The 72,089-nt window shown below is 41.8% G+C and overlaps 1 protein-coding gene across 1 annotated transcript; it reads right to left on the reverse strand.

Moving 5' to 3' along the window:
* Positions 1-10,351: 10,351 nt before the first annotated feature.
* LOC148020007 (uncharacterized) lies at positions 10,352-41,977 on the reverse strand. The gene is made up of 5 exons (XM_087700261.1): positions 41,397-41,977; positions 16,927-16,997; positions 11,499-11,604; positions 11,290-11,422; positions 10,352-11,153 (listed from the first exon to the last, which is right to left on the reverse strand). The coding sequence occupies exons 1-5, from the start codon at positions 41,693-41,695 to the stop codon at positions 10,971-10,973; spliced, it is 792 nt and encodes a 263-aa protein (XP_087556387.1). The 5' UTR covers positions 41,696-41,977; the 3' UTR covers positions 10,352-10,970.
* Positions 41,978-72,089: the final 30,112 nt, after the last annotated feature.

The following is a 72,089-nucleotide window of genomic DNA, read 5'->3' on the forward strand; positions in this document are numbered from 1 at the left end:
ATATTGGTCACAAAAGGGTTGTGTAACATTGTGTAGGGAATCAATGTATGTCTTGTTGAGGATGTGGAAGCTACAAGTACAATAGAAATGGGTGCTGTTGAGGATGTTGTAGGCTCTAGTTTCATTGCAATTAGTGTTAGAGCACCACAATCTACAATTGATGAGCGGATTTGTTGGGATGCCAAAGATGCAAATGCTTATGCCTTGATCACATTTTTTATTTAACATATCATAATCCCACACACTCTCTCATGAAAGATAGTTAAAGATGCTTGGGATACATTTGGACATCTTTATCACCCTCGACACAAAGATCTTAAGAAGCACTTCATTGCTATAGATAACATTTTGTAAAATGTTATGCATGATACGAAATTGGTATTTAATGCACAAATCAGTAATGACCCTTTGCTACATGATTCTTACATGTCTATCATTGATTTAGATATGTGTTACTTTGACAATGGTTCCACCAAGCATATTGCAATTCAATTTGTTCACTTCTTACTTTTTTGCTTTGCATGTAGAAAGTTGACATTGTGTTGTGATTTGCCAACTCTCCTAAGGCATCTATAAAGCATATTTTGTGAGGATTGTATATTGGAAAAAATGTAGCATGCTTCATTTCCAAAAAATTATTTGAGTAAGAGATTTTGCAAACTCCAACTTGTATATAGTCATGTTTGTGGTTTGGTACAAATACAGTCTTTTGCCAATTGCCTATACTTCATGACATTTATTGACAAACTAATCCAGGTGTTAGATCTCTCATGGAGATGACAAGATGTACGGTGAAACTCAAACTTTGCCACATAGATTCTAACTTGAGGTTGTTATGTGTGCATCTTGTGTACTAAATAGGTATCTCACTAAAGCATTGGTGAGACATATACAACTTGGCATTAAAAAAGTGATACATTGATCACTTGCATGTTTTTGGTTAATTTGCTTATGTATTAGTACTTGTATAACTTTGCAAAAAATTGAAAGACAAGGCTATGAAATGCATATTTGTTGGATAGTTTTGAAAGCAAAGGTTATAGGCCATATTATTTGCGAACTAAATATATTTTGGTCGATCATGATGTCATGTTTATGAAAGATATTATGCAGCCTATACTTTCATATAGCAAGGAGATAGATACATGGTCATAGGATATACATGACACTTTGTTGCCTCTTTCCAATGGTGGGCAATCAAAAGTAGCAATAACTGGGACAATTTCTTAGCCTATGCAAGTTTATAATGAGTCTAGATATTATCCTATTTCCGTTATCGATGTGAATGATGTGCTTATTGATGAGAAAACATATAATGATGATGTTTTAGTTGAAGAGGCACAAAATTAAAAAACTTCAATGGTTACTATCAAACGTAAGCATGATGTAATTGTCAAGAATGGAACTTGCTTCTTGTGTGACCCTACCTCTTGGCAAAAAATCCATTAGCACTAAGTACAAGTTGAAATATAGGCCAAGTTGTACTATTCATTGCAATAGATCTAGACCTATGGAAAAGGTCTATGCTCAATAAAAGGGCATTGAATTGGATATGAGATTTTCTCCCTCTGGCCATATGGTGATATTCATAGCATTTGTGCATAGTGGCTCATAATGGTTGGAGCATATATCAATTGAATATTAAACTGCATTTTTGGTTGGTGATATCTATGAGGAAGTATATGTACTAGCATCGTGATTTTGTTAAAAAAAGGGCAAGAATGCAAAGTGTGCATATGCATTATGTAGTCTAAAGCAAGCACCTTGGACTTGACATAAGAAACTACATGCATACTTGATTGCATATGGTTTTTAGATGTCCAATTGAAGGCACCTTATGCGTGTTAAGACATGAGGGTGATTTACCTCTAATCATTATGGTTTATTCAATGACATGCTACTCAATGTTCCTAATGAGATATATAATGTCGATTTTAGGGCCAATTTAAATTTACCTTTTAACAATGTCAAATTTGGGCTTATTGCATCATAGTTGAGGCATTCAATTTAAATAGTGTAATAATGGAGGCATTGCTTTGTGTCAAAAAAGTGTGTTAGAATATGGTTGTGAAGATTTGGCCTTGAGGACTCCAAGCCTGTTGCTACTCCTATGGAGATGAGTTTGAAGTGGATCCTTCATGATATCAGAGATTGATTTGATGTCTTTTTCTATTAGTAGGTTGTTGGATGCTTGACTTATATATGCATTACGAGGCCTAACATTCAGTTTGTAGTCTCATAGATAAGAAATTTTGTGCATAGCCCAAGCATCATGCATTATATGGTCTAAAGCAACTACCTTAGAGTTGATCCAAGAAACTACGTGCATACTTAACTACAATGGATTTTAGAATAGTCCAACCAAAAGTAGCTTATATGTCAAATATGAGAATGATGAAACTTTGATATAACACTCCACCTTAGACTTAGACACACATAAAAGCATGGATGTAAGGATGGCTATTGTGCATGAATGTGTGATGCCCCCTCCTCCTTTCTCTCTTGTAAAATAGTTCACACGATCTCTCTTTATATCTTCATTCTCCCTCATTGCGTGTTTCATTGTCTTTCTCATTATTACTCATTACTTGTAGCTTTTTGTTTGCAAATCTTATTAGTATTTGTCTAAAAGGGTTGGAATGTATATAGATTAATATGAATAGAACTTAATAAATTGATCCAAGATCTTCTTTTCTTCCATTTGTGAGGCCTTTTTTCTTACAATACTCTCAGTTTGTCAAACTCAAACACTGACACATACATACATGCACACGTAATCTATCAATGAGAGCATTGGCCATGTACTGTAGGCCATGCTTCATACCTATTATGGTTTATATCAATGTAACATATTGAGATATACATGACTGATTTTACGATTGATTCAAATTTAGCTTTTGATATGTCTAATTTGGGCTTATTGTTGTGGATATTTGGAATTGAGGATTCCAAGCATATTGCTACTCTTAGTGAAGCCTTCATGATACTAGATGTTGCTTTAATATATTTGTCTATCAACAAGTTGTTGGATGCATAACTTATACATATATTTTGAGCCTTAACTTTTAGTTTTTTATCTCATAGATGAGCAATTTAATGCATTGCCCAAGCATCGAGCATTAGTATATAGTGAAGCATATCTTTCACTATTTCAACGGTACTTAGCACTTTGGGTTGTCTTATCTCAAGGGAAGATTACTCCCACAATATTAGTATATGTTTTTAAATATTTTTATTGGTCTATTTATTACAAATCTCACATATCTATACATGTTTTTTCTTTATGCTTGGAAAAGAGCAAAAAGCATCCCATTGTGGCAACTTCTAGTTGTGAAGCTGAGTACAAGGTAGCTTTCACAATTGTGAATGCTTATATTTGACTTAAGTTGGTTGATTTGTGTGTTGGATAGCCATCCACTACCACCATTTTCACTAAGAGTAGAGCATATTTGGAGTTAAAGGAAACCCAATCTTCCATGTTCATATTGAGCATATTGAAGTACATTATCATGATATTGACTCCACAAAGAGATCAAGTTGGCCTATGTACCAACAAAAACACAACCTTGGAAGTCTTTTTACAAATCCTTTGCCTCGTGAGAAGTTTGGAGCTCTTTGTAAAGATTTGAGCTTAATCTCCTTTTTAAGTTAATTATAGTCCACCATGCTTAAGACTTGTCTATACATGATTGCTAATTGTTTTCACCACACCACTCCCAAAAATGATTTGTTATTACATTTTGCTAGTGATGTGTGTGAAAACACTTAGGACTACTACGACACCTTTTTCCCTCACTAAGAAGTTTGTTTTCCCTGAATTTGTATATATGTCCATTCTCTAGGGCGACCTTAGTCTTGTAGATTTTCTACATTGATACTTCTCAACATTGATTATTTTTTCAACCTGCCATGCCCTTGCAATGGTAATTTTCCTTGCTAGAGAAATAGGAAAATTTTAGAAGACTATTTGTCAAAGGTGAAATTAAAAATTTTCCTTTCTCAAAGAAAGGTAAAATAATAGTAGCATTTCTTATCAAATGCATAAAAATTTAATAAAATTAATAAAAATAAAATCATAATATATAAAATATTTTAAAAACTTTTATTATAAGTAAGTTATAACTTAAATCTTTGTAACTGGCTCTTATTAGTTAATAATAGATTAGTGATTCGTGAACTGTAATCGAGATTGACTAAAGAGAGGAAAATAGAGAAAATGAAAGGTCTTGGAAAGTCGACTTTTAGGGATTTGTGTTTGTTCGGCAATACTATTACCTGTAACCTCAACCTATACTTGCTTCCAACTTCCAAGTTCCCAATATACAATGCAGGCATCATGATGCAACTATGTCCATACTCCACAGTCCGACTTCCAACTTCAGATCTTTAACTTGGACATGCTAGTTGTTATCTAGGTTCTACACAATCGAAACTTCGATGTTATGCACTGTGACTCCAATCTCAAGTAAGCTTATAAGTTAACAGCCATGGCCCGTTATGCATTTGTGAATTGTCAATGGAAAGAAAATGCATTCCTGGGAGTTGGGATCCGAATCCTCATATCATAGTAGAATCCAAGTATGTGTAACATCATGGATCATTTTCCTTTCTCAAAGAAAGGTCAAATAATAATAGCCTTGCTTTAAGCTTATCAGGTGCACCATGCTGCTCGCGAGTGTTCCATTGAGTTGCGACAATTCGCGAGAGTAGCTGGAGGCCCAAAGATCACAGTGTGCACTATGCAGTTCTACGATAAGTTTTCAACTTCACACTGTGCAGCTTGCTGCAAGTTTCAAGACGTGACAATGGCCATTGGCGGCTCAGCCAATGCACCATTGTAGTAGCAACAGCACGTGTGAGCCTTGAGGTGCAATATAGCTTGGCGAGCATGGGTGAGTCAGGAGCTGCTTGTGCACTAGATATGTGTTGAATGTTGGCACCACCACAATGCTACATCAACACAGTCAGCGACTCAGCGAGTCAGCTGCATACGGACAATGAGCATTGAGCCAATAATAACGCACAACAGCTGTATCCAAGCCATGTTCTGAGTTCATCGTACATGAATTTACAGAGTGCTTAATCATCTCTTAGCTCTATTGATTGTTTAAAGGTTTTATTTAATAAGTTATAGCCATCAAAAGTATTACTTTTGATGTTGTAATCATCAATGATATCTTTGCAATGGCTGACAATGTGTTTTTGAATTGCAGTTGAGCAATAATTATACACAACATGAGATTTCCATATCAAGCTTCGAGTTTTAGATTGATTGGGGCACTCTCATTTGGTATGCCTTGTTCTATTTTTTAATGCAACAAGACTCTAAAGTCGTGGGTTTATGATTATTAAATTCATAATACTACATGCATTCTCAATCAAAGATTGAGAGGAAACTTGATTACCATTATAAGGATTTTTCTTTGTATGCATAGATCTCTTAAGCTCAAGAAAGGAAAAGATTCAAGAGTCAAGATTGAAGAAGAAGATCTACAAACTTGCTAAGTGTCAAACATCTTTTGCAAGCTTTAGCAACCACACTTCAAGTTGCAACTCCATTGATTGAGGTAGGTACATATACGTCATCTCTCTTTGAGCTATTTTTCTGTGTTTATGCATTTTATTTTTTATATTTTGTGTGAGAGAGAGATAGAGATAGAGAGAGTGTGTGTGTTTTGTAAGCCTTATACCATTATGTATTTTTATATATCGATTAACAATAGTATACAAGTTGTATGTCTTTCTACAGATCATGGGTCCCCATCACCCAAAAAGAGATACTTTGCAATTGAGTATTTCTAGTGCATTCTCTCGAAAGAGAAATGCGCAAAGGGACATGGTGGGATCATCAACGGCAATTACTTCTCATGCTAGTCAAAATGATGTGATAGAATAATCATCAAGTCGTATGGCTCGTCATGCTTCTCATGCTTTAGGTATACATGGTGAAGCTTGCAACATTGATGCATATACTTCATTAGCGGTAATGCATACTGAAATATACAATACAAATGCTAATAGTTCAATGGATGCTATGCATGGTGAATGGGACTACACTATAGATGCAGACGTGCACTTGGAAATGTTGCACAATGCTATGTGCGAGGTTTTTCTAAATGCTACATGAAGTAGTGATGTATGGAATGAAGAATCTTTACAAAATACTTGCAATGATGATATGATATGCACTGACGCATCTAATGCTAATATGTCAGAAAGCCTAGATCTAAATATGCCATTGCAAAGTGTGACTGATGATAGAGGTAATGGATTTCCTCTAAGTCATAAGACACTAGCTTCTCCCCCTCTTGAGGATGCATTAAAAAATCTTCATGAGATCCAAGCCCAATATGTTACCCATGGGCAAAGAACTAATGAGAAACCCCCCAAAAAGCCAAAGGGTATTCGGACATATAAGGAGCATTGGAAGGTCTACTATGAATGGAGTTATTCATCTTATGATAGTGAAGGTCAACGGAGGGTACACTATCTTTGGTGTACACACTTCAAAATGCAAAATCCTTTTGGCACAATTGGTAGCAAGAATGTACAAAGACCTGGTCTAGAGGGTCATCAACAATCCAAAGAGCATAAAAAGGCAAAGCAAATGTGGTTTGAAAAGCCAAAAAAGGACCACATTGCCCCTGGAAAAGTATGTGCAAGTTTGGCATGATAGCGAAGAGGAAAAAAAGGTGGGTCGTATCAAATTACTTCTTCAAAAGATGCATGCGATTGCATTAAGAGAAAAGCCTATTTGTGACTTTGAGGCAGACATTGAGGAATTGGTTTTTTATAATGTGCCAAATGCACCTACAGTGAATTCTTATGGTGCATACACATCTTCATATGCTATAAGGCTTTTTCTCACAGCTTGTCATAATGTGTATTGTAATAAGATCAATGTGGAAATAAAGGAAAGTCCATACTTTTCAATAATGGTTGATGAAATCATAGCTATATCATGTGATCATAGGATGATTGTATGCATTACATATCTTACAAAAAAGGGAAATGGGTCCATTTGGAGTTGAATTATGAGACTACTAGAGACACTAGATGGTTCTTCAAATGCATTGTATGCAAGTCTTACAATATATCTCATGGAGCTTGAGTTGCCTAAGGTGAAATTGGTTGGATTTTCAAGTGATGGATGTACTGTAATGATTGGTTCTCAAAATGGCCTTGTGACTCAGTTTGCAAGGGAAGCCCCACATTTGGTGGGTGTGCATTGCATTGCACATAGAGAGGCACTAGCTACCAAGGATGCATTGGAGCCATTTCTTGTTTTTAAACTTTTGAAAAAGATGATTAAAAAAGCATACAAGTGGGTTAGAAGCTCTTATAAACACCATAAGGAGCTGAAAGAGCTTGCCAATGCCTTTGAGTTGCCTGTGCAAGAGGTCTTGAGAATGCATGATATTTGTTGGCTTTCATGAGGTGAATTTGCACTAAGGTTTGTAAAACTTATGCTTGCCTTATTGCATCTTTTGAAGTTAGAAAGTCATGAGTTGTATGAATTTCTTACATCTTTTAAGATACAATTCTTTCTACACATTGCTGCAAATGTATTTCATTATTTAAACATGCTTAATCTAAAATTCCAAAGCAAGAATGTTGATGTGGCTTTCATTGGCATTGAGCTTGTAGTGACAATGGAGACAAGGTTTCTTGGAGATATATTTGGCATTGGAGCACAACAATTCACATCCTTTGTTGAAAAAGCCAATGATGGATATCTCCGCTATACATGTGATGCATATGGACAAGAAGTGCATGCTCTTCACACTCGTTCATTGGGAGATAAGGATGCAAGTGGCAATCTAAACTCTTGGGAGAGTTGCGTATCTATGGGTAGACAATTTGTTGGAAAAATTATATCACCCTTGTGTCTACGATTCAAAGACAAAACTCTTTGAAGAAGCAAAATTATTTAGTCCAAAAGACTATCCTATTGAGCACAAGGCAATGTTTGCAATGGGAAGGATTTGGATGCATATTTTGTTAGAAAGTTTCAGGGACTTAGTTGATGTGAATGCATGTAACTTGCAATATGAGGATTTTTTGATCCGATTGAAAATGATTTGTCCAGGCATGAGTATGCATGAGGCATGGGCAATATGTGGAGCTGATGAGCATTGGGAGCAATTGTATAGAGAAATGAAGAAACTTTGGCGAGCTTGTCTAGTGATTGTTGCAAGTACAGTGGATTGTGAGAGAGGGTTTTCTCAAATGAATAAAATTAAGTCTCTTGAGAGAAACTGCTTAACTTTGGAGACATTAAATATGTTGATGTTTTTATCCTGGTGAGAAAAATCCTCGTGCTATGGATTGAGATGCCATGTGCATTGCTTGGGATGGCTTGAAAGAGCATCGAAATCCCAATGTGATGACAATATAATAAAGAATGTCTAAGCTTACATTTATGATAATTTTTGAAGCCTTGCAATGTGGATTGTGCTTTTAGTTTAGTGGAGACTTGTAACTTTTAAGTTTACATAATAGATTTTTAAAATTTATATATTTAAAAACATATTTTAAGAAATGCATTTTTGCTATGCTCTCAAAAGGCACTAGAAAAAATTTGCCTTTCCTAAAGAAAGGTAACCTTGAAGAATGCCCTTCTTGTGATAATAGGGTCCTCACTTGCAAAAATAAAGGTTGCTTCTCAATACACTTTGTATGGTGCTCTCAAGTTTCTTCCTCTCCAAGGTGCGTGCATTCCTATAACCTTGTATACAACATCTTTGCTTGCTCATGCTCAACTTCTAATGTCACACTTTGAGCACGAATGAGACACTATATTTTTCTAAGAGGTCAAATAATAATGCAAGATGGATTAAAAGATATGGAGAAAGCTTTTAAAAATGTGTGGAAGGAGGTATCTCCAATTTCGAAGTTACACAAAAATACAAAGGGATCCTTTTAAAAGCTTTATAGCTTGTAGATAACCAAACTTTGCTCTTACTTACCAAATCTTCAAAAATTTCTTTTTCCCATCATCCCTAATGTGTATTGTGTATCATTAAAGTAGTCTACTCTTTTGCCAAGCACAAAATTGTACTCTTAAACTTGCAACATATACTTGCAATAATTTTGGGTATGAAACATTAGTTATGCATTTGGAACACTTGAGAATAACACATAAGAAGTCTATGTTGTGCAAAATATAAATGAATACATAGATTATATGCTATACTTATATCCCTATTTAAACTAATGAGTGTAACCCTATCCAAACTCACATTGTACTCACTTCAAGGTTGTCTAGCCCTTCTTAAATAAAAATGATTTCTATAACAACATTGAAACACATTTGGATATAAGCAATTCAACAAAATGGAGTGATTAGACATGATCTTGAATGAGACTAATTATCAATAAAAGATGATACAACTTCAAAAACTAAAAGAAAACTATCATTGTAGCTTTCATATTCAAAGGTTCGTATGACTATGAATATCAATATAAGAGACCTCTAAACAACATAACTGAAAATTGGTAAAAGGGTTTATGCAATACTACATATGCTACAAATATAGACAAATTTTAATGTTTACTCCTTAGATCGTGGTTGGTTCAAGTCATTTTTTAGGATTAAATTGGACTTTACTTTATCAATGCTACAACAATAAAATTTAATTGAAGTTTGTGAGTGAGCCCCTAAAACATCATATAAAATGCGCATTTGTGAAGACATTAATACAACTAGTGTACAACTACAAATGGATCCCATGATTCTAAGTACGGATTGAGATGCAAATCTCACTAATCTCACAATAATACTATGATTGTCATTAAGTTTCATAATTCCAACTCAATTATATTGGATTAATGACTACTTCCTTTGCATTAAGGCTTGCTTATTGCAATCCCCATGGCTCTGCTACTTTATTGCAAGGCCCTATCACAACTTTTGATCTATTGGCATGCCCTGATGATATTTTATCACTCCACCCCCCTCACAATCATGGCCCACTATAAAGTAGTGATTGAACAAATATGGTGAATAATGGAATGAAAGGGACTAGTTGCTTCTAATTTGCATTTAAGTGGCAATTTAATTTTCTTAACCTTGATGGTGTTTACTTACATAGTTTACTCATAAAACTAATGATCTTGCTTTGCTTACTTATTGTATTTATTTATAGCTAATCGATTTAGTGTTGCAATGTTGGTAAATATTCATGATAGTTTTCCAAGCAATAAACTTTACATGCTTAAACAATGTAGTACTTGTCACTCTGTCATGACACTACCTTGAGTTATCAATGAAAATGTTGTTTTAAAGCAAGTATGGTGGTGCAGAGTAAATGGAGTAGAATCACCTGCATCTTCAGATATACTTTGAAGCATATATTTAAACAATGCAATAGCTCACTTTGTAGTGCGTCATCAATGAAAATGCTGTTTTGCAGCAGTATTTTCCCTAGTTCTACCTCACTAAACATTTGTTGAAGACACGACAGGGCACAGTAAATTCAGGAGAATCACTTTTACACTAATCTTTTGATTGGAAGGTTAGCTTCTTGACTTCAGATTGAAAACTTTGATATTGTTGAGAAGCAAATTACACATATTCTACATAGATCTTGCCATCCATCTTCAAAAGCTCTAGAAGCTTAATTTTACTGAGTGCAGTGGAGAGCTTTTATCTTTACTGTGCTCCAGTGCTCAAAGATTTTTGGAAAACAACCATCAGACACCATGCCTGAAAATCATAATTTCAATCTAAGACTTTCTTTCCACCTCTGCTTTACCTGCTCAATTAAGATTCTTGGCATCTGAGAGCATATCGATGAGTGAATGTGAATGCAAAGGACGGCAACAGGGAGAACCTGTGACTCTACAACCTCCTTATCATGTGTCACATCCTCCAAAAACATAAGCAGATGAAGTAGAAAGACACTGCATTCTTTTGCAGTGCCTACAAGTAAAAAGGCTGCCTCGACTCTCGAGCAGTTAGGTTCAATTTAAGTGGCAATGGACATATCAGCATGCTTGGAAAGAAGTGCATTCTCCTCTTTGACATACACATCGTCGCTTTGCAGCATAGTGCTCCTTCCAAACCTTGCAATTAGATAATGGCATGCTGGTAAAAAGATGGCATAACCCAAGGCAAGACAAGCAGGAGCAAAAATAGACCACCCTATAACCTGCAGCAATCCACAAGAAAATATACAACTTTAAGAAAATATTTCCTGCAAAATTAAGTGGTAGTTTAAGTCCCTGCAAATCAAAACATAAGTTGTATCCATGTGTCAGTTAAAGTCCAAGGGTCCACAAGATTACCGCATGCATTATGCCAAACAGCACAGTATGAGATGCACGGCCCCTTACAACATCCCATAGTGCACCTGGAGACACTGGAAAATGTCGCCCCCCAGTGACCACTTCCCCAATGCGCATAAAGGGCACGACTAGCCTGCAAGACCTAATGTGTTTGAGGCTTTAACCAACACGGATTAGAAAGCCCACGCACACTAGAGGTTAACACATACCCCAACTCAAGTGGTGTTACCACAAAGTTTGCCAACATGAGAGTAGGCACATGGCATCTTGACTGCAACAACACTGCAGCTATTGCACACAGCCCTATAGTGACTCCTGTTGAAAAGAAGGCTTCAATGTCAACATCATAATTACATCAACTATATTCTTCAAGTTCACAACTTCAGGAAAATAAAGCCAACTGCATAAAACTTCAACAGGTCATATTTCAATGCTTTTGATGTAACAGTCAAATTGAGTCACTCAAATACAGCTAGGATCTAACAGCTGCAACACAGTCCAAGTACTGTTGATATTCCTACTGCGAAGGACCAAAAAGTTGTGTCATAATGCAGCTCAGGGTTGACTCAACGTTCCCGAATGAAGCACAAAAGTCTGTGTTGTGGATTACATCTGGGTGGACCCTGATGTGTTCCAGACTTCAAGCATATCTTGCTGAACACAATTGCTCTAGCTACTGATGCCACATGGAGTGAATTGTTGATGCAAGAAAGTGGGTGTTTGTCCTCAACGATCATCTAGTTTGAGGCTTGGTAATTTGTTTGTATTCTTATTGACCAACAGGACTACAGCATCAAAGAAGTTGATCCATATACTTTGTTTCCTTTATCAGTTCTTCTATCTGCCTTTTGATTCGTCTTGAGACCTTGGAAGGCATATGATGAGGAATTCTATGAGAGGGCTTAAGCTGAAGATGAGCTAAACCATGTTATCCTTCAGGGAATTCATTAGTAAACAAGTGTGAATTCTCTCCTAATAGCTGCAACATTCTGGAGACTGAATGCAAGAATGATTCTAGTTTTGGATCAAATTCAATCACCAGCTGCTTCACATGCACAACAGAACAAAGATCTGGGTGCCTATTACCTCATAATCTACTGAGGGCCTTTGCAACGGTAGCCATGTCCATCTCTGAAAGTCATATTGGCATGATAACCAGTAACAATAAAATGTTCATGGTGCAGTGGACTGTTCCAAAGTGGCTATCTGCAAAGCACAATTGTGCTCGTATTCACTGACAGACAAGTATGCCTGTGCCCTCTCTCACCCTCAAAGCCTTTCCTCCTTGGAAAGGTCTGCTTACTTTTTTTATTTTGTGCAAAAAAAGGTGTGGCCAGTTAGATTACGCAAAAGAAAATACAACGAAGTACAAATTTTCAATGGTTTGTCTGGGGCTGTCTGCAAGTCAAAACAATCATATAATGAAGCCTCTGAGGGTGGTGTGGGGGGATGGGGATAGAATCCATGGTGGAACATAACACCATCAAGCGTGGATATCCTGCCAAGTGAAGAATAGGCCATGCCCCCAAGTGTGAACTGCTGCTAAAGCTCCCATCGTTGTCAAGTGTTTCCTTGTAGCTACTCCTAGTGAGCACAAAGGAAGCATATAATGCATGACTAGAGCTCTGCTAAGGTGGCATACACCAAGAGGCTCTCACTGCTGAAAATCAACTGGCAGCGTGCTTTCCAGATGTGCCACCTTGAGAGGCTCTCAATGATCTCTCATACCTCCAACTGCAATGCAATAGGCTCCATAACTTGGCGGCTGAGCAAAGCCTCCAGGCCCACTACTTCACATCTGTCATGGACCAGCCCTGATGATGAAGCTCATATCCTACATCTCTGCCTCGTACAGTAGGTGGTGGCCCTGAATGCCTGCATGGCAACAAAAGGCCCCCCCATGAGATAGGCTATGCTCTACTCAATGAACTACTCAACAAGCACCTCTCCACACCAACTGCACCAACTCACATGACCATAGGCAATGCTTCGGAGTCTCCATGTGCTACAGTGGGCTGCGCTGGCAGTCTCCATCCTACTGCATTTAGGCCAATCAATTGCCAATTGCTAGACCCTTGTGTGCCACAAGCCATAAGAAGTAGAGTAGGATACTCTCCTTGGCTTTGTGGGTATGCTTGACAGAATGGACAGAAACACCTACCTCCATTGGGCTTCGAACTCCTCAACAGAAAGTCAATGGCTTCCCCAAAAGCAGAGTTGGAGATGGTCCTTTTTCTCATCCCTCGACTTTGACTTTCTTGTCCACCTCCTCGAACTTGGATTTTGACCATGATTGATGTGTAGAGCAACAAAAACAACAGAAGAGAGGCACAAGACAGCACAAAGTCCAGTGTTAACAATGCAGGACAGCCTGCCATGTGGCAGGCAGTTAGACCCCATTAAATGCAGAAAAGAGAAAAACTCTATCCATAATAAAAGAAGAGGTTTGCACAAGGAGCTCTCAAACTTTTAAAATTCAAGAACTTGTCTCCTGGTATACAGCTTGCATATCTAACTGGCTTAATTGGTTTTCCATTGAATTGTAAAATTATCTGAAACACTACATTAGAGTTAACCATTAACAAGAGGTCACAAGTTATGGTGGGCCCACACAATGGGTAAAGAACAAAGACAGTTCACACTTGCATCTATATGATTTGACTAGCTGCTTGTAACTGAAACTCAAGGATATTAGGCCCAAAGTTGCACACTGAATGGAGTAACAACTTGGATTGTAGCATGATCATGGAAAGGTCATGCAATGTTGATGTATAGACTGAAAACTTAGAATCCATATATATTTGCACAGAATTCTCAGATTGGATCCTCATACTATTTCTATATTGTGCTCCAAAAGAGCTTGTATAAGACATCCATATTGAGACCCCATATTTCAAAAGGTCCCTAAATTTCAGGAGCCTCAAATTAGCCTAGAAATGCTAACCTAAAAATAGGGATGATGTCCTAGAAATGGTAAGTTTTTATCTCAATCATTTTTCTAAATCTGGTTGTTTCCATTATTGACATTTTTCAGCCAAAGAAGGAAAGCCTTAAGAATGAGACAAGTGGCACGACATTTCTTACTCAAGCTTCCAATGCTCCTCCATTATCCAATTTCATGATCTATGGTTGGACACATGCCTTGTGCTACTCTTCATCTCTTTACACTTAAATCTACTTTTCTCTATAAAAAGAGCTCCAATCTCCCTCTTTTCTCAATCCTGTTTTTTCAGAACATCAAATAAACTCTGTATCTTTTTTAAAAGAATTTCTACTTCTCTATTCCACTTTGGGTCCCTCTTTTCTCACTCCCATTTTTTAACACAGCAGATCTGTAAATACACTTTCAACACCTTTTTTGTGTATTTCAACACCTTTTTTGAAGTATTTCTACTTGTCTTCTTCCACTTAAGAATCATGAAGAATGCAATGGCAACGTGCTGCTTGACAACCATGAACAAAGGCTGATTTTCCTCGTCTCCTATTCTCCGATTTGTAATGAACTTGTAGGTTTGTTGCATATAAAACATACCAATGTGAGTATGTGAGCAAGCATGCATTTGTATATCTTTTCCGTGATATATAACAATGATACTTCTCACTCTCAAGTTGATTGTAACTGAGCTCAAGTGAAGTTTACTCGAAATATTTTCCCATTTTTTTTGTTGGTGGTGGAAGTAATAGTACCCATGAGAGGTGACAGAAGTTACAAAGAAGGGTTGTGAGGAAAAAAGGGTATCTAATAGTGGTCTTTCACAGCCACCACCTATCATTATAAGCTGCAGTACTCCATTATTTTTCAAAGCATGGATTGGGCATACAGAGCCTTTTAGTACGATGAGAACTCCCCATACTTGAGCCTCTCCTGAGAGGAGAGAAACAGAGTTTTTAGACAAGATTTGATACGTATGTATAATCAAGACACTTGGTCAAGCCCCCCACCCACCAAGATGCAACACTGTAGAGAGCATTTTCTTAGACTCACAAGTGATAGATATATCAATGGCATGGGTGGCCAAGGATGACAAGATATGTAACAGTCTGTGTCGTGGGTGATGAGAGTAAGAGGGACACTACATTTGTAGATGCTTGGTATACTATGAAATTAGAGTAAGAGGGACACTACATTTAGATGCTTGGAAGTTGGTATACTAATGAACTTCAGTCTTCCCCTCATAGGTCACCCCAGCATGTACTCAACCTCCTTCAAAGTGAAATATCTAGAACTCTGCTGATGTCTGGCAATGAGCTCTCGGATGCTCCTATGCAGCTTGGATCACTGTATGAAGTCCTTAAGCCTTGGTTTTCTAGCCTGTTCAAGCAACCATGATTCCTCTCGTAGCCATTGTTGACTTGATTAGAAACACCCCAAGTGTGGTCCAATGTTGACCTATCAGCCAACCAGTAAACTATGCATAGCTATGCAGCCCACGTACTACCCATGACATTCTTCTCGCGTGTCTTGTAGCAGGCCTGCCACACGACACATCCTGTTATCAGTTAACTAGCAGTAAGAATGCTATGAACTACAAACACTTCTAGGTAAATATGGCATGGTTCATACACTTTTCATGTGGCCTATAGGGCATTGACTTTGTTGCATGTTGTCTCATTCAGTGCATCAAATGTTCTACTGTTACACCTTGACCCGTACGTCACCTATGCTTTGGCCCTTGTTCACAATACACTGCATCAAATGTTCTACTGTTACACCTTGACCCTTAAGTCACCCATGCTTTAGCCCTTGTTCACACTACATGTTGCACCCAAACCTAATTTGCATAGGCTGTCATCACATGTTATGGCCCTGCTCCTTTACTCAAGGCGCTCTTCAAACCAATCGTATATTTTATTGAGATAGATAGATGATTTTTTTTATAAAAAAAATGACTCCCCCTCTAAAAACTGTACATGAGGGTCTACAAGCAATCTTATAGGGTTGTGCTTTTGCATCTTTCTAAAGTTGCAGTCATGGTAATTTTTGGTTTTCAAGACAATGAGTGGAGAAAAAGCAGAAAGGTTAAGAGAAAAAATAACCCACTATATTCTTCATCGATGTAAGATTCATCGATTGATAATGGGTTCTGTCCATCAGGATGCCTGTCCCATGTCCGGAGATCTCTTGATCCACACTTCACCACACCATCATGTGCTTGCATCTATGCATGTATCAGCTGTGTGTGTACCCACTACCACATGTCCAGGCCGTTGGCTTAAATTAACATTTCACCCAATGTTAAAAATTTCTCAGAAGTTTTTCAAACCTCATGTTGCAGGTACAAAATGAGTTTCATTTTGTACATGTCAAATTGAAACTGCAAACTTTGCAGCTGGGGCCAACTCCATGTATTATTTACACCTCTCTTCCACTTACCTATGGATTAACGAATTTTATTTTGCACAATTCAAATGGACTTTGCACATTTTGCAGCTAGAGCTAACTCCACATATTATTTGTACCTCTCTCCCACTTCCTTAGAGATGTTCAATCCATGGTCAATAGGCATACTCAAAGACAGATTTAAATCCATTCTCTCTGCTGCATGCACAAATAATCATTGCAGTGCAGGTAGCAAGGTTGTATATAACCAACATTCTGGCATTTTGATAACTAACAAAAGCAACACGGATTCTTACCACCAATGGGAAACACTCCTAAAGTGAGTCCAAGTGCTGCTGATGAAGCCAAAAGCCTTGGTTTGAGACCCCTACAAGAACAAGGGACAAGTTGTTAAGGGTTTGCATGCTGAAAGTAAGAACAGCTCAGACTTAGGGACGGGTGACATTGTTGTAAAAGGTTTTTTTAAGTGCAGACCTTGGATTAAAGAATATATGCTAGGTAACACAAAATGCAGTACCCCAAAATACACATAAATGCAGCTAGCTTGAAAATTTGAGACAACATGTATTGTGAAATAAAACTACAGCACATCAAAGACTCTTAAGAGCATAACATGAAGCAATGGGTGGATGAACATGTAAAACAACAAAAGAAAAAAAGTGAATCTCCTACAAGCCAACAACTCAATCTTGATCTCTCATGTATTTTGGCCCTCATGCAAAGAAGAAGAGAAGAGACGGTGTCATGAGGATGTGAAATTTTATTGCTTTGCTTAGCATTTGATTAAAAGTTAATCAAATGTGCTAATGTGACTTGCACATGTGAGGTGTAAATCAATTATTTCAAAGTGTGGGATCTAGGACCCCGAGATATTAGTTGGTGCCAAAAGCAAAAGTTGCAGTAAGCTACGTCTGACAGGTACTGGGTGGTACTGGTGTCAAATTTTGGCCTAGACCAATTTATTGGCCACTTCTAGTGTAGATGACAGCATGCAGGAGGCTGTAGTACTCTTTCTGGTGGTCCTAAGCTGTAGGTGATAGCTTCCATGGCTATTTGAGCAAGGCAAGAATAGCGTTTCAACGTTCCTCGTCGGGATGAAACTCTAAAATTTCTCTCTCTATAGCATTTCAAAAGTAATATTTTGAAAAATAATTTAAGAAGCTGAATAATGCTGAATAATGAAAAATGGGAGTAAAACTTGCCCATGCAAGTGGAAAAAACGTTTTTAAGGATTTGTGGAAGTCTATTCCAAACATTGTGAGAAAAGAGAAGACTGTTAGAGAGCAAAGAGAGACTGTTGATGTAATTAGTGCTTAATCAATTATTTAACACTCTATCCGAGGAGAAAGATTGGTTTCAAAAGGAGTAGCTCTTTTACATGGTAGGAACAATCCCAAGATGCCATAAGGCATAAAACACATTAGAAGGTTGGGAACCATGGTGGATTTCAACAATACTTGCAGTAACCATTCTGCCACCATGAAGGCAATAAAACAGTTCACGAAAGGTATCCTTTTTAACCACTTGCCTTTTTTGTTTGTAGATGTAAGGTGGTCACACACACCACCACTCGCCCCCTCCCTCGCCCCCAAAAAAAAAAAGTATGAGAGAGAATTTTAGGTGATACAATTAATCACAAGATGCCTTAAGGTATAACCCACATTATGAGAATATAAGGTAGACCCTATTTTCGTACTAGGAAAAACCAACAAAATACAAATCATAAAGATTTTGTCAATAGGTGGCCAAGAGGCAAAACAAGTCAATCCATCTATACATTGTTTGGGCCACTTAAGTAAGCAACACCTCATCTTGAATAAATCACAAGGGTAGCAGGTCAATAGTTGTAGAATATGTATTGCAAACCATTTTGCATTTTGCTAGAGGATAGTCAAAAGGCAAATATGGTAGCCACAGCAAGTAGTCTGGATGCATGTGCACTTCTCATGGGTTCACAAGCCCCATGCTGTTGAATGCATCTATGTAAAGTCATTTTTGTTCCTCATGTAGAATGATCTATTTCTCGTATGTGCTCTTGCATATGTCCCTCTCCTCCCTTTTTTGTTGAGTTAGCTCATACTTCACTAGAATCCTAAAAGACACTTCACTCTAATAGACACTCTCAGGAAATTAAATACAGCAAGGGGTGTTTGGGGCACCTGTGTGCGTGTGCGCGCGCACGTGCGCTGCAGTAATACACCCAGCAAAAAGGCAGGAATTATACAATAACAACATAGGGGCTGTTAATTCAGATTTTTCAGCAACAACAGCAGGTGGTTTGCCAATTAGAATGGCAGGTTCATCTCCCCAAATAGCTCGCACATTTGTTTTTTTTTTTTTGTTGGGGGGGGGGGGGGGGGGGGGGCGAAAAGAGAAATATAATGGGTGTGGAGCCATTCTAAACATGTAATTGACTCAAATGCACAGAGTATCAAAAATGCACTGCATGAGAGCTGCAAAATGCAGGACAATGAGTAGGAAATCATTCAGAAGCAAATAAGAACTGTCTGGACAAAATGCTAGGCACCCTGCAGAAGGCCATGCAGGCTGATATGGCACAGATGCCATCAAAATGTAGGGCAGAAATGGAAGGACAGCTTTATGTGCACTTTTTCTCATGGAAAGAGGATGCTGAAAGGTGCATGCATGAAAGGTTTGAGGACATGGAGAAAAAGAAGGCTCTCTTGTCCAAGAGGGGAGCCTTGAAAGGAGAAGATATACTTGGATGATCTCACTCCAGCCCAAGTGGCACATAGGAAAGAGCACATGCTCAGAGTTCTCAAAGCTCGAAAAGAGGAAAAATTTGCAGTGTATCATGATCGATGGGTAATTATCACCAATCATTGGTCCAAATGACGGTGCATGGCCTGTGAGACGTTGAGATTTACAATGTGGAACTATAGTGGAGCTCTCTGAACAGATGTGGAGAGTAGTAGTATTATTTACGGAGGAGCTCCGCAATTGAGTACATGAAATACGAGATGGACTCAAACAGTTGTATATGGCAGTTCGGTATTTTCCACTAGCTGGTTCTAGGTATGCACCATCACGAGATACAACAAAGGAGTTCCCTTACATGCCACTATATGAGGATATTTTATGGTTTGTCAGCATGGGAAACATATTGCTAGTCGAGGATTTAATTGCTCGCATAGGTTGTGCCCAGACAGTGATGTATGATACATGTGATGCCACGTATCAAGAGATTGTCCTAGAGAATATAAACATGCAAATATCACCATGTTACACTAGAGAGAGAACATAGTATGGCAAGCATTTCATCACATTGGGGAGTGCACACAAGATGTTCATCTTTAACGGCATGTCACAATGGCCAACTTTAGGAGGGCTCACATGTTGCAACCCCGAGGGAGAATCGAGTACACCAGAGTCTGGAATATTTGATGGGGTCACCCTCTATAGCTAGATATCATTGACTTTACCCTCTTAGGCAAACCTATTGGCTTAGCAGCAGATCGTGCATATTTGGGTTTTACAATGGCAAGTGGTGGCAATAAGGGCTCACTTGCCACTCCAATTTCTAGATAACCTAGATACCAATTTTTGCAAGGATCATATGTATAGAGTTGAAGAATATGATGGATTGTTTACTATGGACCAATGTTGCTCTTTGGATGAGATCACGACAAGGTAGGAAGAAGTTCTACATGCATCAGCTACACATGCCTTCCCTCGTACTATGGCTTCTAGCACCGCACCAGAGAGTACTACTCCACAAAAGAGTTGGTATGATGATGGGTGTTGTAAGACAGACAAATTGCAGCATGAGATAGCTGCAAGAGATAGTAGATACTACAGACAGGCAAGCTCGATTGTCCTTTTTTTGCCTGATGCAAAGAAAGAAACAAGCGAATTTTGATAAATTGGAGGAAAAAAATATACCAACTATTTTTGGGGCGAGACAACAAGAGGATATGGATGATGTTGCAAGAAAGACTATCAGGTACCACAATCACAGCACCAGAGGCATGTTAGAGCTATGCAAAGAACCTGAATGATATAGCCAGTCCCCTATGTCTCCCTCACAGCGGCCTCGCCCATCTTGCCATGCATACTTTACTATAGGAATGGTGACCAAGGTGATTCGTCCATTGCAGCATGGGAAGGCACAAGATCATGGTGGCTTGGTTGGAGAATGTTTCATACATGCATGTGAGATTCTTGCTCCTCTATTGAGGCACATTTCTAATCAAGCCATGTGTGAGGGCTTTCCGACAAGTTGGACGGAGCATAACATTGTACCACTCTTTACAGCGGGAATCCTATGGTACCAAAGAACTACAAGACGATCATGATTGGTCACTACTTGGCCAAGATATATGATTGCATCTTAGAGCATGAGCTCAATACATGGGCAAAGAAACATGGTTATAGAGCACAAGGGCAAGCATGCTCCAAGAGGGGGTTCACAACGCTTGATCATGCATTGATCCTCATATATTTTTGCAAAGCATTTGATAGAGTGCTCTATGCTAGGCTCATGCAAGAACTAGAGCATATTGGCACTCCAAAGGATCTACAGTGGGGGATTTATGCCTTGTACGAGTCAGTGAAAACAAGGAGGGTATGTGCTCCAAGAGGTCTTTCTAATACGGTGGATAGTACCATCAAGGTGAAGCACCAGTGGCCACTTTCACCTCCTCTATTTGGTATTTATGTCAATGAGCTCTCAAATTATGTGGACACATTAAGCAACCATGTGCAAACTTGGTAGGCAGTTTGAAACCCACTTTATTGTATGTAAATGATGTTGCATTGATTGCAAACTCTCTAGAGGGCTTACAAAGACACACAGATGCATTGTAAGCATTTTGCATGGATAGGGAGTTGACAATGAAGTTTCAAAAGCCAAGGTAATGGTGTTTAATACAAGATCTACATTTTCATTATGAGATGCAATAGCTGCTAGGTTAGATAGAGGTTATGCAGCAATTGAAGCATTAAGGGAAAATGTGCATATGCTCTAGGAACCTCGAACTAAATTGCGGTCGTTTGATACATTGCTTACCCCATCCTTGCTACATGGATCCCCAATATGCGTCTTCGCAACAAGACCTAGAAGAGTATTAAGGGCCCACTAGTGATAATGAAAGCTTGTATGATATAGAGCTGACCATCGGTATCCCATGAGATTATTGGAGCAAAGATTGGAGCAACACTTGTGGTCATAGAGGCATTATTTTAGTCTATAACTTGCTTACAAAGAACATGGGTGCTCACTAGATAAAGATATCCGCGATTGGCATTGATTTTCTCTAGACAATTAGCAAAGAGACACATGGATTAGACAATTAGCAAAGAGAGAGGAGACACATTATTAGTATACAAAGATGCAATCATGGTTCAGGACACATGGATTAGAGATGGATGCACTCCCATCACTATAATATAGTTTGGATTGCCCATACTTAGACCTCACTTGTACAAAGTGGAATCAAATTGTAGGTTTGATATTGTAAAGATTAATATAGATTGTACGTGGGTGCACTCCTAGAGCCCCTTGACACTAAGATGGCACAATATTAGGGTCATTTCTTACATGTCAACAAAGGGATTCATTGTCAAGCCAGCATACATGGATGTCCACCTCTCCAATGGGATACCTAGTGCTATCATATAGATACAGACATCATCACACCACCTTAGGATTAAGACATGATGGTATGCACACATGCCTAAGGATGCATGCTTTTGCTAGTTATGCCACCAAGAGGTTTAGTCTGAGAAGCACTTTAGTTCTAGATGTACTACACATTATGAGATCATAGGTAGATTCCATTGCTCTTTTCCAAGAGGGACTTAGTCCTCCCTACAAGGTGGAGTACGAGGATTAGAGATACCTAGGATTATTCTTATTGGAGCTTTTGAAACACAAAGAGAGACTTCTGAGGAGCAAGATAAAAACAAAAGCACAACTAGTGGGCCAACCGGTTTTTACAGATGTATTTAGTGCTAGCTTCAAATATAGCTCACTGACACTACCACTACAACAACACTGCTACACTATCCACAAGCCAGGCGGATCACAATGTACCAAGCAACCACACTTCGTAGAGCTCGATGCCCACCACCCCATCACTGTGTCCGACATCCTTAGCTTTGGCAAATTTGAGCCATCATCGCTCGCCATAAAAAAGCATACCTCCTCTTAGTGGGCTCGTTGTCTTGGACCACCTAAAACAAGCCTTCCTCCTCAGAAAAGGTGGTAATGACATGATTAATCAACAATTACAAGAAGCATAAAATTCACAAAAATTGAAAATGCAAACTTTACTACTTTAATCTTGGACAATGGCAGCTTGTAGGCCCCAAAATTTGTGCTCCTTTCCGTATTTCTTTATCTTTTATTGAAAATGGAAGATTCACTAACTCCACTAATCCAAGTGCTACTTGCTGTCTTTAATTACGAGCAAGCCTTCAAACCAATTTGCCCCTTGATTTGCTTGGGGATTGGCCTTCAGCCTACTCCTTAAAAGACAAATTAAGCCCCAAATCTCATATGGCTTGGCTGGCCTTATGAATCTCCCTGAAATTCTTCAATTTCTGCTACTAGAATTCAAGTCCTAAGCTCTCGATTTTGAGCATGCATCCCGAGATAGCTATTAAACCCTAATTTCTGCTGTAAATTAGGATTTACATAAGAGATTTTCAAGTATCTCCACCTTTGATGACTCAAATGACTAGATTTTGCTAAGATAACTTGAGAGATGACTGTAGGATGAGAGAGAATGCTGTAGAGAGAGAAATTTTAGAGTTTTATTGCGAGAATGACTAAAAAACTGTTGCTACCCTACTCAAACAGCTATGGAAGTTGTTACCTACAACTTAGGACCACTAGAAAAGCTATTGCCCCTCCTATATGCTGTCACCTGCACCAAAAGGACCTTGGGCTACTGTCACCTACACCTGTAAGGCTCCAAACTATTGTCACTTGTTGTAGGACTGGTCCTTGGTAGCTGCAAATCACATTAGCAACATCTCCTTACTCTCTAACAACCTCCTTCTCTCTCACAATGGCTGGCATAGACTTCCACCAGCCCCCCAAAAACGTTTTTCCACTTCCATGGGCAAGTTTTGCCAAGTGGCTATGAGAGTGTGCAATGAAAGGACACAAACACAAAGAGAAAGGAAGAAAGGGACAATAGGAAGAAAAAGGAAGAAATTTGCATCCACGCATAGCTAAGTGGGTCCTATTTGGGAAATGCCTATCTCTATCAACATACGACGGAGACACACTGCCTCCATAGTAGTCAAACAAAAGGCGCACTACTTTGCCTCTATAGAAGAAAGTGCCACAATAGGTTGCTTCTTACTACTCCATGAGATAGCTCCGAAACCAAGGGAGAAAGCAAAGCCTAGAGTGGATCATATCAAATCCACATCACCTGCCCAATCAGAGTCACTCCATCCAGAAAGAGTGGCCCCCTCTCCACACATGATCCCGTAGGATTTAGTCCCCTATAAATAGCACAGAACGCGTAAAGCAGCTCTTTAATAAGCCTAAGTAGAAGTCTTCATAAAAAAAGACAGCAAAGCCACCACAAAAGATATGTCCGACCAAGTTTAAATCAGTCAAATCAAAGAGCCGACAAGGCACCTATAGCGGGTGGCACCTAGAAGGGGACCACTTGCTGTCAATTACCTAGACTTGGGGTCCATGGGGTGAGAAATAGAACGACGCTCGACCATACCAAACTTTGAAAGTAAAGATGTACTGGTACTAGGAAATAAATATGCCCTATGCCATCTAATAAATCTCCAAACCAATGAAGAAGTGAAGGATACCAAGCTCCGTCATGTCAAACTCCTGTAGCAATATCTTTGGAGTCTAATCAACCTCTTGTGAGTCACTCCTTGTGATAATAAGATCATCAACATACAAGATGACCAATACACACCTACCACCCTTAACCTTGTCATAAAGGTTGGGATCATGATCCGAACAATGAAAGCCACTCCGTAAAAAGAAGTGATCAAGCCTTTGGTACCAAGCTTGAGGAGCTTGCTTTAGGCCATGAAGAGCCTTTCACAACCTATAAACATGGTCCTCCTTCCCCTGCACAAGAAAATTAGAGAGACATAAATCTCCTCCTACAAGATGCCATTCAAAAAAGCCTACTTTATGTCCATTTGATAAATCGACCAATGGTGATGAGCGGCTAGAGCCAAGATAGCTCGAATAGTGGACATCTGAGCTGTAGGTACAAAGGTCTCAAAGTGATCCAAACCTACCCATTGAGAAAATCCTTTGGCAACAACCCAAGCCTCATGGTTGTCCAAGGTCCCATTTGCAAGATACTTGGTCTTATAGACCTACTTTACACCAATCACTTTTCACTACTTTGCACAAGAAACCAACTCCCAAGTTTGGTTCCACTCAATGGAATCAAGCTCAGCCTACAAGGCATTGTGCCATAAATCCTCTGTAATAGCCTCATCAACTGTACTAGGCTCATAGTCCTGAAGAAGCTATGACATAAAAGCATAGTTCACGAAGAGTAAACTATCCCATTGGGCCTGAATCCTCGCTGATCTGCGTGGGTCAAGAGACATATCACGAAACTAAGTAATCCTTGAATCGTGCATGAGCTGCTGATACCACCAAGGAATGGTGATAGGGTCTGATGGTGTGTTTAGATGGAAGTACTCCACCTGAATACCGTGATCTCTACAAACTAAGAAAATATATTTAAACAAAACTCGCTGCCGTGATCTACTCAAACCACCACGAACTTTGAAAAAGGTTTGCATCTCTGCAAACACCTTCCACTCGCAAAAGTGGGAGTACGTACGCCTCTCTCTTGAACTCCAAGCAGTAGGGCCATACATAACAACTAAAGTCATCAACAATCAGCATGAGATACGCGGCCTTCCCAAGGGAGGCCATGCCCATAGGTGCGCAAAGGTCGGTCTAAACCAACTCAAGCGGTATCGAAGCCCTCCGAGTAGCAACTTATGGATGAGGGTGTTTATGCTAGTTGCACCTCAAGTAACTGGGGCATAGAGTGTGAATGGAAGGAAAATCTGAATATCCCTTCACCATCTTCTTCCGCGAAGCCTGTCAAACAACATCAAGGTTTAAATACCCATAAAGAGCATGCCAAAGCAGTTCAAGCTCGTGTGAAGGACGCGCAACAAGGGCTATGAGTGTATAAAGTCCACCCTCCTATGTACTTGTCCAAAGAGCAGCTCTTATTAATGCATCCTCCACTATGATTGCATCCTTAGTGGAGAGAACTTTGGTGCCTAGCTGTGTAAGTCCATAAACAAACAAGAGGCTAAAGCCCAAATCTAGACATAGATAACTTTGCCCCCATGAATATCCAGATTGTTTATGTGTGTGTACGTGCATGCACATGTGCATGTGCATGTTGTCACCAAGTGGTGATACTTTTTACAGTTGCTTTTGTTATTTACTCATATAAATATTTTATTTTTCTTTTCGTTTGTTACTGTTGCTTTTTACCCCCAGAGTTCTCTTGGAATAAGCGGGATCTTTGTATGGCCAGAAGAGGCAGCCATTGGGACAAATTGGACTAATGGTTTGTCTGAGCCTTAGGACCAGTTCCATATTGAATGGGCACTGAAGAATAGAATGCCAGTGGTTTGGGACTGTGTGCTTAGTCAATGGAGATGGTGCAGGACAATGAGCCTAGCCAAGATAGAAGATGCACATGTGAGAATGCTCACGAAATAAAAGTCACTGTAAGTAAGCCACATTACAATTTTGATGTGGTCGCAATGATAAAAGTTGCACAGAACAACTTGAGGAATGCAAGGGTCACCATCCCTAAAATTTAGGGAGTTACTATTTTTGGACCCCAGAATCTATTCGCGTCATTGTCTTCGTTTTTACACGAGGATTAATTCTCTGGTCTGTGCCGAGGTCAAATTTTGCACTAATCATGGAGAATTTTAGACCGGAAGGTTTAAACGGGAAAATTGTTACATGTATGCCATGTGGCACAAATTCCCAAAAGAGAGAGAGAGAGAGAGAGAGAGAGAGAGAGAGAGAGAGAGAGAGAGAGCATTAAAAAAAACGTAATAGATTTAAGGGGCAGATGGGAGAATGAAGTTTTGAGGAGCTGAGGGCAGATTGCTGCAAGAAAACCAGCCATGGAGAGTACTTCTACGTCTCTGACTCAAGCACGGAGGTAGAGCTTGCTCCCTCTGATTACCTCTCTCTCTATTCTCAGAAGAAATGCTTTGCATGATGGATTGATTCCATCGAAGCTACAATTCTGTGTTTTCTCTGCTCATGCTGAATATGAACAGTGAACTCTGTTCATGCTGAATGAGAACAGTGAACTCTGCACATGCTGAATCGTAAGGACAGCGAACTCTGCTCATGCTAAATAAGAATAGTGAACTCTGCACACGCTGAATCGTAAGAACAGTGAACTCTGCTCATGTTGAATAAGAACAGTGAACTCTGTTCATGCTGAATAAGAACAGTGAACTCTGCACATGCTGAATCGTAAGAACAATGAACTCTGCTCATGCTGAACAGTAAGAACAGTGAATTCTGCACATGCTGGACAGTAAGGGATGTTGATCTAGACATGCTGTACTGATACTATGCAGCTGGGATTTACTTAGAAGAGATGAAAACCAACTGTTCACAGGTTATGTATTTTGGAACATTACCATTTTTGTAAATTTCTATCTTTTAATTGATAAAGGAATACCGAGAGGGGCGCCGGTCTTCGGGGCCAATCTGGTGTTGAGCGAGGGAGAGAGGTCTCTGTTTATGTGTGTGTATGTAAAGTCCAAGTGTTAATTGAAGGAACTACCGCTTTATGTGAGTTGTAGACTGGTTTCATGGTTCCATCCTCGGGATTTGAATTCTTTTCTGCAAGAATTTAAGCTCGGACAGTTCTGGGTGAAAAGGCCATACACAAAGGTTTTACAGAGATTACAGGACTAGAGAGATTGCAGACATGGATAAAGGCAAAGGAAAAGAAGAAGAGATTTCTTCTTCTGCTCATAGACACCAAAGAGAGAGTATTGGTGCACGGGTGTCAACACCTTCTAGAACCGAGATTGAACCACATGATGAGGAGCAAGAACAGGGAGGACTTGTTTATGGCACAACTCCTCAGTATGGCTGGCTCTTTTCAACAGCTGGTAATGAATCCTCGGATGCAAAAAATTTTGAAGTCACATAATGAGGATTCTTAGGTTGAGTCATCACATCATACCATGGAGCGGTCAAAAAGGCAAACCTCTAATGTGCGTGAGCATGTGGAAAAGACACCAAACATGGAGACAGGTCGAGTGCAACAAGAAGCACAAGCACAGGATCAGGGAGTGAATGGTCAAGGCAGTTATGCACAAGTGGCACAGTAGACTATTCCTCCTCAGTTTGCTACTTATCCTGGTTACTTTGGTGGTGGGTCAGTTTTTCAAGCAATGGCTGGATTACCCACGGGTTATGAGGGATACTTGCCTAGAGGGCCACCAGGAATGATGTCTATCGAGGCAGTGAATCCACTTTATGCTAATATTGGTCTACAGCTCGGTTATCAGACTCTGCAGAGTCCTTATTTGATGCCTGGAGTACAAAATGCAGCCGCTGGTTTTTCTCAGCTTAGTGGGCATATTGCAACTAAGACGGGTGAAATGAATGCTGATAATGCACCTAAGGGACTCCCCTTTTTACAGCCACATGTCTATGACAACCTGACACCAAAAAGTGCAAAGCCTAAAGACTATAAAGAGGGTGGTCAGGCAATAAAGTTTGAAACCTTCAGTGGTATGCAAGATAAGCTGAAAGCTTTGACATTTATACAGCAGTTTGATGCAGCTTACACAGGAGGGAATTTTACTGAGACTTCTAAGGTACGGAAGGCTGCAACTTTTTTGAAAGGTAATGCTTTGCAGTGGTGGAACATATTGTTGATGCAAGGATATGCACCTGACACTTGGATTCATTTCAAACAGTTGTTTGCAGCCTCATGGTTAACTAACATGTTTGAAGTAGATGTCATGACTGCATGGCATAAATTGGACGCGGCAAATTGTACGAATTTAGAAGGGTACAATAAGAAATTTTGGGAAGCACTTTTGCCCGTGAGTTCTTACAGGACAGTGCCCCTGTCAGAACAAATTGAAAAGTACTGTTGCGGTTTGCCCGAAGCCATCATGGATTATTGTACCAAGACTAGGGTTACAAATATGGTACAGTTAATTGAAAATGTTGGTATGGCAAATGCATTGTTGAAAGGAAAAGCTGACAGCTTTAAAGGCATTGAAAAGAAGGATTTTTAGTTTAAGCAGGATCCTGGCAAGAAAAAGAAGCAATTTCCAGAAAGGACCAATTTTACAAAGAAGTCTTTTTGGAAGAAAAGATTTCAACAGCAACCTCAGACTTCTTTTAAACAGGGTAAAGGACAAAAGAGGCCACTTTTTGGCAAAACAATTGAAGAAAGAAAGGCTTTAATGATGGCTGGAAAATGCTTTATTTGTGAACAGAAAGGCCATATTGCTTCTAAGTGCCCACAACAATTTTCTAAAGATGCGGAGGATAAAGATGCGCCAAGTAAAAAGAAGCCCAACATTGGCTTAGTGTTGGACATGGTGGGAGATCAATTAGTTGATGATGCTACAGAATTGTGCAGAGCTTGGGGAAAGATCAAAGATTCCACAGTGCTTATTTTCTTTGATCCTAGAGCTCGTGCAAACTTTACCTCACCAGCATTGGTAGCTAAATTGGGTATACGTCCCGAGGAAATGAGATCACTTGGACAGGCTGATTTGACATGCCCAGGACATACTGAATCTGTCACCCCCATTCTTGGCAAACTTCGTATGCATATTCACAGCTGTGTGGACACAGAGGAGTTCCATATTATGCCTCTAGAGGGCTGTGATGTTCTATCGGGTATCCTATGGTGCCATAGGAAGCATGCTATCTTGGATACTTACAATAGAACGATTACTCTTGAACATAGGAGCAAGACTCATGTGTTAGATGTGAAGCTTAAAGGAGAGTCTATCCCAGTTGTTTCTGCTTCTGCAATTACTTCTGTAATGAAAAATCATATTTCTGTGTACTTGGTTTTTGCAAAGCAAGTTAATGAAGTTGATAGTAATGTGTATATACTAGATGAAAGTAGAAGGGCTTTCTTGGATAAATTCAGTGACTGTTTCTCAGATTCGCTACCACGAGAGTTATCCCCTGAGAGGCCTAAAGATCGTACCATAGATCTTATTCCAGGGACTAGACCGCCCAATAGGCCACCGTACAGGGTCAGTGCAGCGCACCAAAAAGAGATTATGACACAGGTTAATGAGCTTTTAGAGAAAGGACTAATTCAGCCCAGTAGTTCTCCGTTTTATTCACCTATGTTGCTAGTTCAGAAAAAGGATGGCTCTTGGCGAATGTGTATTGACTACAGAGCCTTGAATAAGAACATGATCAAGAATAGGTTTCCGATTCCGAGGATAGATGACATTCTTGATTGATTACAGGGAGTAGGAATGTTTAGCAGGATAGATTTAAAAAGTGGATACCATCAGATCAGAATCAAGCCAGTGGATATCCATAAGACTGCTTTTAGAACGACATTTGGTCTCTATGAATTTTTAGTCATGCCGTTTGGATTGACCAATGCTCCTGCTACGTTTAACAGGATGATGGATAGAATTTTCCGCCCTTATCGAAGTTTCATTGGCACATTCTTTAATGATATGATTATCTTTTCAAAGAATGAAGAGGAGCATAGAAAACACCTAGTTGCAGTCTTTAATGAGCTTAAGTATAACAGACTGCTTATTAATGGTAAGAAGAGTAAATTCTTTTTGGAAGAGATTCACTTCCTTGGACACATAGTTTCTAAAGATGGTGTGAAGATGGATCCTGCAAAGATAGAAGCAATTGTCTCTTGGCCAAACTTGAAAACTGTTCATGATGTCCGCAATTTTCTTGGCCTATGCTCTTCCTACAAAAGATTTGTAAGACACTTTGCAGAGATTGCTTCTCCTTTACATATGCTTGAAAAGAAGGATGTCAAATGGCAATGGATTGACAAAGAAAAATCAGCATTTAGATGCATGTGGAAACAGCATTGGTGTTGTATTAATGCAGAATGGCCGAGTTGTGGCATACGAGAGTAGAGTACTTTCTGTCATTGAAAGGACTTACCGAATTTATGAGAAAGAATTATTGGTTGTGATCCATGCACTCTCTAGTTGGAAGCACTATTTGCTTGGTGTTGATTTTGCAGTGCAAATGGATCATCAAACACTTAGATACTTTCTCACACAGGCTAAATTTTTAGAGAAACACATGCGTTGGGCAAATTTCCTATCTATGTTTCATTTTCAGATAGTGCATGTGGAAGGCAAGAAGAATGTAGTTGCACATGCTTTATCTCGCAAACCACAGGTGTCAGCTATTTCAATTCCTTATCACCATGAATTGGATGATATGAAAGAGCAGTATGCTGATAATGAAGATTTCTCTAAAATCTATGAACAGTTGATCAATGGCCAACATCATGATCATTATGTGTTCAAAGAAGGCTTTATTATGATGCATGGAAGACTATGCATTATAAAACAGCTAAGGCCAAAATTTTTATTAGAAAGTCATGCTCCATCGTATGCAGGACATCGTGGTATTGATGCTACAGTCAAAGCGGTAGAGACTTTTTTCTATTGGCCAGCCTTGAGATCTAATATTGATGCATATGTCAGATCTTGACTTGTATGTCAAAAGATCAAATTTGATAGATAGAAGGCACCAGGGTTATTGCAACCACTGTCTATTCCAAAAAGGCCATGGGAAAGTATTGCCATGGATTTCATTTTTTATCTTTCAAGAACTTCTTCAGGGAATGATGGAATCTGGACTATCATTTGCAGATTCAGCAAACAGGCACATTTCATTCCTGTAAGGAAAAAGATTAAGTCAGAACACATGGTAAAGATATTTATGCAAAATATCTTCAAGTACCATGGAATGCCACGGTCAATTGTCAGTGATAGAGACCCAAGAATGACTAGCTTGTTTTGGAAAGCATTGTTTGAAAACATGGGCACTACGCTGAAATTTTCATCTTCTTTCCATCCACAAACTGATGGACAGTCTGAAGAAGCAAATTCGATTGTTTTAGATTTACTGAAGTGTTATGTTTTAGATCATAAGGCTTCTTGGGAACACTACTTGCCATTGGTTGAGTATGCATACAATAATACAATGCACTCATCTACTGGCAAAGCACCTTTTGAGATTGTGGAAGGTGGAAAGAAATTGCCTCCCATTTCGCAGACAAAAGATAACATCTTTGAAGTAGATCATTATGTAAAAGATTGGGAAGAAGCATATAAAAAGGTCAAGTATGCCCTAGAAAAGTCACAAGCTAAACAGAAAAGAGCTGCTGATAGTCATCGTCAGGAGCTCTTGTTCAAAAAGGATGATTGGGTCTTATTGCATTTTGAAAAGACACGTTTGAGAAAACAGAAGGGCAAGGAACATTTGTTTCCAAAGTTGAGTATGCGTTATTATGGCCCTTTTCAAGTCTCAGAGAATATCAATGACGTAGCATGGAAAATTCATAATGCATTCCATGTGAGCCTATTGAGGCCTTTTATTGGTAAACTGCCAGAAGATTTGGTTCAAGAGGAATAGCCTAAAGTAGAGGAATTAGATGAGATTCTAGTTCCTGAGCAGATCCTGGCACATAAGGATAGGAAAGTGAAAGATAGAGTTATAAGAAGATTTTTGGTGAAGTTCAAGAACTATTCACCAATGGATGCCAAATGGATGAAAGAGGCTGAATTGGCAGATTCGCCTCAGTTATTGCAACTTTACCGAGAAGCTTTCTTACTGTAATCTATAGTGACTTAGAATGCTTTTTGAAGCAATGTATATTCTCTATTGTACAGTTGAATATTGTATCTCATTGAAAAATGCATAATGTATGGCTTACATTTAGCATTAACATGTGTATCATTGAATGAAATCTCAGTGCTTTGAAGTTGTATTTCTTACACTTCAGTTGAATGAATATGCATGTTGTAACACTAATAGTTCGCGCATACGTGCTATCGCCCTGTGTTGCATCCGGAAACATGTATATCAGAAAGGCTCCTAATAATCATAGTTGGATACAAGATGTGATCCTCCATCTATGTGAGACTTGAACTTGCGATGACACAAATGGTAGTGCGAAAACTCCTACCATCGCCTCGTGTCATCTGTTAGGAAGTGATACATGCGATGGCACTAATAACATGGAGAATCTTGTTATCGCCCTGTGTCATCCGTTAGCATGTGTGGCATGCAATCGAGGTCGCTTGCTTCTTTTAAGAGAGGGGTATGTCACCAGGTGGTGATACTTTTTACAGTTGCTTGTCTTATTTACTCATATAAATATTTTATTTTTCTTTTCTTTTGTTGTTGTTGCTTTTTATCCCTAGAGTTCTCTTGGAATAAGCAAGATCTTTGCGTGGCCAGAAGAGGCAGCCATTGGGACAAATTGGACTAATGGTTTGTTTGAGCCTTGGGACTAGTTCCATATTGAATGGGCACTGAAGAATAGAATGCCAGTGGTTGGGGACTGTGTGCTTAGCCACTCGAGATGGTGCAGGACAATGAGCCTGGCCAAGATAGAAGATGCACATGTGAGAATGCTCACAAAATAAAAGTCACTGTAACTGAGCCACATTAAACTTTTGATGTGGTCGCAATGATAAAAGTTGCACAGAATAACTTGAGGAATGCAAGGGTCACCATCCCTAAAATTTAGGGAGTTACTATTTTTGGACCCCAAAATCTGTTCACGTCATTGTCTTCATTTTTACACGAGGATTAATTCTATGGTCTATGCCGAGGTCAAATTTTGCACCAATCATGGAGAATTTTAGACCGGAAGGTTTAAACAGGAAAATTGTTACATGTATGCCATGTGGCACAAATTCCCAAAAGAGAGAGAGAGAGAGCATTAAAAAAAACGTAATAGGCTTAAGGAGCAGATGGGAGAATGAAGTTTTGAGGAGCTGAGGGCAGATTGCTGCAAGAAAACCAGCCATGGAGAGTACTTCTACGTCTCTGACTCAAGCACGGAGGTAGAGCTTGCTCCCTCTGATCACCTCTCTCTCTATTCTCAGAAGAAATGCTTTGCATGATGGATTGATTCCATTGAAGGTACAATTCTGTGTTTTCTCTGCTCATGCTGAATAAGAACAGTGAACTCTGTTCATGCTAAATAAGAACAATGAACTCTGCACATGCTGAATCGTAAGGACAGTAAACTCTACTCATGCTAAATAAAAATAGTGAACTCTGCACACGCTGAATCGTAAGAACAGTGAACTCTGCTCATGCTGAATAAGAATAGTGAACTCTGTTCATGCTGAATAAGAATAGTGAACTCTGCTCATACTGAACAGTAAGAACAGTGAATTCTGCACATGCTGGACAGTAAGCGATGTTGATCTGGACATGTTGTACTGTTACTATGCAGTTGGAATTTACTTAGAAGAGATGAAAACCAACTGTTCACAAGTTATGTATTTTGAAACATTACCATTTTTGTAAATTTCTCTTTTTTAATTGATAAAGAAATACCGAGAGGGGCGCCGGTCTTCGGGGCCAATCTAGTGTTGAACGAGGGAGAGAGGTCTCTGTTTATGTGTGTGTATGTAAAGTCTAGGTGTTAATTGAAGAAACTACCGCTTTATGTGAGTCATAGACCAGTTTCATGGTTCCATCCCCGGGATTTGAATTCTAATCTGTAAGAATTTAAGCTCGGACAGTTTTGGGTGAAAAGCCCATACACACAGGTTTACAGAGATTACAGGACTAGAGAGATTGCAGACATAGATAAAGGCAAAGGAAAACTCCCCCATGAAGAAGAGAGTTCTTCTTCTGCTCATAGACACCAAAGAGAGAGTATTGGTACACAGGTGTCAGCACCTTCTAGAACCGAGATTGAACCACATGATGAGAAGCAAGAACAGGAGGACTTGTTTATGGCACAACTCCTCAGTATGGTTAGCTCTTTCCAACAGCTGGTAAAGAATCCTCGTATGCAAAAAATTTTGAAGTCACATAATGAGGATTCGCAGGTTGAGTCATCACATCATACCATGGAGCGCTTAAAAAGGCAAACCTCTAATGTATGTGAGCATGTGGAAAAGACACCAAACATGGAGACAGGTCTAGTGCAACAAGAAGCACAAGCACAGGATCAGGGAGTGAATGGTCAAGGCAGTTATGCACAAGTGGCACAGCAGACTATTCCTCCTCAGTTTGCTACTTATCCTCGTTACTTTGGTGATGGGTCAATGAACGCTACACATACTGAACCGTAAGAACAGTGAACTCTGCTCATGCTAAATAAGAACAGTGAACTCTGCTCATGCTGAACAGTAAGAACAGTGTGATGGACAGTAAGAACAATGAATTCTGCACATGCTGGACAGTAAGGGATGTTGATCTGGGCATGTTGTACTGTTACTATGCAGCTGGGATTTACTTAGAAGAGATGAAAACCAACTATTCACAGATTATGTATTTTGGAACATTACCATTTTTGTAATTTTCTATCTTTTAATTAATAAAGAAATACCGAGAGGGACGCCGGTCTTCAGGGCCAATTTGGTGTTGAGCGAGGGGGAGAGGTCTCTGTTTATGTGTGTGTATGTAAAGTCCAGGTGTTAATTGAAGGAACTACCGCTTTATGTGAGTCAGAGACCGGTTTCACATGCCCTCGCACATGCTACAAAACAGCATGCAGTTACTCATGATCACAAGTGCAACAGGACAATGGCTTCCAAAGAAGGCTGGCCTTATCAAGAACTACCCCTGCCCTGAAGGGAGGTCAGCCCTGAAGTGGAATAGAAGACAGCTTCTTTTGAAGTTCCTCCTGAAGAAGATGCACCACTATTTCTCTGCTCCTCAAAAATTAGAAGAGCATGTGTATCTCATCATGCAAGTCCCTACGTAAGAAAGCCGTCTTGACATCTAACCGATACAAGTCCAAGTCAAGCTGTGCAACCAAAGCCAAGACTAAGCGTAGGGTGGTCATCTTAACCACACGAGCGAAGACCTCATCAAAGTCAACACCATGCTCCTACTTAAAACCCTTTGCTACCAATCTGGCCTTGTATACCGACCTGGGGTGTCCAAGGGTACTTTTCAACTTGTACACCCACTTGCAATGCAATGCCCGCTTGCCACTAGACAAGGAAACCAAATCCCACGTACGATTCTTATACAACGAGTCAATCTCAAACCTACATAGCCCTCTTTCAGGAGTGGCTTACCCCTGTGCATAGCCTTATTATAGGTGAGAGGCTCTCCTGCATCTGTAACCAAGACATAATTTATGGAAGGCTCATAACGGTCTAGAGGTCGCATCTATCTCTAGTAGAACGCCGCAATACACGTTATGCTGCTTGTCCAACATCTTGTCTAACCTCCTGGCCATGAGGATCGGCTGCTAGTGCAGGCTGTCTAGTTGGCTATGCAGGAGCAGGGGGCTCCTCCTAAAAGATAACCCTACGTATCTCAACAACTTTCTCAGGCTGCATAGGCATTTTGTCCTCATGAAACACAACATCATGGCAGCGGATCACTTTTCGCGCTTGTGGATCCCAAAGACAATATCCCATCTCATCTGCATCTACATAGCTAAGAAAAATGCATTTCACACTTTTAGGATCCAGCTTATTGCGTTTGTCATTGGGCACATGGCAAAGGCCTTACATCCAAAGACACACAAATGAGCATACGAGGGAGGCTTTCCTATCCATACCTCCCGTGCAACCTGGAGTCAATACCAATGCAAGGTAACCTGTTAATGAGATGCATGGCAATAGAGACTGTCTCAGCCCAAAAATGTTGTGGTAAGCTTGCTTGGCTAAGCAACTGTGGACCCTCTCTTAGATAGTCTTATTCATATGCTCAGCCATACCATTCTAGGGAGGGGTGTAAGGGACGATCAACTGAGGCTTAATACCCTGCTCGTCACAAAACTGCTCAAACGCACGTGAGACGTACTCACCCCCGTTATCGATCCTTAAGCATTTTAGCCTATGTTCAAATTGATTCTCGGCAAGAGCAAGCCAACGCTGAAAGACGACCAAGACATCAGATTTTTGTTTTATGGAATAAGCCCAAACCTTACGTTAATAATCGCCAATAAATGTAACAAAGTACTTTGTATCCCCTAATGATTGACAAGGCATGGATCCACATACATTTGAATGCACAAAAGCCAAAGGCTCACCTATACATAGAATACCAAACTTTTTATTCGAATTCCTAGTCTGCTTGCCATATAAACAATGATACTATGACTCAAAATGCGAGTAACCAAAAGACGAAGATACTGCAAAGCACTAAGCATTTTCATTTCCTTAAGCAACATATGCCCAAGATGAGCATGCTAGAGAGATACATATGGAATAGAATCCACTGACAAAACATGGTCAATAGTACCAAATACAACCAAGGGATAGAGACTGCTAAACTTGACACCTCTTGCAAGAACAAGCCTACCATGAGTTATCTTCCATGCAAAATCACCAAAGCATATATGATAACCTGCATTATCAAGCTGCCTAGCAGACATAAGGCTTTTAGTCAATACAGGTACATGACGTACATTATACAGAACAAAAGTGCTACCAAAGGGAAACTGTAGAGTGACATCACCAATGCCAACAATAGCAAGAGACCCATTATCACCTAAGCACACAGTATCAAATACACTGTGATAGGTATGAAACCACTCACGGTAAGGGGTCATATGAAAAGACGCACCCGAATCCAAGAGCCAACACTGTGCATGCATAGATTGAGCCTCAGTCAGCTGAGAGGTATCACATGAAGAGGCTGTGAAGATATAGTCACCATAGAACTCCTCAGGCTGCATGACATTTATCTCCTCAATCTTTACGTTGGACTTTGCAGGTATATTACTGCAATCATTAGATTTCTCCTGCACTTTTACTTTCCCCTTTTCTTTGCGCTTGTCATTGCGTATCTTATGGCACTGCAGCCGTATGTGTCCTACTTTCCCACAATAATGACATGTAAGATCGAGCTTATGTCCACGGAACTTGCTGTGTCCACGTGACTTAGACCAAGACTTCTGAAAGTCCTTCCCATGACGATCATTATCTTTCTTGCCACTTCTACCACCTCTAACAGATAAAGCATGTGAACTACGAAAAGATCATTGTTTTTCCTGTTAATTTCTTCAGTCAAAAGAGCACTCTTTGCATCTTTTAATTTCAACCCATCAAGTTTGTTGATATAGATCGCAATATGCACTACATTCTAAGACTCAGGTAAAGTGTCAAGCAGAAACAAAGGATATAGATTATCCTGAAACTCAATACCTTGTTGAAACAAATTATTCATGATAGAATGAAACTGGCTAAGGTGAGCAGACAATGGGGTCCCCTCCTTCATGCGGAGATCCATCAATTGTTTAAGTCAATACATCTACGAAGCAAGGCTTTGCTTTGCATAAAGTTCCTGAATCTTTTCCCATAGATTTCATGCACTCTGATCTTAATCTTCAATAACATTATTGTGGACCTCTTCAGAGAGTGATAAAATGATAGTGGACTTGTATAGTGCATCTAAATCGGCCCAGTCATCATCATCCATGTTCTCGAGTTTAATACCTTTGTTTCTTAGTGCCTTAATCTATAATTTCTACACCAAAACTTGTCATATTTGAGACTTTCAGTAGCCATAGTTGGTGTTATCTAACTTGGCAATGTTAAACAAAGCCGTATCTTTGAGATGACCAGCCATAATGAGTCAAATAGAGGCAGACTATGTAAAAAACAGCTTGCTATAATTAGCAATAAACAAGCCAAAACCACTATCAAAACAAGCTGAAAATAAGAGAAACTACTAAAATGACCAATTGTCCACCAAATAGTACCAAAAGTACATCAAAATAACATAATTAAGCTCAGTAAATATATCACAGTCCGCATAAAACAGCTTGCTATAATAAATCACAGCAGTGAGTGTATGCTCTACTTTTTAGTCATGGGTGCTTCCTGGGTGACTCATATGACTACATGGATGTATACAGAGGTTGATGGATGTATACAGAGGTTGATACATGTCTTGTATTGCTTCGGAATGCCTTTTGAGCTTCAATCGAGCTCCGTCTTAGTTGGCATTTGATTAACATTGGTCTACAGTGATATACTTTGTGATAGTCATTATGTCTATGGTCTATGCTTGACCCTTCGGTACATGCTTTGACGCATATGTCAGAAATGCATGCTCCTTACATTGTCTGTATTTGATTGCCACTTGAAACTTCAGTTGGGCTTACATTTGCATACTTTGAAGCTCTTGGATGTTTATTTGGGTTGTCAAAGATTTGAAATTGACTGTTACATGATGCAATGGATGTTATAGGTGATGCTTGACTAATCCCTTGCTCTGGATGCTCCGTTGATATACGATCTTGGCTCCATGATGCCTTATATATTCACATGTTATCTTTGAGCTTGGTTACTCGATTGACATCGATCTTCCTACTAATGGGAGCTTCATGCTATCTCTGGATATTGCAGAACCTATGGTTTATACAATTGAGCTTCTTGAGTAGATGAGATTGGGATCTTTTACATGTCTATGCTCTTGATTTATGCTTGTCTGCATTGGATGCTTTTGGGCTGATTTGATCCATCTTCTCTTTGAGCATACACCGATCTTTGTTAGGTCTTATCAGTTAGGTATAAACCTAGCTTGGCTTACTCTCTGAGTTCTTTATGCTAGGGCTTGTATCTTTCTACTGACATCGATTGCTCTAACACATTTGGGTGTTTGACTCATGGTTCTTGGTTGTTGCAATGTTTGTTATATGCTTGCTTCACGCAAGATTTGACCTGGTAGTCATACTTGACTTTGGATCACTCTTAGCTCATTTGTTTGCTCTTATTATAGCAATAAATTCATTATTAAAACTGAGTAAATCGGTCCTCAAATCAAGCTCAAAGCCACCTCAAATCATGGGCATATGATATACCAATGTATTAGCATCAATGGTACACATCAGTTGTGCACATAAAACACCCGAATTATAGCAAGAAGCAATCAGCATATAAAATCTATTAAGAGAGATTCAACGGTGTTGTATATAGCAATGAATACATTGTTAAACCAAGCTATTTCAATACCAAAATCAGCTCCAAATCCAACCCATAATACGGGCATAGCATTCCCATACATGTAGACATCACCCCAACATAACCGGGTATCATAAAACCAACAAAGCTGACCATAGAAGCATCAAATAGAGTGCTGCCTTGTTTTTTCAGCCAACAAACCTCAGCAAAAAAAAAGTAAATGAAGTGGTTAAATCAGTCCAAAATCAACTCCAAGCAATGACATAGCATCCCCGAATATATAAGCATTAACCCGACATAATCGGGCATCATCCAACCAATGGCAATGAGTGTAGACATCAAAGATAAGTGCTGCCTTGTTTTATGACAATCTATGGACTATTATAACAGTCCAAAACTGAAGCTTAGCACTCAAATCGAATACCAAAAGTGAAAGGATCAATGACAAGTATCAAAATCAAGTGTATAAGTACTTGTATAGCTGCCCAATGAAGAAGATATGCTGTGGGAGATGAAAAGCATGAGCTGCTGCTAAAAAAAGGGCATGTTTTATACAACGTGATACTGCACCAGTAGAGTGAGGGCTATGGGGGGCTACTCCAACTTGCTCGAGAAGGCTCAAAGAGTGCCCAAGAAAAATACAACCGATAGGAAGCTCGAACGGAGTGGCTATAGCTGCCAACAAAGAGATGACTGTTGTAGGTATTTGAATGGAAGCTGAGAGTGTGCCGACCAAAGTCGAGCTCGCGAAGAAAAAAGCTCTGATACCAGTTGAAGAGAGGTGAGCCTTGAAGTGAAAACACGAGTGAAAGTAAGAGCTATGGTGGAAGGAGCAAAAGCAAGAGAGAGAAACACACACACAATGAGGGAACTCCAACAATCACAATGTGTGACTAGCCTTCCCTTTATTCAAATGTCACTGAAAGAATAAAAAATAAAATGATAATGATGGGCACCCGCCGCCTATAGTGTGCAAGTGCAGATACTGGATACTGTCAATGTAGTAATACACGGGCGGCCAGGCAAAGACGCCTTTACCCCAACATGCCCTTGCCAAGTACCACCACACACTAGTAATATTTCTCCACAATACCAATCAAGCATTGGAATTTCATGATTGGGAATGCGTCCCACCACACAAGATGTTGGGACATAATGATCTGACTCTTCAAGCAACAACAGCTTCAATTAAAGTAAGAAAGTGTATTGAACGCCATGTGAAGAACCAAAAAATAAGCTTCACTTACCGAAAAAGCAGAAGAAAACGTTACCCCTTGCATATATGCAGTTGGCAAAACGAATGCAGAAAAATACTTGTCATATGATGTGCTCAGGAAGTAATACATGCAGCAGAAAATAAGCGTGATGAGGTTCATGCAGCAGTCAACCCAGTCGGGACAACTTTGTAGTCAGGACAAAATATTTGGTGGCAATGACTAAATTCTTGAATGGCAACATTGCCTCCAGTGCATATTCACCTATCAGCCCCTCCAATGCTTATCTACCTGTCAGTCCAGGTCCTGCAACTCCAGCCATCGGACCAAGGGCATTGTAAGTTCTGTTTAGATAGACAATAAGTTCCTAAAAGTAGACTATGCTCACATGCAGACTTCTTGCAGAGAGGCACCTTCTGAGGATGACAACAAAAGGATCGACGACTCTGCACTGGCCCCATCGGACAAGCCATATCTGGCGCCACCGTCTTTCATCACCGGTGCCACCAACATCGTCTCTTTCATTACCGGTACCACCAACATCATCTCGAGCGTCTCCATCTGCTCCGTCTTCACAGCCGATCAGTATTACATTGGCCTTGAGCTCTGCAGGAGATGGCTGCTTTCCCTCTACTTCACGCAGATCGAACCGGCTCTTTGCGAGGGTCTGCTGGTCACGGTCTCTAGTAGGGATCAAGGGCTCAGAAGACATGCCTGCAGGTCCCCGAATGGCGGGTGACGTTTGCTAACAACAGCAGCTCTGGTCTTTGGGACAGCTCCTGCCAGCCATGAACGACCTGTCCTTGTTCCATAAAGGGGTTTGTTCTCTCACGCACACAGACTCTCTCTTCCTCTCCCTCTCCCACACCAACTGGGTGCATAATCTTGCCAAACATGCCGCATTTTCGAAGGAGCATCAGGATGCTGACAAGTGGCCCTCAAGGTGCGGGGGACAGCCAGTTAACAACCAAGTAGTGAGTTTGGTCACATGCCCACGACCACGCAGGTTACACAATGAACAGCAGGCGGATTCAGCCTGCAAAATGCAGGGGCGTGGGCCGATTTGTCACATTAAGATTGGTCCTGTATTTTACGAGTGCGGAACAGATTTGGGCCGGGGATCTTCCACGTCCAAGGCTCGCCCCCCACCCACCAGCTCACAAAATAACACTCTTCTTCATACCAAAATGCTGAAGCGTCTATTGAACTGTGTCCAATCGCTTACAAGGGCCAAGGCTTATATTAGTGGGCCAACATCCTTTAGTTGTTGAAATGACTATGCCCTGTGTGTAAAGAAATCAATAGACAAATGTCACATTACCCTAGCCAAGGTAGTGTGTAACTGGCCTCAGTTTCACGATCCTTTAAGTGTGTAAAGTCTCTTCCACATATTTAAGTTAAAGGTTTTCGTGAACACTCGTGTTGCAACTAGTCCCACCCTCGGGCAATGGGTGGTTGCACGTTTATCTAGACAAGTTTTGCTCACAAGAGGATGTGAGCGCATTTAAACTAGGCAGACATTTATGAAAAAAATTTAAGTGCGCACGGGCATCTTTTTGGTGTGGCAAAAGCACATTGATGGTAAGTTTGTCTACCACCTACTTTGCTGGTCTGGACCCTAGTATGATGGACAAGAGATGCCAACACATCTTATTGCAAAGGTTGCGACCAAGATTCTACACTAGCATAATTGCTCACAACCTGGTGTTGAACAAGTTGTGAGCCCATAGAGACGTACAAGGCACATACGGCTAAAATTAGAATAAATAAAATATGATGTTAATACCTTAAAGTTGTGTCTATGAGTTCCTAGCCAATAGGGAATCTCGCATGTGTTGAGTTGGAAGCAAACAAACCTCAGGTTTGGGGTTTTCAAATTGAGTGCGAACTCTACTCTATGTGAACCAGCAAGTTCGGGAAGAGGTGCGCAACATCTTGGTTGCAAACCTTGCCCTAGTGGAGACAGGTCCATATTATTCCATCTTAATATTGACTTATGCAGACATACTATTCAAATGACATGTCCATCCGCCTTGTCTAAACTGACCCTAAGCCTAAAAGCATATTCATTCAAAATGTTGTTTCACACATAAAAATTATGACCCCTTGCCCAACCTCTTTTGTCTCAAAACCGTGATGAGAATGTGTTGGACCAGTGCCATGTGAGTTGCAAGTATGTGCAAATAAGGCAATCATTTTTTAAAAGGGAATTCCTCACATGTTTGAAGGGGTATGTAATGGACCTATGGGTTAATTGTCCCATTTCCAAATATTATTAGGCATAGGGGTTTTGCATGTGATGAACATTTGCTATAATAGTTGAAAAACCCTTTCCCATTGACATGTGTTCTTTGACATGATTGCCATCATGCTTGCTAGATAGTTACAAGATCAATTCTAGGATGGAGCTATATGATGGTTTGGGAAACTATCAGGAGTAGTTCTGAATTGGTGCACAAACAAGAAATGAATTAGTCTACAAGAACCAAAATAGTTCTCTCAAACAATACTATAAGTTATAAGGAAACAATTCATTTAAATTAATAAAAAACCAACATATATTTACTAGTCACTTTCATTCCATAGTTTACCAACCATGAGAGTGCAAAGGCCAATGCATTCTAAGTGAACTTGTCCTTTTTCTTGCAATAGACTTGATGGTTCAAGACTCTTCAAGTAATTACTTACATTTCCTTGCCCTAGACGCATATGTAGAGTTGATCCTTTTTGTTATGCGCACACTCTTTTGCACTAATTACAACTTGACATGTTGGTAAGATGACCTAGACTATTTCCATGTCTAGACATGTGTATTCTAGACCTTAGGAGTAGCGATCAAGGGCTCCTAATTGATGTCAATGGGAAAAGATGACCAAACCCAATGACATATTGGGAAAAAATAAACCCTAGCCATATGAGTGAACTCAACAAACATGGGCACAAAAGTAACAATCATAAGCAAAAAAGTGGTTTTCAAAGTATGTGGACTTTGAAATGTGAAAGGGTGCAAATCCCCATAAAATGTATCACATTTTTAATGGGGTCCATGGCTTCAATTAATGATGTCGCACTTCCTAGGGGACCCACATACCTGACGTGTTTCACATTTAAATTACAAGTAAACCTAGGCTCGAAGTTGAAATATAAATGCTAAAGGGGAATATATGTGATTGGCAACTTGTTGAAAAGTTTCCTCTACATATTAGTTGCATTTTTTTCCGAAAGAATGTTCCACTACTAAAATGCAAGTGAAATGTCCAATGCTCCACATCCAAGCTTACAAGAGCAAGAAACTTCCATCGCTCATCTTGTGCCCCCCCCCCTCCCTCTCTCTCTCTCTCTCTCTCTCTCTCTCTCTCTCTCTCTCTCTCTCTCTCTCTCTCTCTCTCTCTCTCATGCTTGGTAGATGCATTGTCAATAAAGGTTGTGCAATCATGTCATCGATAGACTCTATTTAGAGCATCATGAAATGATCAAAGAACCATCATTTAATGAGCCAAATAAATAGGAATTATTTGAGACAATGATCATATAACAAAGTTTTTAAAAAAACATTGCACTTAGTTTACTCCTCCAAATATTACTCCTTGATAGAGAGCTATAATAAGATGAAGTGTGGTTTTTATGGGGATGTCATGATTATATTGGAACCTTAAAACAAGTTCCCACAAGAAGATTGTTTGGCTTAAGCCCTATATCCCTACATCAAGAGAGTGTACTTGATATACTACCACAATTTTTCATGGAGTTGGTTGTACTAGAATTTCCATGAGGAAGCATGTATCAAATATGGGCCACCTTCTTTGCCAATTTAGTGTTATGCATACTATGTAGATATGAGAGCAAGACTTGTGTATCAATTGTTGCCATTATTTTTTGACAAACCCTTGCTTTCATGGAGTGTGAATGATATTGGACAATGGCACATGGATATGATCTCACTTGCCTAGGAAAAACTATAAAAGGAACACAAAGAGAGTGAGTTAGTATCGACTTTTTTCATAGTTCAGCATCAAAATGCAATACATTAAGTAACAAATATCTATGGAAAGCTTTCTTTGTGTAGAATCAATTGAGAATAACATGAAGTGCAATTTGTCATCAACCACCACTAATGTGGTCATGGATCCAACAATGGGGTCTATTGGCAACAATCTTTGAGAATGACTCTAATTCTTTTCCATATTTGTCCATGATAGGAGTTATTGGATGAACATCACCTAATTGAAGCCTTGCTAGAGTAGAGCTCGAGGAAGGTTATTGTAGAGTAAAACAAGTGTTAATAAGGCAAGTAGTGTAGAAAGCGAGTGGAAGAATGTGCTAACAATTCCATGAGAAGGGAGTACTTGATTGTGCTAGTGCCAAGTGCCTAAAGTTATGATGAGAAATTAAGTGAACAAAGAGTAGAAAAATGAGAGAGATCCTAATCTAAGATTATACTGTCTGATGAAATGATCGTTTTACTTGCAAGCATCGTATCTTATTTTATTTTGTATCCACTCTCTATATCCATTGGCTTCTCTAGGCATATTGCCGATTATTTTATTTCTATGCTTTCCTACCCATGTAACATTACAAAAGGTGATTGATACTCAAGTAAGAAAGACAAATGAATTGGATTTAGGATTGCAGGAATGCACACCCACAACTTGGAGAAGAAAAGTTTGAGAGAGCACAACCTAAAGTGTATTACTAGTATCAATAGAGAATATTTACAAGACTAAGTATGTCGTGTGAATAAGCATGCATGTAAGGCCAATGGGGGGGGGGGGGGGGGGGGGAATCCCCTAGATAGGGAAAACATTGCCCCAATGGTCCTACATCTGTTCACACATTACCAATTGGATAACACTCTGATTATCACAATGCAAACATGGGTGTCTCTCTTACAATACCCAAATCTCCCACTAAACAAGTAAGCCATATAGCTTCCTTGCATGCCTCAGTGGCTACATCACACAGCCTCAATGGTAGATAAAATTATACAAAGCTATCATCAAGAAACCAATAAATACTACACCTCTTGTGAATGTGAAGACAAGACCTATTGTAGACTTCCTAGAGTCCACATTCCCTACGAAATTAACATCTGCATACCCAAGGAGAGATGAATCTTTCCTTCCAAAAAATATGCACGTAACTCTAGTGCCATTTAAGTATCTCATGATACTCTTCTGCTTCCCAATGCTTCCTGTAAGGGTTTTCCATAAACCTACTAACCACTCAAACTACATAGGCAATGTCTCGGTGTGTGGCAACCATAGAATACATCAAGCTATCAAAAATTGAGGCATAAGGTACCTTGGTCATTTCAACCTTCTACTCATTTGATTTAGGGGTGTCATCTTGGCTAAATTTCATATATGCAAGAAATGGAACATTGATGGCCTTCCCCCTCTACATATTGAAATGCTCAAGTATCTTCAAAATGTACTCTTTTTGAGATAGAGAATCTTTTTGTCTCTATCCTACATAATCTACATGCCAAGAATGTGAGCACCAAGTGTTCCCCTAGTCCTTTGTGTTAACAAGGGTTTCGTGCAACCTTTTTTTTCAATGCATCCACATTGTTGAGTGACTTCCCAACAACAAGAACGTCACTAACATAAAGAGTCAAATCATAAGGCTACTATCCATAGCCTTTTGTGTCTATAAGCAATAATTGATCCCATGCTTAGTGTATCATCGAGACCTCATGATCGCATTAAACTTATGATACCACTCCTTAAGAGCTCATTTCAATCCATGTAAGTTCTTGTGGAGCCTACATACCAATTGTTTCTTGCCTTCCACAACAAAGCCCTTTGGCTATTCTGTATAGATACCCTCATGCAAATCCCCATGTAGGAAAGTTGTCTTTACATCCATTTGCACAAGTCCCATATCTTCCGTAGCAACCAATTCAGGCATCATACGAAGAGTTGTCATCTTGACTATGAGTGAGAATATCTTAACAAAGTCTATGCCCTTCTCTTGCTTAAAGCCCTTAGCTACCAATCTTGCCTTATACATAATGCATCAAATGGAGATATTCTTAGCTTGTAAACCCATTTGTGTGGTACTATTTACCCTTAGGCAAAGGAACCAACTCACACAAGTAGCATTCTTGACTGAAGAGTCCATTTCTAACTACATAGCCTTCATCCACTTATGATTATCATCCTTAGTCATAGAATCATATATATTGCAATATATTATGAAGGCTCGCCAATCTATAACCATGACATAGTCAAGAAGTTGTACGTATCTCTTTAGTGGTCTAGAGACTCTCATAGAGCATCTTAACACTATGTCAACTTGAGCCTGTGTGGTTGTCCCAACTATCTATCTTACCTAATGTGAGGATATGCACCTAAATATGGCACTCCCACCTCAATATTTCTTAGCTTTCCAAGCCCTTCATCATGTGGGATAGGTTCTACATTCTATTCATATGGTAGGTTTCCATCCTCTTTGAATATTACCATGAGTTTCTCAACTATCTCAATGGGCTATTTATGTATCTAATCCTAATTAAAGATAAAATCATGGCTACACACTATCTTCTTATCTTTAGGGTCCTATTGATGGTAACATATCTCACTTGAATCTCCATATCCAAGAAAAATACACTTCTTGGATTTAGGTTCAATCTTGTTTCGCTTGTGCTTAGAGATATGCATGCAAGCTTTCAAACACTCACAAAAGTAATCATAAGAGGGTTTCTTGTAGGACCACACTTCTTTTAGAACCTTGCTATCCAATGTCTTGAAATCCTTGCCAAAAGGGATAAGAGTTGTTCTAGAAAGGGTAAAAGGCCATGGAAGAATCACAACTAACTGATTTATTAATCCTCCAGGACCTGATGATAAAAATAGGGGACATGTATGCAATGATTATTTAGCTTACGAAAGCAAAACTCTCATAAAAAGTCATCACTATAACCTAGAAGAAAAAACATCCCCCTTATTGAGCACCAACAATGCATAGGAGTCTCCTATAAGACAAGGAACAACAAGTGGATTAAGAATCTTGGATTGGTTGTGTGAAGAGTTCACATGCAATGAAGACCAAATAGGAACTTCATGATAGGCTAGATGAGACTTAGGAAGCCTATAGAAATCATGTGTATCCACATAAGAGTGCTCCAAGCCAAGAATTGCCTACCATTTTGTATATCATCTTGTGCATTTGCTACATCATCTTATTTGCAACCAATGCCTCTTGCATCATTCCATTTTTTGGTGAATGCGTCCTACTTTTATGATCATTATTTTGAATTCCTTTTTTGAGTTTTAAATTGTAAATATTTTGAGTCTCAATCTTTTGCGTTTTTCCCTACTCCTAAATGGGTCTACTTGAAGAATATATTCATCAAGTAAAGATGTTACAATTCTCCAAGTTTTTCCCTAATCCTAAACAAAGACTACTTGGAGAATAAATTTGTAAAGTAAATCTGTCTTTAATTTTTAAGTTTTTCTTAAAATATATTAAAAATTTTAGCTTTTAAAAAATAAACTTTACCTTCAAAATGTTTTTTTTTAAAACTTACTTTTTAAATTATAAATTAATGTTAAGTACTTTAAACTATTTACTTTTTAGTTTAAAGAAGCATCTAGGATCGTGGAGCTACTGGCATATGCGAGAGAGAATGCAACTCATTTCGGCATCAAGGTAAGCTCACTACACCCCGAGAGGATCGATGGCGTGTCGGCTAGGTAAGATATAGCCATGAGAGCTCGCTTGAAATACTTGAAACAATAAGCGATTCGTGGGTCTTGGCGGTTGAGCATGAGCTCCCACTACAGATGCTAGCACAAGCATTCTCAAGCCTCCTCCATCTCCAAGCTCCATCCACCATAGCCACACGCGTGAGAAAAGAGAAGAGAAGAGAAGAGAGAAGAAGAGAGAAGAGGAGATGGTGAAGAGCTTCACCCTCTTGATCCCTCACTCCAACACACTCACTCACTCCCTCACACTCTCACACTCCCTCTCTCAAGAGCACACACACAAGCAAGGTGAAGAGAAGAAGAGAAGAAGAGAGGACTCTTGTTAGCCACACACTAAAGGATAAGCTTCTCATTTAGTTTTCAAATTTATATACAAAAACTTAAAATCCCATGGGCACCATCCCTTTTTACATGACCGGCCATTGTGGCAAGGTCCCTTTTTCTAAATCCCTCTTCTTGCTTCATGCCCTAAGCCTATACCTGTCTATTCTTTTACAAATGGCACAGGAGGGAGCCTAGTGCTCTTTTACAAGAGTTTTTAGAGTTTTTAAAGGCACCTTTTATTTAAAATTGTGCTTTTTGCCTCAGCTTAGCTTTAGGGGCCACCTCTATGTCTTTGCTCTTTTTCCATCATTTTTTCTCTTTTTCCTTCATTTTTTCGCCATCTTGAATTGAGGTTAACATTACCCCTCTCCGAGATGGGTGCCAATCCCATGGCACTTTTAGCTGTTTGTTGGGAAAGGATAGGTGGTTGGTAAGTTGTTGGTCAAGTGATGGTAGGGCCACATGTGGACTCAGATGCTTTGGAAGCTTTGGCAATGATGGTTGACAGAGAAGCCAATCAAATGTCAAGTGGATGATGGGGCCTCTGAAGTTGGTGGTTTGCTGCGTGTTGTACTACTTGAAAGGAGAAGGTGCGGTGCTCTACCTAAGGGGAGTGTCTACCTTACTGTGTGGTGCATTGTGCTCGTGTTGGTGGAACGGGGAGTTGGGTCTAACCACAGGCAGGCCTGGGTGATGTCCCATACTTGAGGACGTGCTATGTGTGTAGTCTAGGGTGACAGGTCTAACCATCGACGAGTGTTACCTCCCTAGGTATGTCCTGCCCTTGATGTGCTCTAAGCATGAAGTGGGGGGGGGGGGGGGGGGGGGGGGCAAAAAGGGGCTAGGGGGTTAGGAGTGGAGCCGGTCGACTGAAGCCACCGGACACGGCTAGCTTGAGGACCCCTAGGTGCAGTGATCATGTCATGTGTGGTCCTAGTAATTTCTTCATGTGAGTCTTTCTTTCCATGTCTTTTTCTTTTTGTGATGTGTTTTCTTGCCTTCCTTTCTTTCTTTTATTTTTCTTTTCTTTTCGTTTATTTTATTTTTCTTTTTCTCTCTTTTTTTAATTTTTTAAAATTAATGCAAGATGACAGCCAGTTTCTAACTTTCATCGTTAGAGTGAGATGGAGAAGGGGGCTAGATAGATTTGCTCAAAAACTACCAGCTCTGCATGTATCCCTTGAGATTCATACGAACATGGAGTGAAGTGGTGGAGAGGAAGGGGTGGTTACATGGGGTGAACTGGCTATCGTTCATATCTTCAAGAAGAGCTAGGTAAAAAGAAGGTAGAAGGTTAGCTCTTATCATCAAGCGCCTCATGGAGCAGCTATCGATGGCATTAGGATCAAAAAAGAGGGGTGGGAGGCCACATTCTTGTGGGGTAGGGTCCTGCTTAAGTAAGAGTTTAAGAAGCCTAAGGTAGTTACAGGTGGTAATGAACACTGGATTAGGGCAAGAGGAAAAGTCGGCGAGGAAGCGGGTCATGGAAACATCTAGGCTTTCAAAGGTGAAGGTGAGAGCTTGTTCAAATGAGGCACAACTAGGATTATAGATAATGGGGAAGTCATAGCGTCCATGGAGGGTAGTATCAAAATCCACTCCTACCCTACGAGGGTACACCATAAATGTAGGGTTGTTCCTCTCGTAGGGTAAGGTGTTGCAAAAGGCCATCCAAGTGAGCATGCTAATGTTGCACACCTGTCTCCTCCACATGGGTTGGCAGTTATAGCCTTGTACAGAATGTGGCGCTTCAAAGACCTTATTCTCCCAAAAGTTTGCCTCTTCGGTCCCCCAGAGAGTGGGATTCTTTTCTCTCTCTTCCAGCCATTGCTGGCCTAATCGGCTTCCAATCCCAATCACTTCCTCCACTACTTTAAGTGGCATGACTCTCCTCAAGTTGTTGGGCAGAAGGAAGCTAAAGGAGAAGGGTTTTTTGTCCCTTTCCTATCACTCCCAAACTATTAATTCAGTGTGGAAACCTGCTGGGAGGTCATTTGTTTCCTGGTTTCTTCCACTAGTTTCTTTCTCCTTTCTATGAGGGCGGCTTTTCTTTTCGCAGATGTGTCAACTGATGGCTACTCTTGGGAATGTGGCAAGAAGGGTTGTGGGATCACCTCTTTTTTAAATCTGCCCATATCAAATTGGAGTTTAGCTTCATCCTTCTGTCGGTCTCCTTGCTGTGTTTCCTCTTCAAAGCCTAGTGCATCAACCTCCTGGGGGGTTAGGCTGGCCATCAATAAGTACTTCCGTTGATCATCAAGACTCAGCCCCACGACATCGGGTCGGGGTGGCATGTGCAGTCCTACTTGCAGGGCCCTATAGGCTATGCTTAGTTTCTTCTTTGCCACCTCGAGGGACTCCCCTTCCTCTGAGTGTGTGGTATCCATTAGTGTATTCAAGAAGGCTTTCTGTTGAGTGTTGAAGGCTACTAGTGCGGCCTCTGCTTTGCTCTCTGCGAGGATTTTTCCTTTTTCCACGAGAACCAGGCGACGCGCCAAGGTCTTCATCCTCTGTTCATTCTGTCCTGCCCATTCTTCGGCTCTCTTCTTCATTTCCTCCATGCCTTCCCCTTGCCTTTACACTAGAGCTATGAGTCTTTGCTCTTGGTCTTTCAATTCTTTGCTCATTCTCTCCTTCTCTTTTCTTTCTAAGTTCAGCTTCTCAGTCATGGTCTCCATCTCCTTGTGATGTTGTTCTTCCTCTTGCTCCCTTTCCTCTTCTTTGGTAGCAAACTCCTCCATGCCTCGTTCGATCTGATCAGTCTTTGCAGTTAGCTCTTCATGTTGCATGATCAAGAGTTTATACTCCCTCTGCATTTTTACCAACTCCAGATTCTCATCTTCCAGCCGCTGCCTCCAACTTTCCTCCCTATCGTCCTTAGCCTTTAGCTCATGTTTGAAATCAAAGATCTCCTTTTGTTGCATGGCTATCTGTCGGGTCTTTTCAAGCTAAAAAGCAACTATCGACTCTTTTTCCACAGCTAACTCAACCACAGCTATCTTCCTCTCCTCTTGAGCTTTCTCTAGTTGAGAGAGCAATTCAACAACGTATTTGTCATAGTTAGCTTGTGGCGTCATCATCGTGTGGATCGGAGTGGTTGAGGCCTCCACTTTCTGGTGTTTTGGATCTTGTCTAGATTCGGCATCTGTGGCCGGCCTCTTTTGCCCTGTGGCCATGGTTTCCATGTTCTTCTCTTGGGCTAATTCTTTATTGATGAAATATTACATCCATACCACAAAGTTTGAGATGTCGGCACTAGTGGGGATGCTTAGGGTGAGGGTGGTTGCTTCGGTGGTAGGCACTAGGAGGGTCGGGATAGGATAGATGGGGGCTTTACCCTTGCCTTCAGTGACGATTGGCGGTATGATATCCGACACCTGAGTGCTTTAGCCTGGCCCCTCCTCCCTTGGCAGGCTCAGAGCTCCTAGGTCATCTGCCATGCTTTGTTGCTCTATAGACCGACGTGTGGCTTTGGCCATGTCTTCCTCCTTCTTCCTTCTTAGCTCCTCCTCTTCCTCAACAACCCTTCTCTCCCTCTCTTCTTCTACTTTCCTAGGTTCTTCCTCCAATTTATTTGCTTCTTCTTTTTCTTTCTTCTTCCTCTCTTTGGCATCTTGTTTTGACACCTTCTTGGCTTTCTTGGCTTCTTCCTTCGACTTTTCTGCTTCCTGTTTCTTCTTCTTCTCCCTCTCTTCCGCCTCTTTGAGGGATTCCCTTTTTTCTCTCTCTAAGTCCTCCTTCTCTTTTTTGCGGCCTTCGTCCTGCTTCTTGTTTTGTGTCTTCCTCTTCTTAGGTTTCTTTGCTTGCTTTTTGCTTGATTGTTCCTTCTGTTCTCCCCCTTCTTAGTTACTTTCGGTCTTATCGCTAGACAACTCTTGGTCTTGGTGAGGGGGCGATCTGTCGGGTGTTTCTCCTTCCCCTTCCTCTGCATCCTGTGCCTCTTTTACTGCCTCTTGCATGAGGGCAGTCAAAACACTTCCATAGCCAATGAAAGAGGCTTTGGATGAGGCTTTCTTCCTCTCATTGCTTTTGGAGGCTGGGGACTCCCCGCCTATTGGCTTGCTCCCCAAGGCTAGTGCTTTTGATGCCTCGTCTATGGTCTTGTGCACATAGCCATTCCAATCAACCTCATCCAATGTGCAAGTTGCCATGTTCTCCAGCACATGCACGCTGATTCGGTGCATGAGAGAATTGTAGCGCTGGCTGGAGAATAGTGAGTGCACTAGTTTTGCCTACATGCGGGCTTCAGCATCATGGATATCCTGGATGTTGATGCCGTTGTTGGCCAGCACCTCTTCCCTCTTCATCTTAAGCATGGCATAGACGTCTCTTTTCTGCTTCTTCTCCACCTTAGGCTCTAACCCCAGTCCCTTCTCCACCAAGGCTGGGTTCAAGGGTACATGTACCTGTTTGGCCTTCTCCCCCCTTCCCACTATTACAGTTCCACATTCCCGATTTGGGTTGTAAGTTCTAAGAAATTCCACACACTTTGTGTGGTCAGGCTCTTGTGCGAACTTCTCGAGGTACTTAGCGAGGTTGCACTGCTCTACAACCCTCTTGGTTGCTTCCTCCTTGGCCACTACTTCCTCGATGTTATGGATGGTTCGAAATTTTAGTTGGTTATAGGCATGGCTTGCCAAGGAGATGTCGTATTGGGTGCTCTCCTCTTCCGTGAAGGGGAGTTGATGGGCACGGTCTTGTTGTGACATCTTTTGTTCCTGTCATGAACCATAATTCCCATTAGTGCTTTTAAAAATAATAACTTGCTGAAAAGAAAGACTTTATGTTTGTTGAATGAAAGCATTAAGATCCAACATAGATTCTTCCCTTCAGACTTTTTACCTTTTATTTCAAAGCTTTTGTGACATTCCTCCTACATCACCAATTTCTTATGTGTTTATGCATTTGCTTGATCTTGATTGGTTTTATTTTGATTCACCTTACCCCCTCCCCTTCTAGATTGAGAAGAATCCTTCCTAGGATTGAAGGTTAGGAGGTCAAGGACATTCAACATTCAGATATAAGCGTTACATGCGCATGAGCCAAATATAGAATTCTGGGTTATACTCCAGTTGAGCCTTGCGGTCCAAATCGAAGGGTCGGGTACTTATGTATGTGATGTAAGTGAGGATATCCGTTAGGAAATCGCCAGAATCGACACGGCAAGCGATGTGTAGCTCTTCTTCGGTCAGGAGACGATCAAGATATGGGTGTCCTTTGACGTGCTCTTCCATGGGTCGGCTACAAAGAGTGGTTCACTCCATATGAGGTGGGTGCGACATAGGTTGGGTCATACTCCAATGTCTTGATTGCGCGGTGCCACTGCTCAGCGTTGGTCATGATTTGACATCCTTCGAGTTCCCACTGCAATCGCAGAGTATATCAATTTCGTAAAAATGGGGAGTCAGTGTCAGCTAACGCTTTCAACTCCTTGACTTCTTTGTTAGCGATGGAAGAAGTCACGCGCTTATCGTAGGACGTAATGAGGTGCTGCTTGATGGCTTGTTCTCTTGATATCTCAGTGAGTAGCAACTCGACAGCTGAGTGGGGTGTTTTGACAAATGCGAATTCTAATGTTTCCCAGGAACAAGGCATCGTGCGAACTTCAGTTGCTAAAGGCTCTTGCAACAGGCCTAAGTCCAAGTGGTCATAACTTAGGGCCATCGACATGAATGTGGCATCTAAGCGTCTAAGACAAGAAATAACGTCATCCCCTGTGTCTTCGGCTAGGTTTGTGGCTAGAGTTAAGGATGATTTCCGCTCGTAGGAGGGTTTAAGGCCTGTAGGTAGCTGGGGTTTGATGGGGCTAGAAGGCTTGGTGGCATATGGTGGCAGTTGCACATGAAGTGGTGGTTGAGCCTCATGGATAAACATCGGAGTAGTAGCTGGTACGGATGGGCAGCTACACTCGGATTGGGTTTGGCAAGTCTTATCGGCACTAGCAAGGGTTGAAGTGTGTAAAGGCGTTTGTGGTTTGGGCCGATAGGCTTGCTCAATTCTTCTGGGCTTATGCGTGGGTGAGCTTGTAGGAGGCGAGTCCTGGAAGCATTGCAGCTTCTGGTTCTGAGGTTCTATGGGGCTCGGGGTGATCAAGCTTGAGGGCGGCGTGTGAGTGGTGCCTTGGGCCATTCGGGCCTTAGGGATCCATATCCAGGCATTTCCCTTATAGTAGCCTTGCACCTGCAAGAGGGCTTTAGGAACCCATCTTGGCTTGATCACGCTTCGATTTATGTAACTGCATCTTAGCCTCCTAGGTTTAGAGTTTCTTGTGTTATGAGGATGTGAGCGTCTATCCTAGGCGGCGGTTGTGGTTGTTTAGGCCTCCATTGAAACTTAGGCTGTTGGGCCTTAGCTTTTGCTGTTGTGAGCGGCGCCTCCTGAGATTCGGTGGATGGTGGCTGAGCACTACCCCCCTCTATAGACTTGGCTGCGAGTATTTCTACTGGTGGCTTTGCGGACTTTGATGAGGTTGCGCAGCCCTTGTTGAAGGCTGTAATAATGCGGACATTGCCTATGGCGAGGTGGATGCGCTGTGACTCATAATCGACATTGCAATGAGTTTGCTTCTTGAAGGTTCGCCCTAGCAGCGACTCCATGCCTGCGTCTCTAGTGTTTGGCAACACGTAAAAGATCATTGGTACAGTCTCAGACTCGATAGCAACATGTAAAAGATCATTGGTACAGTCTCAGACTCGATAGCAACAGCGGCCCTGCACTTGTCGAGAAGTGCATGTGTGCAGTCCCCATATGGGCTTAATTTGGCATTAGTGGACTGCAGTGTGGTTTACCAAGTTGGGTCCAATGATTGTGAGTTAAGACATTGAAGTCTGTTTCCTTGTCGATCAAGGCATTGAAAGTGCATATTTGCTTGGCAGTGACTGTGATGTGGAGGTATGCGGGTTCTACGGCTTCCTTATCCTCATCATCAATTTTCGTGATTGTGGTGACTCGTACTTTGACAGGGGGCTCTTACATTGGTGGCTCATGCAGGGGATGCGTGGGAGGGTAGTACTTCTTAATGCGACTGCCATTGAAGAAGCCTATGCCCTCGTCGTCTAGAGTCTCGAGCTCAACGTTGCGAGTTCGGCTGATTGCACGAACTTTGAAAGGCCCAAGACCTCTAAACTTCATTTTCTGCTTGTATCCTTTAACTGAGTACAGGAGCAGTAAGTCGCCCTGTTCAAAGTCGTGTTGCTTGACATGCTTGTCAAACCAGCTCTTGCATTGTGCCTTCTCACATATGAGCGCATGAGTGGCTAGAAGGTGATTTTTCAAGAGGCGTTTAAGTTCAACTAGGCGTTGCGTCCATGCCTCCTTCCCTTCCCATTGTTCTTGAAGTGCTATTCTCAGGCTAGGAACGAGGAACTCTACTGGTAGAATTGCCTCAGTCCCATAGGTCAACCTAAAGGGAGTTTGGCTGAAATCGTTTTATAAGCTGTATGATAAGCCCACAATGCTGCAATCAGCTTGTTATCCTAGTCGCTGCACGAAGCAGAGACTACTTTGGTCGTCAAGACGTTTACAAGGATCTTATTTGTGGATTCTACCTGTCTGTTTGCCTGAGGGTAGTATGGAGAGGATTTTCGATGGATAATTAGAAAGGTGGATAGAAGATGCGCTATCACTTCATTGATGAAGTGTGTGCCCTGGTCACTAACTAGTTCTATGGGATAGCCGAATCGTGAGATCACTTGCTCCCATAAGAACTTGGCAATCGTTCTAGTGTCATTCTTTCATGTCGCTCTCGCTTCTACCCATTTCCGTAGTTTGTGGCCACAATGATATATTTGGCCTGCGAATACTGTGCCATAAGACTAATGGGTCCTATGAAGTCAATCCCCCATTTTTCAAAGGGTTGTTGTGCAATGATTGGGGTTAACTCTATTTGATCCTTACGAATCGGGACCTTTGTCTACTAACACTCATTACAATGCTTGACGAATCGTGCTGCATCACGAAAAAGTGTAGGCTACCACAGTTGAGACTACAGCACCTTGCGGGCTATCGTGTTTTCGTTAAAGTGCCCTCCAGCAATTTCATTGTGCGCCTTTCCGAGCACATCGTGCATCTCATGCTCGCATACACACCTATGCAACAACTTGTCTTGCCCTAGCCTATATAGTTGACCTGCTATCAACTGATAGGGTTGGATTTTGAGGATAAGTTGCCTAAATCGGGCTTTTTATATTGGTCACTCAGGCAATCCATGCTCGAGCACTTGGACGATGTCATCTGCCCAATATGGCGTTAGATCAGCCTTGAATAAATCTTTCTCGTTGGAAAGGTTAAACACAAATGGTCATGGCAATTCATCGGCAATGCCTTGCCCAGCAGCCTCTCCTGTGGGGATACGTGACATGTGGTCAGCCATGTAGTGCCGTTTTCCCTTCTGTACAACCACGGAGAAGTTGAATTCTAAAAGTAGAAGGAGCCATCGAGATATGCATCCTATAGTGCATGGTTTGTTTACTAGATATAGCAAGGCTTGATGGTCCACAAAGAAAGGAAAAGGCGTAGCCAATAGATAATTCCGAAACTTCTTTATAGCAAATACCATGGCTAAACCCTCTCTCTCAATCATCAAGTAATTCATTTCAGTCTTAGTGAGTTGTCTGCTAGCAAAGCTCACTGGATAGTCGAGGTTGTGTCCGCCAAGTTTGCACAACACTGCCCCCATATGGCGAATTTCGAAGCATCAATATGCACGTGGAAGGTAATGGTCCAGTCTGGGGCTCGTAAAATTGGTGTAGTAGTCAGAGCCTTTTTCAATTCCTCATATACTTGTTGGCATGATTCAATCCACTCGAAGATGATCAACAGCTTGTACAAAGGTCTAACAATTAATGCATAGTTCAGCACAAACCATCGATAGTATCCTGTATGGTCTAAGAAGCATTGAACTCCCTTATAGTTGATTGGGGACGGAAGATCAACAATAACCCTGACTTTCAAGAAGTCAGTGGCAATGCCATTCTTCGACACAACATGGCCTAGGATGCATCCATGTTTCACCCAGAACTGGCACTTTAAGGGGTTTAGGGAGAGACGATATAGATGACACTGCTCAAAGACTGCTCGGAGTTTGTCTAAGTGTTCTCTCTAGGTCGAGTGAATACAGAAGTCATCCATGAAGACTTCCAATTCCTTGTGAAGCATGTCTTTAAATATGGTGCACATGAGACGTTGAAAGGTGGCTGGGGTATTAGTCAACCCGAAGGGCATGACTATGTAAGCAAAGACGCCCCACTCAGTGGTGAAGGCAGTCTTATGCCTGTCGACAGGATGCACTTGCACCTGATTGTATCCAGAGAAGCTGTCTCTAGAAAGTTGTAGGCCTCTTTGCCCGCCACTCTTTCGAGCATGTGCTCGGTGTACGACAATGGGTAGTTGTCTCTATTAGTAGCAGCGTTCACCTTCTTGTAATTGATGTACACTCTAATCTTTCCGTTTTTCTTCATCACTATGACCATGGGCGACACCCACTATGTGTGCTCAATTTCATAAATGAATCCTACTCTCATCAGCTTGTCAATCTCCTCTTTGACTGCAAGAGCATGTTTTGAATTCATCGGGTACGGTCGCTACTTAACCAGCATTGTGTCTAGTGTCATGGGTATGTTATGAGTCACTACACTCGAATCTACCCCCTTAAGCTCTTCTAAGGACCAAGCCAACACGTTTGTATACTCTCGCAAGAGAGCAACAAGACTCATCTCCTCTTCCTCAGTCAAGTCATTGGCAACAAAGACTGGTCAGGGTGTCTCCCCTTCTTGTGCTAGGTTCACCTCCTTGACCTTGGCTAGTCCCTCGATGGGTTCACTCGTTTGCCCTCGATGTTTGGCGCCCAATAGGATTACTACCCTGTCACCCTTCTTGAATTTCATAAATCTCTTCGGGAGATCCAACGACTTTCTTTGCTCTTCCGTTTGCATGTCCCTAGGTTGTTTTGCCCTTTCTTCCTTCAATCATCTATGCCTAAGGTGGATGGGTAGGTCCCCCTTGGTGAGTCTGGTCTTGGATGGTCTAGGTATTTTTGGGTCGCTATCCGAGCTTACTTCCGACTCAAAATCAAACTCACAATTTTCGCTAGAAGAGGTGGTTTCTCCTGGTGGTCGCAGCTCAGAGGGTGACTCTATTCTAAGCACTGGTGTCGTGCCTGGTTGGGTTAGGCCTGCTTGTTCAAAATCTATGGCTCCTATGTGTTCCAACCAAGCGTGGTCACAATCCATGCGCATGACCCCTCGCTCTATCTTAAAGACACTCTTTTTCTGTGGCTTGGAGTTCACTCGTATTTGTTCTATTTCTTGTCCCTCAGTGTTGTATTCCACCGTGTCCATCTCACCATCACTTTCGTCACTGAAAGAATGATAGTCTTCGTACTCGTCATTGGAGTCATCTTTGTCCAACTGCTCATTGTCTCCTAGGTTTTGGTATATCTCTTGTCTTCGATCGGGGAATAGGGCCCAATTGTACATGAGGTTTAAGTCATGCACCCTGGTCCATTGCCACCTTGGTTCGTCTAACAGATCTTAGAGTGGCTTGAAGTTTGCTGTTGGATTTCCAACTAGCTTGCCAGTCAAATACTCTAGAATCTCTTGGAGCTCCCTCTTGTTATTTGGCACTTGGAATGTGATAGGTTTAGGTTGCCTATGAAGGGTTCCTGCCATCATGCAAACTAGTACGGAGGATGTGCCTTTTCACTTGCTAATTGTCTTAATGGCTTGCTCATATGCCTCATGATCCAAGAATGGCAAGTCGATCATAGCAAGGACATGCTTAATGGCTTGCTCATATGCCTCATGATCCAAGAATGGCAAGTCGATCATAGCAAGGACATGCATCCAGTCTTGGTCATCCTCCGGGCATGGGATATACTTGGTCAAGGGCCCATATGACTTCTTGACTTGAGCGTAACCTTTAAGCATCACGGAGATGGCATCCAAGTCGACTGGTGAGGGCTTCCAAGTGTCCATCTCTACCCTCATTGCTTCCGTTCTATTGCCAAGGAAGATTAAGCTGTTACGCCAATCTTCGATGACTCTGGCATTGCGCATCCAGGGTCGGTCTAATAGGATATCGTAGTCCACTCCCTTCATGACTATAAAGTCAACCGAGAACTGGACGCATGCGATTTTCATCAACCAATTTTTAAGTACCCTGAATGGTTTCACTCTCATACCATTTGCTAGTGTGACATTGAACCTGGTGGTCTCGACAGATGGGTTTCCCCAAGTTTGAAGCATTGCATGACTCAACACATGAACCCCCGCTCCTGTGTCTACAATCCCCTTTCTCATTGTGTTGCCTAGGACTAAGACAGGTAAGATTGCATGCATCTCGGTGCCTTCCCAGAAAGTATTAACGTGCAAGGACTTTGGCACAAAGTGCAACGTCAGACTCGGTATTTGTATCTCTGCATCATGGTCATGCAGGTTTGCAGCAACTTGCTCTCGTGATCCTTCAATCCACTGCTTCAGGTCTTGCCATAGGGTGGAAATGTTGGTCTCCAGGCTCAGCGTCATAGGGGTGGTCACTAGCGTGGTAAGGAAGTCATTGGCTGCTCGTCTTTCTCCTATTCCGGATTGTCCTGGCCAATGGCCGTGACTGATCTGCTGGCCTGTAGCATCAAGGCTTTGCCTAAGCGGTACCATTTGCAGTGCAGTCGCATCTCTCGATTTTGGTCAAGGGGGTGAGATTGGCGTGCTTATGCTGGAGAGATTTTCGATCTCGTTCTCTAGGATGGGCTCAGCATCTTTTAGGTGCTCTTGGGCCTCTTTTATCCATTTCTTCACTTCCTTGATAGCCTCTAGTTGGCGCTTCGGATGTAGGTATTCCCTTACCTTAGCACTTCCCTTTTTGGCCGTCTTAGGAGTTGAGGTTTCTGCCTCTGTGTCAGTGACCTTCTTTCCAGCAAGCAAAGTTGTGACACTCTCAGTTTTTAGCGTGATCTTAGATTTTGGTTTCTTCTTTCTCTGTCTATGACTCTTCTTTCTGATCGAGGCTGCTTCGAGGTTGCTAAGACTTGGCAATGATATGCCAGTCTGCTTCATTTGTGCTCGGGTCATGACACGCAATGGGATAGGTGTGGCCTCCCCATCGAGGTTCTCGACGCTGAATAGCCCCAATGGGATAGATGGCACGTTTACTGAACTTGAGGATGGTTTTTGCTTGGGGACAGTCAATGAAGAGATGAGTGATTCCGCACTCAGGGCACCTTAGATCTGCCTTGTCTCTATTTGGTTGCTCCCTTTTAGGACAATGTGATGAGACATACGCTGGGTGACCGCAAGTCCAACACATGATTGGATCCTGCATCTACCCTCCTAGGCCTCTACCTCAGCCTCTTCCTAATGCCATCACCAGTACTGGTTAATAGTCCATAAGGACTATGTTGCCCTCATCGTTGTGTGCGACGTATGGGTATACGTAAGTCTCTTCCTCATTTGGCTCCTCCACGTAGTGGACTGGAGCGTCACTTGGTGGATGGGTCACGTAGGGACCAGGTGGTCTAGGTATGCTTGTAGGGTTTATGTCTATTCTAGGAACAACTGGTTTAGCATCTTTAGGTGCAGGATAGGCCAATGGGGTTCCCCTTCCGAAGAATTGGGGTCTGCTCACTAGATATGACTGGCCGTATGGTTGTGAGTACGAAAGTCTTCTCGGTAATCTGCAATGCGCAACGTTGTGACCGAATCTATCACAATTAGCACAAGGTAGTGACCTAGGGTCTTGACACTTAGCCGTCAAGTCGTTTTTGCCACAATACACGCATTGGATGTGTAGGCGTGTTGATGGTCTCAACATATCCTGCAGTTTGGCTATCTCCATTTTTACCTCAGCCAAGTCTTGGTTTGTCTTAATGGCTTTCCCTTTGTCCTGGACCATTGGAACTGATCGTTCACTAGAGGCTGATGCTCTCTTTGAACTCCGTGAGTTGGTCTCTTCTGAATTTGAGCTCCTAGAGCTCCGCTCTTTCAGCTGATCATCTACTCGAATGGCCTCTTCAAACACCCTAGCTAGTGAGTCTCACTGCAAGCTCGAGTTGCTTGCCAAGGCCTTATACAACTCCTCACTTTGTATTCCACTGATAAACATGGTGGACACCGCTCTTTCGGTAGGTCATTTGCCCATGGGGATTCTCTTGAAGAGGCTCCTCACGTGGGTGACATAGTTGCGGATGTCCTCTTTCTCTTTTTCCTTGATATTCATTAGTCTTACTAGCAGATTGTTAGAGTATTGGGGCTCGGAGAATCTCTTGATGAAGAGGTTTTTAAGGCCGTTAAAGTCCGTTCATTCTCTGGCATCTAGACTCATGTACCAAGTCCTACCCTTGTCACCTAAGCAAAGCCCGAATACTTGAGAGCGTTGAGTCAAGTCGATGAGGCCGTTGGCCTCATAGACTTGCTCGAATTTCTCTACAAAGCTATATGGATTGTCGTGGGGTTGGTACTTGTTGAGTTGCATTGCAACAATTGGGATTTTAGACTGGCCCTTAGAGCCTTGGTTTGCTCCTAATCCTGCTAGTAATGATGTCGCTAGTGCTGCAGCACTCTACTCCGCTGCTGTGTTGTCGAGCAATCGCTTCATGAGAAGCTCACTCAATGTCAAGTCTCCTTCAGCACCTGTTGTACCTCATGCAATTCTACGTTTTGCCTTAAGCTCCTAGCACGTTGGTCTTGGTTGTATTTCACTATGCCTTGTAGTGCCTTATGGGCTAGCTTCTGTTCCTCTTCTAAGACTGTTATAATGGCCTCTGCCGTTCTGCTGCGGTGCTCATACCGAGTGTGTGTATCATAGCTACTGACTAGTTGTTGAATTGCCTCTGGAAAAAATCCTAAGTCGACTTCCTCATTCGGCCTGCGGTCTGAGCTTTCCTCTATCATGATCACGTTCTTGTGCTCCACCAAGCTATCGATCAAGTTGAGCAAGTTGGTCAAATCCACTTCTCTAGTGCCGCTTGCTTGGTCCTACTCTGTGCTTTGGTCATTCGTCTATGTCTTGGGATCTTCTCCTATTGGCGGGTTCCTTGAGGTGTTTATCTGAGTGAGTTCCTTGACTTATTACGTCCAATCCTCAATTTATCTCTACTCAGTATGTGTGTTTTCTTTCTCATGCACTTGTGCTCAATCAGGCTTTCAATTGTTCTTAAGTGTACTTCAAGTGTAGAAATTCAGGGTGAGTGCGGAAAACAAGTATCTAAGCAGCTTACACACTCTTGCTTTGTTTTAGGCCTGATAGGCTTGTTGACCCACTTCTGGCCATCTTATTAGGTTTTAGGGTTTCTCGCTGCGTTGTCTTACCCGTTTTAGGTTTGTTCAGGGTCTTTGGCTTAGCTGGCTGTCGCTAGGACTCTGGGTCTCGCAATAGCCTAATTGAGCTGCTAAGTGGTTGTGTCCTACAAATTTGCCTATTCCATGTGCCAGAATCGAGTTCTGTGCGTCGAGAGGACTCATGAAGGTTTACGTGGCCACGAACTCTAGCCAGGTCTGGTCTAATTTCCTGAAAATTTGGAAAAATCCTAACTCAGACCAACTCATCCAAATTGCAGGGGCCGAGTGATGGATTCAGATGGGCCAAGAATTGAATGGAAATTGTGGGCCGAGTGTGTTGCTCGAATGGGCTGAGTTGTAGTGGGACGAGGGCCAACTCGGCCTCCTGATCACTCGACTCGACCCTCGGCCACTTGGTCCTCAGACCATTCGGCCACTACCACTCGGACACCCACTGCTTCGGCCGTCCGAATTGAGCACTCGGACTAACTTGGAATTTAGCCCTCGGTCCACTTGGCTCTTTTGACTTGGCCTCGGCCCACTCGGCCCTCGAACATCTAGGTTCGGACTGGCCGAATTTAGCATTCGGACAGTTACATATGGCCCCTTCTACTCGGCCGAATCGGGCACTCGGCCCCTGCAATTCGGACCAGCTAGTCCGAATTAAAAATTTTCATCAAATTCTCAGAAATTTGGCCTGACCCGGCTAGAACTCAGCAATGCAAACTGTCGAAAGCCCTTAGGACGTTCAGAACTTGATTTTGGCACATGGAATAGGCAAAATCGTAGGGCGCAGCCGCTTAGCAGCTAGAAGTAGGCAGTTGCGAGACCCAGAGACCTAGACACAAACCGCTGAGCATTTAAAACGTGATTGGCCAAAAATGAACGTGGCAACATATTAGAAAGGTGCTGAACCCCGTCAAGGCAACCAGAAAAGTGACCAACAAGCCTATGAGGCCCGAATAAAGTGGGAGTGCATAAGACGCTTCAAGTAGCTTGCTGCACTCACCGTGAATTTCCGCACTTGAATGCACTTAAAGAAATTGAAAGCCTGACTGAGCACAAGTGCACGAGGAGCGACACGCACACTAAGTGACCATAAAGTGAGGGTTGCATTCAATAACTGAAGAAACTCACTTAGATAAACCTCTCAAGGACCCCGCCAGTAGGAGAGGACCCCCGCAAAGGGAGCTCTGCCACCTCCGCACCTCCCCCACGAAGGTTGGAGAGAAGACGCGCGCCGTGACAGGTCCTCCAAATTAGACCCTAATGTGGTAATGGCTCTACACGAACACAGATTTCCATTGACAGAAGAGCAACCAAAGGCCCACACCCAAACCGAGAGAAACAGAGACCCTAGAACCTCAATGGGCCAATCTAGCCAACAAGGGCAAGAAGGCCACACTGCAAAAACACATACGTGTTGCATTCGGACTACATCTAGTCAAAGCGAAAAGCAACAACATCAAGCTACAATAGCGAAAATGACTAGATATGACAGTCCTGACAATAGATGCTCCTTGAATAGCACTGCACTGATGAACCAAGACATCAGTGGAGAATCCACATCTGGACATGCAGTTGGGGACTCAAGGGCATTTGTCAGAAGGCTTAAATTTACAAGCCAAGACCCAGAAAATGAAGACATAGTACCACCTGCTTATCTTAGGGTCAAACTCACCGCGAAAAGAGAGCATACTATCGATGCTCTGATTGATGAAGGAGCAGATTTTAATGTCTTGACCTATGAGGCATGAACCCTACTAGGCCAACCAGAGCTGACACCGACTAATGCCGCTCTTAGCCCTTATGGGGGACCTCCACAAGCACTCATAGGGAAGTGCAATATCCTTGCAACAATTGAAACTGAAAGCTTGCCCATCCTATTTCATGTTTCTCCAAATAGTGCTAAATATGGTAAGGAAACCCTCTTGGGAAGACCCTTCAAAAGGGCGACCAAATGTGAGGCTGACTATGTAGCACAGAGGATACACCTGACACTACCATGTGTGAGGATAGTCACAACCTTTAGCAAGGCTGACCTCATCAAACCTCGAGGAAAAGGCAAGGAAGGTGCTGACGTAACAGTCAAGCCTACTAACAAGAGCAAGGACTTGTTGGAAGAGTTGATACAAGCACAGGTCGAACAACGAGAACTAGTGAGTGAGGCCATGCTTGAAATAAGAAGGTCAAGAGGCAATGCCAAGGACGGGCTTTTGGACTTACAAATATCGTAGAAGACCCCAAAAGAAGCCCAAGCCTTATAGACGAAGGCGTCGATGGAGGGTCAGCACAACGCCGCGATGGATATCCAAAGCGCTGCTAAGTGCTCAAGGGTATTACGCAGGAGGTAACCGATGGATTTGGGTACCAAAATCCCTTATGAACCATCTCTATCAGCTAAAGGCAAGATTGCATCAAAAGCAACGAAGCACAGGAGGAAATCTAAGAGAAACTCTAGGGCTCGAGGCAAAAAACTAGACATGAGTGTTCGAAAGAAAGAGCCTCAGCCTAGCATGCTTAATAATCAGATGTCATATGTAGCCATTGAGCGTGCACAAAAGCCATTAGTGCCCAAAGAGCCTTTGATTTTCCAAGAGGATAATAGGCATCATAGGTACAACATTGCTCATGGCAAGGCTGATCGCTCAACAAAGCAAACGGCACAATCGTCTAATAGCCTCGAGCAAATCATACAGCCAGTGCCAGGTCCACCCAAGAGTCCTAGATCTCCTACAGCCTCTTTTTCCAAACGGACACAGGAAGCACAACAGCGGTCATCAATAGCAACTGCCCACTCCCAACCTCTATCTCCATCAAAGCTTCCGAAGATCCAAGAAGGGGGACATGACACTGGCCGTGACTCTCGGCCAAAGGATATGCCTGTGCGACCCAATGTGACCAGATCTACACAGATGAATGCTGAAAGGGCAATGAAAGATGCAACCACTTCCGATTGCCCTAGGGACCTGACGCAGCAACCCACCAAGAGTAGCCAGCCCACTGAACTAGCTGCTAGTACTTCAAATCAGGGATCACAGTAGTCACAGCCCTTGGCTGTGACAATGCCCCTTACGGAATGTGTCCTTAGCAGTTTCCTGTGAAGGAGGTGTCGCAAGCGACTTCCCTGACAACTCCAGCACTTCCAAGGTGCCTAAAGTCTAGGCTGGAGGAGTTAAACACATGGGAATTGGCGGAAGAGCTAGACTCTTCCAACAGGGAGACAGTTGTACCCTCACAACCTGGCGACGCTAATCAGCAAGCCATGGCTATGACCCGTGTGGACACACTAGATAAAGGAAATGCTAAGGCCCAACCAAGCACAACAATGGTTGACCTAGCCCAGGGTCCTAAGATGTTGAGAGATGCACCTTCATTGACCAGGAAAAAGAGGAGGAAATAGCGAAAACAACAACAGTTGCAGGTGGTTGTGGACCCCAAGAACATTGAGACAAAGCATGCTTGAGAGTTGATGAATAAAGCATCGATTCCATCTACCAATGGACCCATTGACGCCTTCCCTGATAGCGATGAAACCTCAGGCACATCCGTGTGCTTTGAAAAATCAAAGCAATCGTTACCATCAATGGCTGCTTGCAACACTCAATCCACCAACAATAGAACTTGCATTGACCAGTTAAGAGTGGATATAATGCTGTCACAACAGGGTGACAAACCTATACCCGTCACATCCAAGGAAAACTATGACGCAAAAATGAAGCCTCAGAAGAAACATAAAAACCCCAAGAGCATCAGACATCCTAGCGTTGACCGATCCTGCTCATCTAGGCCTGAGCCCCCAGCTACGCTAAGGCCCAGGCAAACTCCTAGAACCTTGCATGAGATAGCAACCGAGCAAGCCCTCGTTGAACATAGAAGTGTCACCGAATGCTTGACTGAGTTGGATGCCAAGCTCAAGGTGTTTGCATGCGTCTATGTCCTGGTAGACATGCGCGCATTCCCTAAAGAGCAGCTCGGAGAATACTTGCCATTTCCCTTATCTTGGGAAGAGCAAGAACATCTTGACGAGCACTATAACAGGGCTCCTGTATAAACGCATGTGACTCATCTCTGGCAAGGAAGCCGAGGAACTGCGCTTAACTATCACATTCAATGATGCGCTCTGCCAACCACTCTTTCTTTTACCAACTTTGTAGAAATAAAATCATGCTTGCTTCCATCATCATGCAAAACAATCTTTTCTTGAATATCCATAAGGAAGTCATCGAAGTCTATTTGACTGGCAATGTGCAGCTCCTCCTTAGTCAGAAAGCGATCTAAATACGGGCTTTTTCAGGGCATGCATTTTTGTGATGGCTGGTTCAATTTTATTTAAAATTAGAGTGTCTCTAAAGTGCACGTAGCATGTGCAAAGTGAACGCTGCCAAATGGGTCTTCTCTTATGCTCCGTGATGTCTTGCATATACCTACGCTCAGTAAGAGCTTGATCTCTGTCAGCCAATTGCATGGTGCAAGATATTATGTCTCTCTTAGGGATACTTCATGGAAAATCTGTCGTGGTTACTTGGTATTGGCCAAAGGTGCTAGATATGGCAGTGATTATGTAGTGCATGTCTCTCATGTGGGAGATTCTATGATTGCAGTTACATAAATACCACATGCATTGTTATGCCATTGTCGCCTAGGCCATGTACGACACACTGAGATGGATGCTTTATGTGATATGGGATTATTGCCTACTCTTCCCCATGCTACTTACCCTCATTGTACTCATGGTCTGTGTAGAGCCTCTTTGGCTTATGGCGATCGTGTGAGGCATGCTCCTCTAGATCTAGTCCATGTTGCAGTATATGGACCTATGCCTTCCCAGTCACTTGGTGGAGTGTCGTATTTTGTGACCTTCATGGATCATGCTACCCACTATGTTTGGGCTTACCCTTTGGTATGGATTGAGGATGCTGTTACTATGCTTGAAAAATTTATGGATTCTGTTGGTAGCAGGCCTAGATGCTTGCAGATGGATTATGAGAGTCATGCTATCTCTCCCAACTTACGGATCTCTTGTCAGCAATATGGCATTGATTTCTTATGCCATGGTATTATGGGATTGCTCATGGCATGTGCCTGACTTTACAGGCAAAGGTTGCTTCTATGCTTACCATAGCTAGGTTGTCTTATGGCTTTTGGGCTGAGGCCCTTATGACGGCAGTCTACTTGGTTAATCAGACGTCATGTTTCTCTTTGGATGTTATTACTCCGAATGAGGCATGGAGTGGCATAGGACCCTCCTATGATCACTTGAGGATGTTTGGCTGCCAGGCATCTGTTAGTATGCCACATGAGCCTATGTCACATAGATGCATACTCCTTGGTTATGGAGATGGTAACTTTACGGCTTACAGGTTTTGGAATTTAGATGCCCAATAGGTTCTACGCAGTCGTCATGCCGTCTTTTATGAAATGCGGACACCTCTCAGGCCTCTTGATGCATGTTCGGTGCGCTTTATGGCTGATTCTACAGCCATATATCAGTCTTCCGCTTTGCTAAGGCCGCATACTGTCTTGAGACCCCGTTTGGCGGGATGCTGGCCCTCTTTCGATGATTGACCTTGGAGAGTTTGTATGCTCTCCGCTGTCTTTTATGCGCTGCATTGATGCTATGTGCCACTCTGATGCTTTACAGCCATGCACTTATGAGTTGTGTTGCTTGCTTCATGGGTAGCAGTCATGGATTGCTCTATTGTTTAGAGCTATGGGATTGCTTATCTCTTGGATGGCATGGACCCAGGGATGCTTGACTTTTCTTATGAGGAGGTTCTCACCACTTATTGCACAACTCGCTTTTTGATTGGGCATTGGGTGAGATGTCATGATTCCTCACCCTGTCTCTTTTCTTTTGTTTTGTTTTTTCACTCTCTGGCCCATTGGCCTTTTAGTGGGAGGTTGTTGGGGTAAAAGGCCCTTGGGCCTACCCGTGTACAGTGACCACCCATATTCTTTATTCATATATATATGAAAGTGCAATAAGGCTGTCATAACATTGTTGATAGCACCTACATTGTGTGTGCTCTTCTCTCCCATGTCTCCTGCATCCCTTTCAATCATGAGAATAACCAGCTCGCGACTTGGAAGAGTTCCCAATCCATATCCAACAAATGATCAATTGATATGATTTGCAAACCAAGATGGAGCATCATGGTAGGCTTGTTGATGATATCATAGCTAACCTTGAGGAAGAGCAGAGATTGACCAAGAAGGCATTGCAAGGCATAGTTGCTTACAACCTAGGAGTAGCGAGCTCAAAGGCTAAGATAGGAAATAGAAATGTGAGAGGTCTAGTGAGTTTTAGTGCTTGTCAATCAGAATAGGATAAGACCCAATGCAAAGAGACAAAGAGCGCTAGAAGATGACCTCACATTGAGCGAGCTTTTCACTAAACAACACGATTGCAGAGCAAACCAGGGCGGCCCTAGCAACTTCGTTACTAGTGGGATTAGGAGTCATGCCAAATTCGAGGAGCCAACCAAAGATACTTGCAGTTGCCAAGTAACTTGTCAAGTACAAGTCTGCCAACGATAACCCATATAGCTTCATAGAGCAATTCGAGTAGGTGTGCGAGGTGAACGGCCTAACAGACCCTGCTCAACATGTGCAAGCCTTCAGTCTTTGTCTCGAAGATAAAGGATAGACATGGTACACCAGTCTAGATGATGTCGAATGTAACACTTTCAATACTCTCAAGAGCCTCTTCATCAAGAGGTTCTTTGAGGTGGGGTATTCAGATAACCTTACTATTCGACTGATGAATGCCAATCAAAAGGACAAGGAGGACATTAGAGATTACATCGCCCATGTGAGGAGTCTCTTTAAGAGAATCCTAGCCCTCGCAGAGTGACATAGTGAGTGAGCGGTCTCCACCGTATTAATAAGCAAATTTAGGAGTGAAGAGCTATATAAAGCCTTGGTAGGAAACTCAAACCTACAAAGGGATGTGCTAGATAGAGAAAGTTGCCACTGCTAGCGAGAGATCTAGTCAAAGTAATCAAGAGAAAGGGAAGAGCATTGACCCTAGCTAAGAATTGATGGACGTAAAGCTAGAGCTGGTCAAGCTCCAAGAAATGATTAGAAGACCTACGCGACCTCACGTGCAATGTGTCCATTGTGGAGGAAACCACCTCTCGACTAAGTGCACGAATCCTAGATCTAGACCTTATGCCAAAACTGCGGTAGGTTGGGTCACGATATTGTGCATTGCCAAGGGACTGCTAAGGCGATTACCATATTTGCAACTTTACAACCAACCTTACTACTTGGGGAGTAGACCGCCGCAATTCGAAAGGGGAGTCCCATTAGCTCTCCCAGCACCTAATGATGCCAAGCCAATTCTCCCTAGAATGGACATCACCCCCACAGGCATACCTAGACCACCTGGGCCCTTCGTGACCCATCCATTGAGTGATGTCCTAATAGATTACGTAGAGGAGCCGAATGAGGACGAAACATATGTAAACCCTTACGTTTCGTATGAAAATGAGGGCAATCCCATCTTAATGGACTTTAGACCGGTACAGGTGATGGCATTAGGTTGGGAGAGGGGTAGAGGCCTAGGAAAACAAAGCCAAGACCCAATCTCATGTTAGACTTGTGGCCACCTAGAGTGGCATATCTCATCTTGTTGCCCCAAACGAGAACAAGCTAACTGAGAAAAGGCTAATTTCAGATGCCCCGAGTGTGGAATCACTCACTTATATGCCAAAACCGTCTATAAGCTCAGTCCATCGTACCTTCTATGCCCTTGGGGTTATTTGGAGTCGAAACACTTGATAGCGAGGCCACTCCTATCTCGTTGAACATCATGACTAGGGCACAAACGAAGCAAGCTGGTATTTCATTACTAGGACCTAGCAACCTAGATGTCACCTCCATAGGAAAGAAGACTCGCCGAAGGAGGAAGAAGAGAGTGGACGCTAAAGTAATACTAAAAATGGACAATGCAACCACACTAACAAGAGGGAAGCAAGTGGCGAATGTAGAGACCAAGACTTCAGCACACCTAAAACCGTGAAGGGGAGTGCCAAGGTTGGGGACTATCCTAATTCAAAGCAACAATTGGAAATAGTTGTCAAGGTTAATGAGTGGGTGGAGAAGCCCAAGAGTATTAATTTTAAAGGATGCTGAGCCCATCCTAGAAGACGAGATCAACAAGTTCTCCAGTGTAAGCACACCGGTCTCATCAACACACATAATCTCAAGAAATGCATCTACACCTCACGTAGAACCACGAAGATAAGGCTTAGAACGCTACCGATAGGCAAGCTGCCCAAGACTAGTGGCAAAAGAGTGAAGGGAAAGATGAAAGGCAGGTGGCTAATGACTTGCTTATGACATTGCTATCGGCTCCTGTAACATTGTTGATGGGGGATTTGCTTAGGCAAAGCCCTTCATTATGGTGAGAATTGAAGAAATGGACAGAGGGATCTAACGAGCAGGGAGTAGCTGACTTGCGTGACCATACACAGCCACGCAAATACCTAGCCTCACATTGAACTCAGTGCCCAAGTTCTTGCATGTGAATGCTTTCTAGAAGGGCATGTAGATGCATGCAGTCTGGCCAGTAGAGCATTAGGAGATGTCACAAGAAAGGGGATCGTAAACACGGGTGTGGAAGCCAGTGTACTTAGCTATATAGTTTTGCAGGTTTGGGGGGTAACCTGCCGGTGGAGACCGCAAGGTTTAATGTCACACTTGCTAATGGCATGAAAGTTAAACCATTCAGAGTGTTGAAGGACTAGCCCTTGAAGATAGCGGGTGTCCAATTCTCGATGAATTTCATTATTATGAA

Source organism: Lygodium microphyllum, chromosome 19, assembly GCF_053477565.2.
Source record: "Lygodium microphyllum isolate KBCC chromosome 19, Lygodium_microphyllum_v1.1.10, whole genome shotgun sequence".
In the NCBI taxonomy this organism is placed as follows: Eukaryota; Viridiplantae; Streptophyta; class Polypodiopsida; order Schizaeales; family Lygodiaceae; genus Lygodium; species Lygodium microphyllum.

Coding starts and splice junctions, on each gene's coding strand:
- LOC148020007 (XM_087700261.1), bottom strand. CDS start 41,695: ATGTCTTCTGAGCCCTTGATCCCTACTAGAGACCGTGACCAGCAGACC. Junction 11,605..16,926: donor AGGAGTGTTTCCCATTGGTG/GTAAGAATCCGT, acceptor TCTTTTCAACAG/GAGTCACTATAGGGCTGTGT. Junction 11,423..11,498: donor GTAACACCACTTGAGTTGGG/GTATGTGTTAAC, acceptor TAGGTCTTGCAG/GCTAGTCGTGCCCTTTATGC.